General features: G+C 38.7%; 5 protein-coding genes across 7 annotated transcripts; 1 reads left to right on the top strand and 4 right to left on the bottom strand.

Annotated features, from left to right (window-relative positions):
- Positions 1–2,769: 2,769 nt before the first annotated feature.
- On the bottom strand, positions 2,770–3,629 carry LOC111603396 (glutenin, low molecular weight subunit-like). Its single transcript, XM_023320963.2, has 2 exons — positions 2,938–3,629; positions 2,770–2,877 (listed from the first exon to the last, which is right to left on the bottom strand). Exon 1 carries the CDS (start codon positions 3,551–3,553, stop codon positions 3,044–3,046), a length of 510 nt encoding a protein of 169 aa, XP_023176731.2. The 5' UTR covers positions 3,554–3,629; the 3' UTR covers positions 2,770–2,877; positions 2,938–3,043.
- A 1,978-nt stretch (positions 3,630–5,607) lies between these two features.
- LOC111603394 (zinc finger protein rotund) lies at positions 5,608–46,677 on the top strand. 2 transcript variants are annotated; one of them, XM_023320959.2, is made up of 8 exons: positions 5,608–6,145; positions 13,499–14,041; positions 20,072–20,173; positions 21,587–21,629; positions 23,631–23,684; positions 24,776–25,062; positions 45,212–46,271; positions 46,334–46,677. In XM_023320959.2, the coding sequence occupies exons 1-8, from the start codon at positions 5,669–5,671 to the stop codon at positions 46,648–46,650; spliced, it is 2,883 nt and encodes a 960-aa protein (XP_023176727.2). In that variant the 5' UTR covers positions 5,608–5,668; the 3' UTR covers positions 46,651–46,677. The 2 variants fall into 2 exon arrangements, with proteins under 2 accessions (XP_023176727.2, XP_023176728.2); XM_023320960.2 differs by lacking the exons at positions 5,608–6,145; positions 13,499–14,041; positions 20,072–20,173; ... (1 more) ...; positions 23,631–23,684; positions 24,776–25,062 and adding an exon at positions 42,034–42,922.
- On the bottom strand, positions 29,824–31,673 carry LOC111603395 (GTPase-activating protein RacGAP84C). 2 transcript variants are annotated; one of them, XM_023320962.2, is made up of 3 exons: positions 31,017–31,673; positions 30,152–30,951; positions 29,824–30,089 (listed from the first exon to the last, which is right to left on the bottom strand). In XM_023320962.2, exons 1-3 carry the CDS (start codon positions 31,301–31,303, stop codon positions 30,085–30,087), a joined length of 1,092 nt encoding a protein of 363 aa, XP_023176730.2. In that variant the 5' UTR covers positions 31,304–31,673; the 3' UTR covers positions 29,824–30,084. The 2 variants fall into 2 exon arrangements, with proteins under 2 accessions (XP_023176730.2, XP_023176729.2); XM_023320961.2 differs by having other exon boundaries at positions 30,156–30,951.
- Positions 46,678–48,418: 1,741 nt separating the features above from the next.
- On the bottom strand, positions 48,419–50,480 carry LOC115483721 (modular serine protease-like). Its single transcript, XM_030225876.1, has 4 exons — positions 50,348–50,480; positions 49,966–50,269; positions 48,895–49,905; positions 48,419–48,729 (listed from the first exon to the last, which is right to left on the bottom strand). The coding sequence occupies exons 1-4, from the start codon at positions 50,427–50,429 to the stop codon at positions 48,450–48,452; spliced, it is 1,677 nt and encodes a 558-aa protein (XP_030081736.1). The 5' UTR covers positions 50,430–50,480; the 3' UTR covers positions 48,419–48,449.
- Positions 50,481–51,474: 994 nt separating this feature from the next.
- On the bottom strand, positions 51,475–53,473 carry LOC111603424 (modular serine protease-like). Its single transcript, XM_030225875.1, has 4 exons — positions 53,418–53,473; positions 53,055–53,352; positions 51,953–52,993; positions 51,475–51,801 (listed from the first exon to the last, which is right to left on the bottom strand). Exons 1-4 carry the CDS (start codon positions 53,461–53,463, stop codon positions 51,513–51,515), a joined length of 1,674 nt encoding a protein of 557 aa, XP_030081735.1. The 5' UTR covers positions 53,464–53,473; the 3' UTR covers positions 51,475–51,512.
- Between the last annotated feature and the right edge of the window lie 336 nt (positions 53,474–53,809).

Genomic DNA, 53,809 nt, shown 5'->3' with positions numbered 1-53,809 from the left:
AGTCTTTTCGAATCCTGCGGTTTTGCAATATGTGAAATGCATTTCCAAAGATTTCCCACTGCGGTTTCCACTGCTAATTGCACGTTTTCTCCAGCAGCTCCGCACAGTTATAACCTTTTGTGTTTGCGCCGGTTTTTGTTTTGTGCTTTCTTATTTCATTTACAAAGTTTTGCCAAATCGGATTATCTTCAGACAATTCTAGAAAGAACTTTTATTTTATACCTAAAATGTGAGAGTTTACAAACTTCATGAATATTTAAAACAAGTTTACAATTTCAAGTCAAATCACGCATTTTATAAAAAGTTGTATATGGAAACTAACGAACGAGTCGTCTTCTTATGTCTATTTGTTGTATGCTTTATACAGAAATTTAAGTTCACAAAAATCTTGTAGCGAACTAGAAACAAAACTTAAAAAAAAAAAATTTAATGTGAAAATTCACAAATTAAAATTAAGAATAAAAAGTAAAAAAAAAAATAAAATAAAATAAATAAATAATTCATGAAGAAGTATTTGTAATGGGAGTTATTTAATAATAAAATAAATACACAATCGAGGGTAGTCTAAACACATTCGAAGATAATAATACAATAATAAATCTCTCCAGAATGAACATATTTAAACAAATATTTGGTCTCTATACAAATAAATTGAATTTTTTATATAGCTTTTTTTTAACTTACCTATTGAGTTAGTAAATATTTGTTGGTCTAAAATTACTTTACTTATCTTGTTAATATTATTTATATAATTTAACAGTACAAAAGTATTAAGAAATTGTAATAAAATAAAAGAAGTAGTCTATATATATTATATACACATATATAACAATTTGGATAGAAAAGAATAAAACTGTTTTTTTTTATTTTTAAATTAGTCATAGGCTTAATAAAAATATAATAAAAATATAATATAAAAATATTTAAATATTTTAAATCAGATAAAAATGTACATAAAATAAAAAAAAATTTAATAAACTTGAGATTTATCATCATTCTGTCAGAGCTGAATGTAAATGTTGGATGTTTCGTCTCAATAAATCTGATTGTCTATTGTAATGCTATGGATTTTACATTTGTCTGCTGGAGAACCATTAAAAAGCCATTTCAGAATATCAAAACAGAATCAAGTAATATCTTGCTCTATGTGGAACTGGTCAAAATTGCATTGATGACAGTGCAAACAGTTGGAATGACAGACGCGATAAGGTCGCCATTAATAGAGGCCAAACAAATGGAAATTCAGCACGAACAGAAATAATTCACAAAAAAACTAAACGTATCGCAGTTGTTGTTGCTGCCGTTGATTGAATTAAATAATCAAATTAGCCGATAAGCGCCGGGCAGCGCCGGCAGCACCGTGCAACACATGAAAATGCACTTTATATTATTATGATTATTGTTTGCCGTCGCGAATCGCAGCGCTAAATAAAGCAATTTCCTAGTAATGCAAAAATGGCAAGCATTACAGCATTGCGAGCGTTTCGCATTCCATTTGCAGCGGCCCCCATGTACCATAATATTCCCCAAAGGTGGCAGCGTTGCAGTTGCTGTTGCAGTTGCATTGATTAACTAACCTGCCATTGCATAATGCCATGCAGCTCGACTCTTTATTTTCATTTTATTTCGTTTAATTTTTTAATTTTATGCAGGCGCTTTTCCCCTATGGAATTGTTGCAGTTGTCAGTCGGGCCCAAAAATCCTCTTCAACAACAACTACCGCAGCAACAACAGCGACGACGAGCGAAGCAGCCATAGTTAAAGAGCGAAGAGAGCAGCTGCTTGTAAAAACTGCCAATGTTGCTAGACGCTGCACGAAAAGGAAACAAAAAATGCCAATCCAAAGGCGAGCAGCCGGAGAGACAATACAAAAACAAAAGCAACGAAAACGAAACGAAAAAAGAATCGCATCGTCAAGTGCTCCAATAAAAATTCCGCCGCCTTTGGCGCACGCTGCACTGCTCGCTCCACAGCGTTGACTGCGCTGCTGCTGCCGCCTGTTGTCTCGCTCAGACACTTTTTTTGATTAAGAGAGCGCCCTCTGCGCTTTTTGCTCCGCTCGCTCTTGAGCTTTCGTTTGAGTGTTTTTATGTGCACTTGAAATGAATACGTGCGATTATTGGCCGCGTGTGAGAAAAAATGAACGAAGCTAAAAAAAGCGCATTTATACGGTTATGTATTTGATTTTCGTTTTTGCTAACGGCTCTTGCAAGAAAAAAACATTTTAATTTGAATATTACATGTATTAAAAACTCATTATTGTTGCTCGATCCGCAAAAGTTGGTCAATGGGCTAATGTGCGTCCAACGCGGCGGATGCTTTTCTGCCTTTTTTTGGTCCGTGTATTTTTGCTGTACTACGCCCACTGTTGGCAGCGAATAACCCTGAAATGGAGAGTCTTCACTGTGGCATGCAACACTTCAGCGATCTGAGTTTTTGATGGCGTTACAGCTTGGATTGAAAGTTCTACTATTGCTTACAATTATTTACTTCTCTTAAAATAAATATATATATAAAGTACAGAGAGCAAGGAACTTAGCTAAAATATGTGGATAAATAATTATTTTTTTATGATATATGTAAAATATTTTTTATTTGGTGCACATGATCATATGAGAATTAAAATCCTTTCGAAATGTGTGTCGTATTCTAATTGGAATTGACAATAAATTTAAGTTGATTTACAATTGTTAAATTGAGATATATCATAAATAAGAAGTAATGCGTAGTAGATATAAAAATATATTATTTATTTGTCAACTCAATATTTTCTCTATCTCGAACTACTAAGAATATTTGATCATTAATATATGTACTTAATGTAGACAACCACGGCTCCTGCTGCTTATTGGATACATTTGTATGTCCTTATATCATCTGAAATAAGATTAGTTAGCTAGCTTGAAAATAAAGTAAGAAGTGGATTTGTATGCTAACCTTCTGTAGGGCATCCCTTTACCGAAGCTGCATAACAAAATTTGTTTCTGTTTTACTGATCTGCTCACCCAGAGGCGGTTGGTTAACCAGCTTCCTTAAGGCACTGTTAAAGACTGAAGCCGGTTAGATCGTACGTTATGACGCAGCCCACGATGAAGATGGCGATGGCGCTAACGATCTGTAGTCCATAGACTACGTAACTCTTGGGAGGATTTTTGCCTTCACGCTCTCGATTGCTTGGCTGATTGCGCCTTATTTGATTTTGATTGCTCGACGACTTGTCGGCTGCTGGAGGAGAATCGCCTGAGCGACGGTTCAGTTGATTCCTCGACGCCGGATTGTCAACTTTGTCGACTTGTGGGGCAGACACCTGTGGTGATGGCTGATCCTCACTGGCTGTTGGAGGTGGCTGATCCTCTCTGGCTGTTTGAGGTGGCTGATCCTCTCTGTCTGTTTGAGGTGGCTGATCCTCTCTGGCTGTTTGAGGTGGCTGATCCTCTCTGTCTGTTTGAGGTGGCTGATCCTCTCTGGCTGTTTGAGGTGGCTGATCCTCTCTGGCTGTTTGAGGCGGCTGATCCTCTCTGGCTGTTTGAGGTGCGTCATTTTCATCCGACATATTTAGCTTATTCTGAACTACAAAATTTCAGTTGTGTACAGTCGAAAGTAAATTCCTACATGATTTAAGAATCTTTAAGTTAACAACAAATAGAGTAAGTAAAAGACACGCCTACTTAAACCGTTAATTATAGCTGCGACTCAAGTTAGAACTTTCCATGTTAGCTGGATGACGCCCACGCCTTATGCTCCGCACACGCTCAAAGAGCAAAAATCAAATCAAAGCTGCTCAAGAGCGCAACAGAGCAAAAACCACAAACAATTTTTTCACACAGCAACAGCACAGAGAGCACTTCGGAGAGCGAGAGAGAGCAAGCTGGAGAGACAGAGAAGGAGAGAGTGAGAGAGGGAGAGAGCGCGCCTTGGCTTTATTTGCTTTGCTTGCGCGCGCCAAAAGAAGCAAAAAGCTGCGCATGCGTCGCAGTAGCCCCCACCCCATCCCGCTTCCACACACAAAAAGCTGCTACGTCAGAGCGAGAGCGCGCAGCAGCCACAGCAAGAGCGCACGTCTATACGAGAGTGTGTGTGAGTGTGTAAGTTGCTGTCGACGTCGTCGTCGCAGTGGCTGCGATTTGGCGGCGAAGGCATTTGAATGTTTTTTTCGTCGGCTCAGCCAGCATTCGAGTTCGGAATTCTTGCGAGCTGGCAGCATAGTTTTTTGCGGGCCGCAGACTATCGAGTAGCCACTGTAGCAGCCAGTGGCCAGCAGCCCAGCCCTGTGGACAGTAGCAGCAGACAGTGACCAGCATCTCAGTTAACAATTTTTAGCCAGGCTCGAGTGCCAAGCGAGTGCGTTTTTTGTGTGCGAGCGCGCGTTACGTCAAGAATTTTGTTGCAGTCGCCAACTGCAACGCATTTTCGTCATACCGCAGCAGTTGCAGCTGGCCCTTTGCTCTGCATTCACAATTAACAAGCGCGTTAAAAAAGTGCAACAACAACAACAGCAGCAACAGCAAACAAGTGCAACATATTGTTAAACACAACAGCAACAACAGCAAAAAAGCCAACGAAAAGGAGGCTCGATGTGCATGAATATTGTGAATGAATATTGTGACGCCATTTTGATTACACTCAGAATAATAAAAGTGCAACGCGATTCTGCTAATTGCCAAGCATTTGTTCACAAGTGAAAGTCTCAAGTAATTACCAAAAATATCAGATTAATCATAATGAGTGCTGCAGTCGAGTGCCTTGAAGAGCGGCAGAGTCAAGTACCCGATGCTAAGCTCTAAAGACTCAAGAACTGAATGTGACTAGCATTAACTGTAGAGACTATTTCGAGTGGTTGAATCAAAGAATTCCTGCCAAGTTTAACGAATCTTCTTAAATCATTATCAAAACAATTTTTAATTGGCTTTGATTTGAATTTATTCATAAAATCTCATGTGAATATAGAAATGTTCCGGAATATGCCAAGCCGATTTTATTACTCTGTGTTCAATCAGATATTGAATTGATTAATTAAATTTGATCAAGCCTTTTGTGGTTAACGTATTACATGAATACGGCAAAAGACCCTTTTTAAAGTTTGCCATATTCAGGCAGCTTTTCTCGACTCTTTTCATATATGTATAATTTCAAAAAAATATATTTTCAAATTCTATTTATTAATTTAAATTGAAAAACTTCCTTTTATGAAGAAACAAATGCGAACTCAAGCCGATTGCAGAAAAGATCTTGCTAGAGAGACTCAGCTGTGAAACATAATTTCCCGTATCTTTATCTATTATTAATAGATCGATGGCAATTTTCATTATATTTTCAGGTGAAAACTGAAATCTGTAAGTCGAATCAGTGCAAAGATGCTGTTGTATTTATAGCTCCAGTCCACATATATGAAACATATGACAAAAGGACATGTGCAATTTGGAAAGTTTAACAACAAAATGCAGTAGCTAAGCTAGGCATTAATAATCCAAAAACGTAAATAAATAAAAGTTAAATAAAACTGTTAAAAAAATCTAAAATAGAAAACCAAGAAAAAGTATCAAGTGAAATGCAAAGTGTAAAAAGTGAGAAAATTAGCAAATAATTTAAAAAAATTATCAATTTGAATAAAAAATAGTGCGTAAAGTGCGGTAGACAGTGTTGAACAACGCCGCAGTTGATCAGCTAAATGATTATGCATGGTACCTGGTACAAAGGACCACAGCTGGCGCATCATCCACACACCGACTACCATCAGTTCCGATCGTATCCTTCGTTCGTTGTGACACCCTATCACGAGGGTCATGCGGCCACGCCCTGCCCCCCAACGCCCTCAACGCCCTGCCACAGCAGCAGCAGCAGCAGCAGCAATCATGGACTCGGACTTGGTCTTGGACTTGGACTTGGAGTTGGAGTTGGACTTGGCCAGAGCGCAGCAGCCGAGCCGGCGCCAATAATTGTCGAAGGCACATTTGCTGCGGCCGCCGCTGCTGCCGCTGCAGCAGCTGCCGCGAATCCCGTTGCAACAGCTGCAACAGCAGCCAGAGCTGCGCCGAGTCCGGCGATCAAAATCGAGCAGGTTTTCGGAGAGCAGACAACTGGGCATTCAACGCTGGTCGAGGACTATGCCCTGAGCCTCGACTGTCCCGTAGAGCATCAGTTTCGGGTAAGTTGCCACTTGCCACATGCCAAGGGGCGTGCCCCAAATCAATTTTCATGAAATCATCCAATAACACTTAAAAGCCACAAAAAATGGGAGAACCACAAAAAGGGCAGCAGCAAAAAACGGCAGCGAGTAAAAAACATGACAACAAACACGCCCCCAAAGACACACACACCCGCACGCTTGCTGGGAGAGCGAGCTAGCGCTCGAGTGAGAGAGCGAGCGAGACAGCCACTGCTTGCTCTTTGCTTGGGCTGAAGAGCGCAGCGAATGCTTTGAGCGGGTTTTTGCTCTCTTGAGCGCAAAGCCTTGAAGCTTGCGTTGGCTTTTTATGGGCGCAGGACATTTTTTGTGCAGCGTTGGTTCGCGCACAGGATATGCCATAATTAGGTAGCGAAATTGTTGCACCCAAAAGCTTTCATCGAAAAGCTCTGCAATCGAATTAACTTGCGCTCGGTCCGCTCGCAAAGGATAAATGGGGATAGCCGTAGCAACAGGTGCTCCATGCAAATATCCTTTATGGCAAGACGGGAAAAACAACTTGTGGAGCTTTGTTGAGGCTTTGCTGTTGGGCAGGTCAAGACAAATGAGATGTAAACATGAGTTGTCCTGTGATGACGATTTGTTATATAAGGAAAATTGTATTCATTTTGCTTAGGTCTGAGCACAATTTGAATTTTTTGAAAACATTTTTTTTGATTTTTAAAATTTTTTTTATAGATTTAATAACTCTTATAGTGTATAAATTCTTACAGATAATTTGAAAATATGCTTGAGCAATCAAAGTAGAAATAAAATCAATTTATTAATATATAAATTAGGTTTATTATCCTTGATCTATTCAAACTACATCTATCCAATTCATATTACATTTTTTTCTCTATTTATATTTGTATACTCCCCTTTCTACTTCTAACTACTCTTTCTGCTACTATTCGAATGGATTCTACTCCTCAAACACACCTCTTCCTATGTTCCCTGCTAATCCTGTTGCTTGAGTTCCTTGCTATTAGGATGCATGGTATCTCAGCATATCGCTGATGCAACTCAGAGAGACAATTGTTATTTTCAACATTTATTGTTTCTCTCTCCATATCGCTCGTCCTTTTATTTCAATTTTCCTGCAACGACGTAGCGCATCTTAAAGGCCACGTTCAGATTTAGCTGCAGCAGCACAACCTTTGCTGTTATCAGCGAATGCTCAAGCAATGCCATATAACTTGTGTGTGTGGGTGTGTGTGCGTGTGTATGGCAAATACTCGCGCTGCCAACGAAATCCTAGCACATAAAAAAGCAGCGCATATAAAAACATATGCTTCGGCTCCTGGTACAGGATACTTGTTTGCTCTTATTCTTATTTTACTTTTCCTTTTTTTCTTTTTACGTTTTACGTCGTTGACGTCGACGTCGATGCAAGCAGCGCTGCCAGCGTCTTGCAGTTGTGGGCAAAAAGTTTTCTTGTTCCGTTTGTTAAGTTGTTTTTAAGGCGCTTAAAAAAGAAATGGCCAAAGGAGCAGTTGATGGAACGGGAGGGGGAGGGGATAGTTGTGCAAGGATAACAGAAAACAATGTAGCTTTATTGAGCAATTATTGAGGATAATAACAGAACGCATAGAACTATATGATGAGATTAGGAAAAACACACAGCAGAAAAACAAAACAAAAATAAAAATGGATATTTCTCTAGGAGCGCAGGAGCTAGGTCATATATATAGCTAGGATATATATAATAAACAAAATGAAGGCAAAGGAATTGATGCTCATGAAATGTTAACGGCCAAGCGCTGACGTCTGACGTCGGCGTCGGCGTCGACGTCGGCGACGCAGCCAGCTTGAATGTTGAATGTTTTTATCCTTTCTTCGATGTGTCGTCGCCGCGCTGCCAGAGTAAGTGTGTGTATGTGTGTGTGTGTGTGCCAGGACATCACACGGTTTTCGCTTTTCTTTTACAACTTTTTGTTATTATTTCGTTTTTTGCTCCGTTTGCAATGTATTTTCTTTCAGTCGCTGCTTTTTTTTTGCTTCATGTGAAGGCAAAAAAAAAATACAATTTCACTTGAATTTTTTTATGCTTTTGCTGGGTGTGTGTCGTGGCCCAGGACCTAGTTGCTGCTGCTGCGGCTGCTGCTGCTGCTATTTCTTGAGTTTCCTCTTCGCGCGCGCCATTTTTGCTGCTGCTACTTACAACAAACATAGCTGCTGATGTTGCTGCTACGGTTACGGCTACGGCTGCTGCCATAAGTCGTCCTGCTGCTGCTTCCGGCGCTGTCGACGCCGACTGCGACGCTCACGATTGTTGCATGTGTCCGTGGCCTTTGGCGCGCTGCAACTGTCGTTGTCTTCAGTTCGCTTGCGTTTGGCCAAATCTATTGGTCGACGGCGCGACGTGCGCGTACGCGTCGCGTGTTTCTTTCTGCCAACCAACGCTAGGTGGCGCCACGTGACGAACAAACAACCCAAAACACACACAAATCAAACAACACAAACATACGAATAACCCAATTATAAGCAACAACAACCTGACTTTCCACAACTCATCTATCGTGGGAAATAACATCTTAGCTGCACCTGCCTCAGCTGTAGTGACAGCACTAATACCTTCAGCTGCATCCTATCTGCAGCTTGTGTGAAGCACTTGTAACGACTTAGTTTCTCGCTAAAATGACTGATCAACACTCTTTTCGTTGAACACATATTACAGTGTTGGACAGTTCGTGTAGTCAAAAGCTTTAGTACATTAGGCTTAAATACTCAACCTTTACCACACTAGTTTGTTAAATTCGATTACTGAAAAGAGCAGTGTTGTGAACAGTGTTGTGTAAGCTTGCTAAGCTTATAACACTTGAATGATATTGACCAAGACCATTAGTGTTGTATAACTGTGCGATGATTTATAGAAAGGACTTTCTTGTGAAGATATTCGTTAATCTTAATTATATATATATATATATATTATGGATTGTAGTGGATCAATCTATTTCTATTCTATCTATTTATATTTGTTGCAATATCGATTTCTACCTAAATTGAAAGCTTTGTTATTTAATTGTCTTTTATAAATTTTGTTAGCTCTCGCTTTAATTTGTGCGCATATTTTGGCCACGATAAATATGGCTGATGCATTAATTAGCGACACGTAGACGATTTGCACACAATTGTGGGATAAATAATGTGGGATTAGGGGGTATAGGGCGTGGAATGAAGGGTAGGCAGTAGGTTTATCGACTACTTAATATATAATATATAGTACATACCTTCGCCAATCAGTCTGCGTGTAATGATTAAGTCTGCCAAGGACTACAAATGCGTTAATCCTTTCGCTTAAAGTTTTTCCTTTTTCTCATTTTTGTTGGCTTAAAACAAAGTCTAACTTTTGCCCTTTTCGCACTTGAATTTGTTCAGAGTTGCCTTGCATAGAGTATACTGAACGCTTGACACCAGCTCGTCTTCAGCTGGAATAGTACTTACAAACTTTTTAACACACACGCACACACACCCATAAAGTGAAATAGCAGCAGCAAGAAAAACATAATAAAAATCACAAACATGAGCAAACCGTATAAAAGAAAATCAATCTGCCGTGCTGTAGCCCAAACCTTGCTCCGAATGCCCAGCTTACTGGACTAGGGCTCCTCGCTCTGGCCCGTGCCACCCCCGGGCCACCCCGCCCCTTGCGCTCCGCTTCCGCCTGCCTGCAGGACATCGCGCAAATTCAGCTTTATATTTTTTTCTTATACGTTTTCTTACAAGAAAATGCTGCAGTGCGCTGCAAATGTATGTCTTTATAACGGCAACGTGCATAAAAAGAAGGAGCAAGGAGCAAAAATTATAAAATAAGAATGAAAAAATATAAAAATGAAGCACAGAGAGCAAAAAAAATAATAAAATAACAACAACATCTCTGGCAGACGAAGGCAGCAGAGCAAAGCAAGGCGAAGCAGCAGCAGCAGCAGCAAAAAAAAAAACATTCACAACATACAAAACAGTTTTTACACAAACACATAATACATGTGTGTGTGTGTATGTATTTCTTTGTATACATATTTGACTGCTTCGCGCGCGTTCGCAATTTCTTTTGCGGCTTCAGCTTCAGCTGCTGCACTTTGAGTTTCTGTTGTTCAGTTGTTGCAAGCTATCCCACGCTCGCTGACTGCATGACAGAGACGGACGGGACTGAGACAAGGACTCGACACAGCCACATATATGCACGCCACATATACACACGCAGACAGATAAAATTCACTACGCTTAGCAGCAGCTGCAACGCGGCGTATGTGTAATATGCATACAACTAACGCCTCAACTTGCAGCCCAGTGTGAAACAGAGCCCGCGCCATTGATTTATCTAAGATCTGACATCTGATATGTATCACATGTATACATATCTATATATAGTTATGTATATTATATGTTGGTTACATTTACACGCATGTGGCCCTTGCGGTGGCGTATACGTGATGCAGCAAGAAATAAATCAAAGCGTGCGTCAAACGCGTGTTTTTTTGGCTTAGCAAGCGCAACATAGCCGCAACAAAAGTTCCTAAAGAAAGTGCAAAAGTTTAAAAATAAAAGTGAATAATTTGCAATGTGGAGTTCCTAAGAGGCACAAAGTGCATACAAAATAAAATAAAATAAGAATATTTAAAAAATACAAAAAATACAAAATTCAATAATATTAATTATTAAATATTTCAAAAATATTACAAAATATAAAATAAATATTATAATAATATAAAATGTATATGTATATATAATAATATTAAATAAAATTATAATGAATTTAATACGCACAAAATAAAGAAAATGAATTTGAGTATGTTTTATGAAAAATAAAATAACTTATTTAATAATATTAAGTCAAAAAGTTGTAAGACAAAAAGCATAAATTTTCGTTGTATTATTTTAATTTTTGTTTTATAATTTATTAATATATACCTTTGTTATAAGTAACTTAATTTTGTTTATTTGTATTACATTTAATCATTTTTATTTAATTTTTATATAGAAATTATAAAACATATAAATTAATTTAAATAGATAAAAATTTAAGTTAAATGCAAACAATTTTGTATACTTATTAGCTCTTATATTTTGTTAAGATCGTGAATTATAACTTAGTTTTTATTTAACGTTCTATTTACATTATTTAATCAATTTAATTGTGAAGCTCTTGCCTTTCGACAATCTATCTTCAAATAAACGAGCAACTAACTAATCTAAAACGTATTCAATTCAAATAGCGACAATCTGATAGATATCACAATTAAATAAAATAAAAAATATACAAACAGCGTGCCACAGTGTGCAAAATCAACAATAAGAAATCAGCCATAGCGGCAAATAAATCAAACACAAACCTCGCATCAAGCTGCAAACTAAACAAAGATGCAAAAAAATATGCAAGAGAAATAAAATAGAAAAACTTGCTAAATAAAAATAGAAATATTTTTGCGCGCTGCCAACATTTCGTTTCAAGGTCATTCGAGGTTTTTATTTCCGTTTTTGTTTACATTTTTATTTGGAGTTCAAAACAAAGCTGCATCTAAAAATACAAAATAGAGTTTGAGGGGGCAACACGCGACAGCTACAAATAAACCATAGCAAATGCTTCCAAAACTTTTTCCCTGCCATCAAATAAAATTTTAGCAAAAGAAAAAATCAAACCACTCGGCGCCTTCAAAAAGTTTTTTGTGTTTATTTGTTTGGCTTTTTTTTCACTTTTTGTTGGTTTTGTGTCACTCGTTGTTTTTGTTGTGCGCCTGCGGCTCGTTTGCATGTTTAATCGAGAAGCGCCGCACGAGCTAGACAAATTGCTGGACCTAAGGCCGCTCTTTGCCCTCAACGAGAGTGAAAGTGTGGAATCGAGCGTTGCCTACATTTGAGCGCCAGCATGCTTAAGGATCAGCTGCGACGCCGTCGCACCCAGGACTTGGGCAGCTACATGGATGCACTTAACGCTGCCACGCCTACTTCAACGCCCTTTCTGATGCCCGCTGAGTTCTACACGAGTCTCTTCGCCAGCGCCGTGCTTCAGCAAAAGCAACAGCAGCAGCAGCAGCAATGCGAGTCCAGCCGCTGGTACCCTCAAACACCCTCGCCCACGCCACCCACCAAGGCAGCGGCTGCAGCCACTCCACCACCTGCCCACCTCTCGAGCAATTTGCTGTTTTCTGCCGTGTGCGTGGCCGCCGTGGAATCAGCGAAGCGCAGCCAGCTGAAGCCGCAGGAAGTGATGGGGCCCAAGGAACAGATCCCAGAAAAAGTTCGCAATGCACAGCTGGTCGAACATGTTAGTATGCGAACAGACTAAAAACATGAGCTGCTCTTTAATAAGAGAATACATCAAATGCAAATAATTAATATAAATTTTATAGGAAATATAGAAAAATATAAGTTTATCAGAAATATATAATAAATATTGAAGTTAATATTAGACATTGATTAAAATTTTCAAATTCTAATTTTCTTGATAATAAAATGCAGAAAACAAATGAATACACAAATAGAAAATATGTGTGCATTAGCAAACTTGTTTTTATTTCTTTTTTTTTTGATAACTTCTGCAGAAATGCATTTTATATGTTTCAGCATTTTATTAAGTGCATAATATTTTTTTATTTAATTTCACAAGTGTGAGTTGGTAATGCTTGCGATAGTTGCTTTTAGTTAAGCTTGGCTTGATGTTTTTAAGGGATAGATTGAAACCAGAGCAATGCTTGAAAATTGTTGAAACCTGTATCAAAATAAAAGCTATGTTCCTCAAAATTATCGAGCACTTCAAACAATTTATGACGTACATAAGATGAACTCCATTTTTAGTTGAATGAGAAAGTAAATAAATAAATAAAATAATAAGGGTAGCACAAGCTTTTGTCGAAGCAAACATCGAAAATTATTGTTTGGTGCGCTTTACGACCTGGAAAAGTCATTGGTCTACATGTTTATGATAATGTTTCAGCCATGATTTAAGCTTGTGTAACTCTAAAATTATTATTAAAATTATGTATAAATCTAATTTAAGTCTACACAATCCTTTCGAGCTGTCATAATTAGCTTTAAAATCCAATTAAAGTATTTCAGTCAACGACCCGTCTCCAAATTGTTTTTACCCTTTGCCTCAAACACAAAAGAAACCCAAGAAAAATATAAAATTTGGTTTGTTTGCTTACGCTAATTATGGGTTGTCCAGCGTAAAAAAAAACCCCAAAAAGTGGCTGCTTCTCTCTGGCAAAAACAACATGAAAAATCATCAAAAAATCATTTAATATTTCATGCTCAATGCTTGGGCAGCAGCAAGCTAAATATGAAAAACCCTTTTTAACCAAAACAAAACAACACAATTTTTCTCTTGCGCAGAAACCCCAAAATAGTAATAACAACAACAACAACGGCTACGCCTGGACTACGGGCAACGAAGTCGTCAACAGCCACAACAACAATCAGCACAATTCACACCCGGCGAACGCTTCAGGACCTGGGCAAGGACTTTCGCCAGCGACGCCGCCAACGCCGCCCGTGGATGCCAGTCAAGTCGGTTCCGCAATTAATTTGAATCCACCCGCAGCACAGACGCAGACCCGTGCCAACTACGCCAATTCCGTTAAGTCGCCACCGGAAACAGGCAGCGCACAGTCATCAACGGCTGCCGCCACCTGCAAGACCCACGACAGCAACAACAACAGCAGTAACAACAGCAACGCAACTGCTGCTGCTGTGGCCGCCGCCGCAGCTGCTGCCGCCGCTGTCAACATGCCGATCGGCGGCGTCCAGGGCCAGAATCCCACTCAGGGCCTGGTCCATTGGATGAGTGCCGTGATGGCCGAGCATATGACCGGACAAACGCATCACGATCCCAGCACTGCGGTCGGCATGCACTACATGTGGAATGGCAATGTCGATGTGAGTATCCAACACCCTAGCATAGCTCTCCTTTAGGGGGTGGCAGCAACGAAAGAAATGTTGTATGAATGTACCAACTACTTAATACTCGCTCACTGTCCAAAAAATATTAAATTTCTAAAGAGTATATAAACGATCTCAAGCATGGTTAGATGTATACTAGAAAAATACCAGATATATAATAGAAAGATACTAGTTACTATTTACTAGATTTCTACTTGATATATACTGTATAAATGCAAGATATACACTATATAAATACTAGATATATACTAGATAAATACTAGATATATACTAGATAAATACTAAATATTTACTAGATATATACTAGATAAATACTAAATACTTACTAGATATATACTAGATTTCTACTAGATATATACTGTATATATACTAGATAAATACTAAATATTTACTAGATATATACTATAAATATAATAAGTATAAATACTAGATATATACTATATAAATACTAGATATATACTAGATTTCTACGAGATATATACTGTATGAATATTAGATATGTACTAGATAAATACTAAATATTTACTAGATATATACTAGATTTATACTAGATATATACTGTATAAATACTAGATATATACTATATAAATACTTCATATACACTGAATTTATACTAGATAAATACTGGATATATACTAGACATATCCCACAAAAATACTACATAAATACTTCATATATACTAGATATAAATTCGGAGTATTCTGAATGAATATGGTATTTTTACTAGATATATACTACATAAGTACTAGATAAATACTAGTATATACTAGATAAATGCTTGACAGGACAAGTGTATCTAAAGCGCGAGCACATAACACCCTTCACTTCTTGCGCAAGTAATTTTTCGAAAACACCTTCTGTATGTCTTCAAGTCGATCTGCAGACTTGGAGCTCAAGAACCAACACACAAAATATTCTCCAATGCTGTGGAAGGCATAATTAGTAAATTTTAAATTACTACGCTTTGTCCACGTATGATCAGAATGTTTGAACAGTATGAAAAGTCTCTAATACACCCTTTTCACCTCTTGAGCGAGTATAAGAAGGAAAAAAATAAAAAACCGAAACTTTTTTTGGGGTTTTTTTAACTTTCTCCAATTTTTGGTTGCGCGAACTCTGTGCAAAGTTTTCTGCAGTTGGCAGCTGCTAGAGTCACTGCGAAGGCGTTGGACTACATCGGTGTTAAAAGTGGGCGTGGTAGGGGTATGAGAAGTGTAACTGGCCAAAAAGAAAGAAGCGCTTCATAATTAATAAGCGACTAAAAGTTGTCGCTATAAGTGAATTAAATGAGCGCTTCTTAAAAAGAGAGCACGACGGAAGGATGTGAAGGGGAAGGCGGACTCCACGTAGAGAAACTAGCAATGTGGTTAGAAGAAAAAGATAAGCAAAAAGATAACTGAAATTATCGGTAATTGAAATCTGTGGCACATATAACTAATATTGGTTATTAGAAATATATCTTTTATAAAGATTTGAGAGTTTTAAATGTATCCAACTAGATGACTTATTATGCAGTTGTTTCAGATATCTATAGAATATTTAAATACTTATTATAATAATATTTACATATTTATTATTATATATATATAATTCATATTAATAAATTAAAGAGCATGCTATCTCATAGACGCGTTCTTTTCCAGCTGCTAGTTTTCAGGAAAATTAGTATCAAGGCATTCAGTAAAAGGCTTGCATTCGAGATCACATATAATAGATAGTTCCTATAGTAAGTAATATATAAATATTTGTGATAGTTATTCACAACATCTACAGCGTTTGAGATCTATCGAACTAAGCTTTTCTGGGATTCATACCAATGCACTATTTTCAACGATTGCTGCTTGGGCAAGGCCCTGCTACAAGTGCAAGGACCTTGACCAAGCAGCGAACCAACTTCATGACAACTCATTACTGCGCTATCCTCGTTCGCGTCTGCTCAGAGTACTCCAACTCCTGTTCCAAGCTGTTTGGGCAGCTGCTGTCCAACACTGCTGCACTTTCACTCGACTCGAACTTCAGTCGGCAACTGACCAAAACCCAAACCGTCTCTGTCTGTTGCCACATGAACGGAAGCGAGACGCGCGCCTTGCCCCAGCTTCAGACCCCCTCCCCATGGCAATTCCAGTCTAAGTCCAGCTTCCTTTTCCTCTGCCCAGCACAAACAGACGCGACGCTGAAATAAAAAAATGAGTGCGTCCTTTGAGCAGCATCCTCCAGTTTTTTCTCCCCTTTTTTTCCCCGCAGCGCAAAATTTTATTTTTCATTTTTTGTACCTTTTCTGCTGCTTCTTTCATGAATATCCTTGCTCTTGACTGCGTTTTGCTCTTGCGTGCCACGCAGTAAAAAATGCTTGGATTTTTTGTATTTTCCCTTTTTTTGTTGTTGCATTTTCGCGTGTTTTTATTTTATTCGTTTTTTTCTCTTTTAAAGATGTAAACAAGTTTTTCTTTGCGCGGCGCGTTGAACTTTGTTTTTGTTTTTTTTTTTTTGTCTAGATTTGATTTTTTTGCTTAGTTTGATTTTCTTTTCGTTTCATTTTTACTCTGAATCGGTATTCTTTGCAATGGCTCGCTTTTCACTTTTCTTTTTCGTGCGCTGAAATGATTGTTTTGAATGGAGATTGATTGTCTCCAAGGACAACGGCGGGTGAGGAAAAGTGTCTGGAAAAGGTTTTTCGCGCTGCCCGCTTTCGTTAACGAGTCCTTTGCCCTTGCAAAAGCAATTTAGGCGCCTGTCGACTGATTTTTAAAGGATATCCGCAGTTAATTAATTTTTAAAGTTCCACAATCAACGCGCTCAACTCGAAGTCAACAATCAGCGAGTTCCTGTTGTTGTCACTTGCATTAGTAAAATTAGTTGTGGGTTGAGCGAGGAAAGTAGAGACCGCGCTATGCAAAGTTTACTAATTAATTCTGAACGCAATTGCACTTAATTTTCTTCACTCCAAGTTAGCTTGGGAAATAGTGCAACTTGAAATTGCTTTCGAGTTGGCCTGAGCGCTATTCCTGACTAATTAACGCTTGACTTCAAATTGAAAGCAAACTGGGAATTCGTCTCAATCAAAGTTAAGACGTTATCTGCACGAAATAGTGAAATAACTCAGCTTCAATTGGCACTCCTATGAACAGTATTAAATATATTAATATGAACATATTTACGAAATGATTCAGAATCAGTTTATTATTTGATATACATATATAGAAAGTTAGTTGCAGAAGGAACTTATGATTTAGTTAGTATGTTAGTTTAAGAGACAAATTTATTCAAACAATTCAAAATTGAAGTAGAGATTCTAGATCCAACTTCTTCATCGTGTTTTCTTGTATTTGAAAAATTTTTAGTGTATATATAGAAAAGTCTGTTTAATTTGATGAATTTATAAGGCAAACTCACAATAATTAGGATTTGAAGCAGAAAGTCTAGGCTAAGCACATTTAGTTAGAAGCTGCTTGAATTATGAATAAAGAACTTGAATACTTAGACGTTTTCTGCTCTCTTATAAGCCATTATTATCATTACCAAATAGTATTAAAAACATATTTCATAATGTTCATATAAGAAAATAAACATCTTTCATATGTTCAGATTTCATTAGAAAATATGTTCTGTTTTCTTGTAAAATATAAATAAATTAGATTGACTGCTAAAATGCAGTGCGAAATATGCTGCATCATTGGTTAAATTTGTTTCGAGCTTACTTTAAGATTCCAATTAAAAAGTCACTGAGGCTGGCTGCTCTGACGTGCGGCCCGGCGGAAAGGAAACCCTAAACCACAGCACGCCTCACAACAAAGCATTGCAATTAATGCTTATATACTTCAATTAGAAAAAAGTCAACGTGACGCTAAAGTGAAAAGCGAAAAGCAGCATAAAAAGAAAAACAAGCTGGAAAAATACGAGGGGAAAAAGTGAAAATTGAAAGGCCAAAGCGCAGCAGGGCTGGGGCATGCGGCAATAACTGACTAATGGGGCCAGTTGCCAGGGCCGATACAATGCGAATTCAGAGCGATATAGCGCCGGCCGCGAAGCAGCGGGCGGGTCGTTCGAAAAACCGCGAAACCCGCGACCAACTTCAATTTTTAAAGTAATTGCAATAAAGTTGAACAAATTTGAGCAGCGGCAGGAACAAGCTGAGCTACGAAATTCTAACCTCGGGCGGGGTTTGTCCGACTGGTCAAACATTTGAACAAACGTGTATATATCTTTGCCAGTCTCCAAATGCGAAAAAAAATCAATAGAAGCAGACAGCGCGGCAGCATGCATAAAAAGATGAAGCCCAAATAAGTTAAATAAAAAAATTAACAAAAAATGTTCCCAAAATGTAAAGTGGAAGTCTGGAATGGCCAAAAGGTTGCTACAATGTGCACAGCGCGCTTTGGCCGAGAGTTTGGGCGCTTCGTTGGGGGCGGCAATTGCAAAAAAATTCACGTTTTCCGCCTAATTTTTTGTTGCCTTTTTGCTCGCTAGACGGCGTGCTGGACATAGAAACTGCACCACCCGGTGGTCAAAGCGCAGTCGACGTCAACGTTAGCGCCGACGTCCGCGTTAGCGTCGACGTCACTGCGAAGGGGTTAAAAAAAATTGTTGTTTTGATTTTTTTCCACTAGCAAATTTTTTCCATTTTCTTTTGCTTTTTTTCCTGCTCTTCCGAATGTTTTGGTCAGCGCGCGTGTAGGAGTGAGAGGGCGAGCGTGCGGATGTTAGAGAGAGATAGCAATGCAGCGCGCTGCTGCTACTGCTGCTGCTGCGCTGTACCAATATTCCATTTGATTTCCTACTTCTTCTTCCTTTTTTTTTTGCCACTTTTCTTTGGGAAATTTTTTCGAAATTTCGTTTTGTTCCATTTCTGCTGCGTGGCGACGGCGGTGTCGGCCGGACGGAAGCTGGAGTGGGCCCTGCGACGCCTTCATCAGCAACTTGTTGTTGTTGCTGTTGTTGTTGGCTGGCTTGCTAGCGTGTTGGTTAGAGAGAGCTTCCGTTCATGTCCCTGTCGCTGGCGTTTGCTCTGGGTCTGGGCCATCTTCATCAGCAGCTGCCAACGCAGCATCGCACGTTTGCTGTGCGTGTATGTGTGTGTAGCTGTTGCGAGTGTAGCTGTGTTTGCATTTTTTGTAGACGTTTCTTCTACTTTTTCGTTTGTCCACCTACTAACTAGTCGATGTTGCACACACACGCACACACGCTACGCAGCTCGCTTTCCAACACTGCTGCCACAAAAAAAAAAACAAATAAAGCAACAAAAACGTGGTTAACACACACTACTACAAATACACCCACACCCATACACACACACATTAACACCCATACACGCTGGAGCATTTCACACGCTGAGGCAACTCCCCTTGCGATATGCAACACTTTTTATCCCACTTTTTTGTTTTGTTTTAGCTTGACTGCAGCAAAAGCCGGCGCACTTTTGCCGTCGCTTTGACACCTTCGATAGTGTGTAACGCGGTTTTCTATTTCAATTGACACTCACCTCGCTATACAGGCACATATATGCATCTATATTTTTTGCTATTGTTGCATTTGTGACAAGTCAAAACATATCTGAGCGCTGCAGCACTTACCTTTCAATATATGTTTGTTAATAGCTTATCTCAAATTACCTTAAACTGATTGTGATAGCAAACAATTGGATTTTAATTAATTTTTTGAGTAGACTCTATTGAAATATGACCAAGAACTGTCTGAACAAACATTTTTTTGTAAAATTAAAAAAATTTGTCACATGAGAAATCAAATTTGTATGTTTAGACTTTTATGCAAATATATTTAAAAAATTGAACTTTATTTATTAAATACTTTAAGCAAAGGAAATACTTAGATCTTAATACAATAACAATAAATATTAATAAAAATGTATATTATAAATAATAACAAATAATTTTAAATGTACACTACTTCGTGCTCTGCTCAATGCGAGCAGATTCTATGCTTGTATCTTGTCTCTAACATACTAATTGATCTTCCTCTTGCTCTCATTCTCATCCTAATTTCGTGCAGCATGCCAAGGATATTAGCGATTACAATCTTTGGCCACCGACGCCGCGCAGCCACCAGCATGCCAGCGAGCATCATCCGATGTCGCTGAAACAGGAGTACGAGGTGAGTGTGGTACAAGTGGTGTAAGCAAGTGCCGTTAAATGTCCATAGATTGTGTGGGCATTACACTCTATGCCACATACAAATAACAACGACAAAGCCAACAACAACAGCAAAAGCAGCAGCCATAGCAATAAAAACTCTAACAAAAAACATTCCTAAAACTCGCGCCATTCTCTTCCCTGATGCCGCCCCACCACGCCTCGTTTGGATGTGTTGCTCTGTGCAAATATTGTATACAAATAACTCTATTTGTTTATTGTTGTTGTTTTGCCAGTGTTTTGCTTTATTTTTTCTAAACATATCGAAAATGTTTAGGCCAAAGCAGACGCGGTTTTATTCCGAGCGAGTTTCTCTTTTTATGGGGTTTCCTGATGTATATTTCATTTTATTTGCCACGTCTGGCAGGGCAGTTGAAGCAGATGGATAGATAGCGGGGGAGCGGAAGAGCAGACGAGGGAGCGAGATAGTGAGAGTATGGGACAGTCTCGAGGCTTTTAACCCATATTCACAATTTACATGCAATCGAAAGCAGAAGCCGCAACTAACGCTTTTTCACAATGTTTGTAGGTTTTTTCTATTGCTATTTCTATTTTTATTTGCATTCTTTCCGTATAGTTTTTTCACACTCTCGCTTAGTTTTTATTCATATTTTCACGCTAAAAATTTATTTTTATTTAGTTTTTTACTTTTTATTTCGGAATTTCAATACCCATTCGATTTGGATATTGTGAATTGTCAGATATTTATTGGACTCTTTTTACTTCTATTGGTCATAAATCTGTTTGACTATTACATGGTAAACATTTGCACAGTCCAAACAATATTTTGGCTTAGCTAATCACACTTTTTGGTATTATTTTATTCGATTTTATATCTTTAAATTTGTTTATTTTTGAGAACATTTCTTTATTTTCTGACAGTTGTACTTGATTGACTTTAGATGCGATTAGTTCGTAAATATGTAATGGTAATTGATAGATGATTTTTTAAATCATAAGTACGCTTAATAGTATACAAAATAAATTTAATAAGAATCCTCATACAAAGCTTAATTAAGGACATGCAATCGGTGGCATAATAAATATAGGATATTAATTATTATTTCTTTTGAGGCATTACATATTTATACAAACAAGAGAGAGTCTTCAATGGTTCAAAGAGTTATTTATATGATGGCTTTTCAGAATGAATTAAAATATTTCAAGAGAAAAGTCTCTGTCTTGTATAAAAATAATTATAGAACAGTTCATAGTTTGATATATAAATTTTATTTACATATCACTGTAACGGCTTATTCCATATAACTATAAGAGAGCTGCCTTAAATATTCAGTTAATATTTGTATTGTTATGCATATCATATTAAATATAATTTTTTATCTGCTTAAAATATATAATTATCTTTGCTTTTCAGGCCAAAATGAACGATCACCACCATCACAATAATCTGCAAAAAGGTGAGTATGGACAGCGGACTAAGCCGACTCGAACTGTTGCTTCCCTTTGTCCCACTTCGGCGCTATTCAATGACCTGCCCCAAAAAGTGGAATACCTGACCCGGGCGAGCAAGTTTTCCAGCTGCTCAGCTCCTTAGCCTCATGCGCTTAATTAATTGCTCACAAAAACAACAAACGATAATCACGAATCTCGAGCAGATATGCAGAGGAAGGAGGAAAGAGCGCGCGCGACTTCAGATTGCAATCGGCAACGAAAAATGCATACGTTGCATATAAAAGTTAAATTGCAACACGCGTACGGCATGCTGTTGGCCAAGACAAAGGCTCCATTCAGCTAAGGACAGACACAGACCAGATACTCCCACGAAAGATTGACCTTTAACTGAGGGAATAGCAGCAACAGCAGCAGGAGCCAGAGCTGCAGCAACAATTGCTTACAACATGTTTACATAAATTCCTAAAATGCAAACAACATCTCTGTGCAACAGCAACAACGGCGGCAACATTGACAGCAACACGCTCCAAAAAGGGTTTGCGGTAAACGGGTCCGATATCGGGTTAGTAGCTCCGTTGGCGGCAATGATCTCGACCCGATAATGTCAACGCTAGGCAATTGGCCAATAACATTGTTGTTGCTGTGTTTGTTGTTGTTTTAGTTGATGTTGCTACTGCTGCTGCTGCTGCTACCGCGATAAGCATCGCAGTAACATTGCGGCCAACAATGTAGATGTAGATGTATCTAAGCGATGCATTGGCTTTTACCTGTGCGCCTGTTGGCTTTTACCTGTACAAATTAACAATACGAACGACTTCAACTATGCTGGCCATGACTCACAGACTGTGCCAAGACTTGGCTGGCTGCAGCAAACATGTTGTAGCTCATATTGCTGCACTCAAAGAAATATGTCTTTAAATTGTGAATTTCAGCCCCTTAGGAAATGTCTTAATAATAATAAATGTATAGAGAAATTGTGGGAAATATTCTGATAGTCGATAATGCCTTTTTTACTCTTAATAAAACAGAAAATTCTTAAAAACGTTTTTAAAATCATATGGAAAAATATCAAAATGTATAAAAAATATTTAAAAAACAAATATTGGAAGAATATTAGTAAATAAACTCTAACATATTTTAAATCTGGCTAAAATGTATAAAAAATAAATATTATATATATATACATTTTTAGATCATTGTAGAAGAGGAGTTTTTAAGGCATTAGCTTATGATTATGAGTATATATCATTTATTTTTGAACTGTCTTGGTCTGTTTATGTTTAGTCTCGAACATTTTCTCTGAGTGTATTCTGCTGGCTTGGCTTCTTGTGGCCCGCTCATTCAGTTTGGACAGCTTTGCCTGGCTGGCGCCACTCGCCCGCCCGTAATTAACACTAAAAATGTTGAACAACTTGAGGAGCCTTTGCGACCGATTCGGGGCCAACGATTGTCTGCAAATGTTTTATTAGAAAAGCTTTTGACATGCCAGCAGGGCGCCCCAGTTGCGCCGCTAATCCTCGCTAGCGACTGGTCGCAGTCCTCGGCATTTCGAGCTCATCAACAAATTCACACAATTTTTGCACGCAAATGCGCTGGGCACTCAATTATGGATAGATAGATAGATGGATGGCTGGAAGCAAGGCATTAAAAACTATTTGAAAAAAATTGTGAAACTATTTTCACATAAACTGTAACTCAGCTCGAGCGCGATTTCCCAGTGGCAATCAGAGCGGCCAAGTTTAATTAGAGAAGCTAGCGAGGAGCAGTCAGGTGGCAAAGGGGCGAGTAGCCTGGTGGCTTGTGGCAGTTGGCAGGTGGCAGGTAGCAGCTTGGCGGCTAGCAGACGTGAGTGAACGTCGGCAACTTCAACACAGAAGCGCGGCATGACTTGTACTCGACTCAACTCCACTCAACTCGACTCTATTCGACTGACAGCCGTGGCCACATTAGATGGCGCCACGGCTGACACAATTCAACAGCCACTGAAGCAAACAACTCAATTGCAGGTCACTTTCTGGATGACAATCGTCTGGAGCACCATGCGGCGGTTGCCGGACAAGGTAAGTCTTAAGATCCCCAGTCAAAGTTTTTCCCTTTTAAGGTCCAGCCACACTTGTCAACAAGTTTTCTAATACAGTTTCTTTTCGATGTTGCCATTTTTTAAGCAAACACTAGCAATATAAATTCGAGTCGTGAGAGAGCTTAGCAATCTGACATAAGTCTTGTTATATGTAGGGAACGTTTTTATATAGTGAGTAAAAGAGAAATACAGAGAGAAGTATGAAAATATAAGCAGAGAGCATAAATTCCAGTAAGAGTTAAGAGTCATTTAACTCTTACTGGAATTTATGAGAATCGCATAGTGGGGCAGTATTATATTCGCCAACTAATTTGAATTCATCTAATATAGAGAGAATATTTAATAATACGTTTTTGTTGATGTTGGTATAAGGAAAAGTATATAGAAAAACATATATACAACCGTATAAAATATGACTACATTACACAAAAATGTTATTAAATAGTTCTATGTATATAGAATGTATGTATAACTTTGAAAATGAATATAAAATTGATGCACTTAATGCAATTAATTAAAAGGGCTTGATAGAGTCTTGCTTGTCTGTGATAGTTCTCTTCCAGTTAAGAAGTTCAGAGATTTAAGCATCCTTGATGAGTGCCTTAAATAGAAAGTTAAAGAGTTTATAGGTATTACTGTCAGTATCAAAAATGGTTTTAAAGTACGTATTGCATGCAGTAGTCGAGATATGAGTTGTAATTGCAAATGTGGCATCAGCTGGAATAATTAATGACGGTTTAGAGGGTCTTGAGTTGAAACGAGCATCCGACTTTTTAAATTTATCATAGCTACGCCAGTTGGCTGTATGCATCTCACCAGAGAAGGCAAGTTTCGTTGAGCTGTCCCTAATAGCAGATAGTTTAGTCTGCACTTGACACCTTTTGCTAGTTTCTTGCTTAATGTTACAAGCAAGATTGACTTTCATCAGTAGTAATATAAATGCATTAGAAAACATTAATTTATTTTTTTTTTTATATTATTATAAGTGTTTCCTGTTAGGTAATTTAAGTTCAGCTTGAGCTTTATCTAATATATTCAGATCGTATATTAAAGGGCATTTCTTTTTCACAGGCAGCCTGGGACTTGGCAGCGCTGTCAATGGCTCCGGCTCTGGCCCAGGTGGCGGCAACTCGAGCCTGGCTGGCGGTTCGCATCATGGCAATCATGTGTCGGCGGCCGCTGCGGCCGCGGCGCATCATCACAACAATGCGGTGGCTGCTGCCTCGGCGGCAGCGCTGCTCGTCGTCCCGCAGCCCATCAATGCCAGCAAAATGGGCGGGCCGGGCGTCGGCTCGGGCGGTGGACATGCCCCAGCCGGAGGCAGTGGACGCAAGTATCAATGCAAAATGTGCCCGCAGGTAGGTGTAGCCCCTTTCATTGTACGCCGACTGATATTTGCATTGCACTTAACGCTTAAGTTAAAGCTTAACCGTATTTTGGCCGACGGCCTGCCCCAGAGAAGTGTTGACAAGAGCTCGGGCCGGCGAGGCGACGGCTTTTGTTTACAATTTTCCAGTTGATTTGCTCGGGCCAGAAAAGTTTCGAATTTCAGAGAAGCAGGCCTGGTTTCGCCTGTCGTCTGTCGCCTCGTCCTGTGCCCTGTCTTCTACCGCTAACCATCCTGCCCCCTGTTCCCTGTTACCAAATCAAGTGCATTTTTTTCCCACATTTCATTCAACTTGAGCATCAGCTTTTGGCGGCCAACACACTTGACCAAAACTGGACAGAAAACGGCATTAATGACACTCAACAGATGCTGCTCATAAAATGTCAATTATGCATCGACCTGCAAGTGTGTGGCCCTCAGCGAGTGTGTGTTCTCGTCAGCGTGTTAATTGCAGTTAATTGAGCTTATTGTTTTTAACGGTTTTACTTTTTCTGCTCTCCTTTGCTCTTGACTTTCTGTTGACCTGCGGCAGGTGGCACTACCAGATTTTCGGATCATATGTGTAGTTACTGATACGCGTGGGATTATGCAACGGGTGCGGAGAAAGTCAAACTGAAAGCCGAAACATAAGGAGCGCCAAGATACAAAACGTATTGCGAGTTCTTTCAAGTGTGGAAGCAAGCTTTGATATGATGCAAATTTCACAGAAAACAAGACTTCATTGACAAATGCACATATATTATTAGGCACTGTGCAATATAGAATTAAATATGATTTATTTACTTTTCAGACTTCACTCACTCACCTACAAGAATAGCAAACTGTAATTCAGTTAGTGCTGTCTTGGCTCTTGTACCTGTGCGTGTGTGTATGAGAGACTGTGCTAACGAAGATCGAACAAATGAAAGTAAATTGAACATCAAAAAATTCCCAAAACAAAAAATTGTAGGAAGTTGTTGTTGCTCATATTGTTGCTGTGGTTGTGTGTATTTTTGGGCAATAGCCACAGCAGGAGCAACAACAAAATTTTGTTGTCCATTGGACGAATGATATGTCGGCCAGATATGCCACACCCAGAACGCCCACAAATTGTGGTGCGGAGCTAACAGCTTTCGCAGCGTGCGCTGATGAGCGAGACACTATATGTGTATGTGTGTGTGTGTGCGTGTGTGTGTGTGGGCGACTGATGATGTTGATGACGCTGCTGAAAAGCCAGCAACAATAGCAACAACAACAGCAGCAGGAGCGGCAGCAGCAGCAACAGCAACGGGGGTGCAGAGGTGTTCATTTGTGCGAGGCGAAGTGAAATAGCAGCATGCCTAAAAGTATGCTGCAAATTTTTTGCAGCTGCCGCTGCGTGCGAGTGAATTCACAGTTGCTGTGCGAGTGTATGGGTGTGTATGAGACTGTCGGTGTGTGTGTGTCAACTTTATGTTGCTTTTTTTAGCTTACACACATATGCATTTATGAGTATGAGTATGAGTTTGTATGTGTCTCTCTCTCTGTGTGTGTGTGTGTAAGCTGCACTACTGGAAATTAGTGCGTTTCTACGCTCAAAAGCGTCTGCTGGTCTGCTGCTACGTTTTTAATTACCCACACTTGGCATTTTTTTCTGCGCTGTTTTGGCAGTCTCCTTGTTGTGCTTGCTGTTGTTGTTGCCAATACAGCTAAAGCTTCAATTGGAATTACTTCACTTGGCACTCGCATCTGCGTTGTAGCAGCAGCAGCAGCAACTACTTTTTTTTGGGTCTTCTTTAATGCCTTTGACTGGCCACATCTACGTATCCATATAGCATACAGCATGTGCATGTCCATGTGCAACTGTGTGAGTGCCTTCCTGTGTGTATGTGTCTGTGTGTGAGGTAAAGTTGCAGCCAGCCTATCATGTTAGTGTGCGCTGGCCTGCTTTCTCACTATTTTTTATTTATTTTTTTTTTTGACTGTGCGAAAGGAGGGGCAAATGTTATTTTTGCACTTTTTTGTTGGTCGCAAAATTATGTGTGAGCGTATGGGCAGGTGGTAGCTATTAAAGCTTTATCTTGTGACGCTATTAAATTATTCTCAAATAAGTTAAAAATGTTAGTGTCTTGGAATGGTAAACTTTTGTTGATCTTAAATTTAATATTTTACTTAATTTTTTTTGGACCTTAATCACTTTATCAAGCAAATTAATTTCCAAATATTATTTTTTTAATTTCGTTGGAAATGAAATAGCATGTTATCAACACATATATTTGCCTCAAAATAGTTTTTATATACATGCAGCCCCTACATAAATTACATAAAAAAGAATTAAGTGGGATGCTCTCAAAAGTATGCAGCGTTTGTGTGTGTGGGTGGCGGCGGGTGTATGTGTGTTGGGCATTAAATTGTCGCTGCCTTTTAGGCGCCAAGTCCCCAGCCAACACGCGTAATGCCCCCTTATAATTTTGCACAGCAATTTTTTAGTTACATTTATCGTGTTTTTTTTTGTACTCCCTTTTTTTTGGTTTTCGTATTCACTCAACTCACTCAGCTGGCCGCTTTGTGTGTGCTGTGTGCACTAACACAATTACACACGCACAGCAAAGCCGCTGAAGCACTGGTCATGCCCAAAAGGGGCCGTATGGGCTGCCCAAATAGCTCACACTATCAATTAGTAAAATTACAAGCGAAAAACGAGCGCAAAATGTTTTGCCACGTTAGGCATGAAAAAAACGCAAAAAAATAAAAAAAATCTAAAAAAAATTTAGCGCACTCTCTTGCTGCACACACGCACACACACGCATGTGCACTTGTTGTCGGTAATTCCCCTCATTTAATTAACAATAAAAATAGGCTAAAAAGTCTAAAAAAAAAAGTAAAAACTGCAAGCGATTATGCATACATGCCACACACACACACACAGAAACCACACACACACACGCACGTACATTGCACGCGTGCCATTTGTTAAACAATTTTAACGCGCGCCCCCAAGTAGGCAACGCTTTTTTGTCAAGCTGCGCTGCCCACACGCATACACACACACACATGCATGCACACGACCACGTACACGGATGCACAGCATTAAAATTTTATCCGATATAATGCATGAATTATGTAAACTATTTTTATATTTATTTTTATTGTTGTCGTTGATTTTTGTTACTTTTTGTTTGTTTTTGTTTGTTTTTTTATTTTTTTTATTTTATTTTTGCAATTTTTCTGAATCGCGCATTGGTGGCCCCAGCGTGATGCCATTACCCCTGAATGTGCGTGTGTGTACGTATGCCTGCGTATGTAAGTTTTTGCACGTGTGTCTGTGTGTGTGTGAGTATTGGTCAGCGGCCTTTAGCATTAGCATTTGGTTAATGTTAACGCGTGGCGCCCTCTATCGACCGAAACAAGTATGCCTCACATGCGTTTTTAGTGCGGTTAGCAACTGTACATACATACACACTCACAGACACACACGAATTTTAATCTGTGGCAGCTGTCTCGCTCGCACAGCTACTGCCATCTCTCTTTCCCGCTGCTGCAGTTTGTAACTTGTTTTATTTTTAATTTTATTATGTGTACATTATTTTGCCAATGCATTGATGTGTGCGTGTCTGGGTGAGTGTGCGTGTGTGTGTGTGTTGCGTGTGTCTATTTATGCACTCGTCCGATGCATTCAAGTGTTTTGTTTTGTTTTGCTTGTATTTTGCATATTGTATGAAATCATGCGCTTTTTTCCCAGTTGCTACGAAAATGGTTTTTAAAACGTCAACTAGTTAGCTGTGTGTTTTTTTAGAACTTTACTTATTAATTTTTTATTATTGTATTAACGCTTCGGGCAACTTATTTATTTATATACACATTTATTCAGTTGATGTTTCGCTTGCTGCTTCAAATAACATAAATAATCAACATGCCGCAAATATGTTTCAGCGAATTATTAATTTTATAAAATTTTTTACGTTGTCTCTCGCAGCTGTATCAATTTAGCTTTAAATGTTTAAAGACCGATGAAAAGTACAGCTACCTACAATTACAATTTTATACTTTTCATACATACGAATGATCTATTGGAGGTAGAAATTACTCGCAAATGGAAATTGAGTTTGGATTAATTGTAGAAATATATTTCAATTAAACGCATTATTTTATAGAAACAGCTATGTTAAGAATGGCATATTCCCTCAAAAAAAAAAAAAAAATATTTATATATATATAAATATATATATATATATATATATATATATATATATGTATATGTATATATATATTATATTTTCATTACATAAGACCCTACAGCATACTGCGATCAATGCTTCACTGATCGCCTTTTATTTAAAAATTCTTATCTTATTGGAACATTCTTTAAAATAAACATCTCTTTTCCAAAATATAACTTATCTAGAATGGCCATGGCTTAGTATACAAGTGTTTTTCTTGTCTGATGGTTATATGCTCCTCAATGCTATCTTGCCGTCCACTTCAAGGCGTCAGCAGGTAGTCTTGAAGACCAAGTTCTGGCTTGATTAGACAAGGATCTATGTATGAAAGCAACTATTGATCTCTGCTTAAGCTTAATCTATGTTAGTTTTTCCTGTTAAGGCAACATTTAGCCTAAAGAACAAAAATTGAATCAGCTTAAATTGTTAATCAAATCTTTTTCAAATATAACATAAAAGATTTTCTTTTTCTTTTGCTCAAGCTCAATAGCCAATCGATTCTTAAAGCAAGGCAATTTGAATAAAGCTTTGAAGAAAACGTGTTTCCCTTAGAGCTGTGTACAAGTCTCAACTATTCCATAAATCTCTGACTAACTGATGTTTCCACTGAGTTTTCTTATTGAAAACACATCAATTTCTTATAAAAGCAGCTGTGATAAAGTGTATAATAAGCATTGCTGCTCGAGTTACAATTTCAATTAACCAAAACAAGCTAACAGTCTGCGGATATATTAGCTTACTAGTGGACAATTATGATATTACAGAGCTTGTCAGATATCAACTAACTTGAATGGCTCTTGGTTCAGTCCGCTAGATTAACCTGTAAGAGAGCAGCATGAAGTAAGGTATCGAAAAAAAGAAGAGCGTCTTCTGGATACAAACCTACCATAGATCGAAAGTAGGTTTTGACAGTCTGCCAATGGATGTTGGGCGAATGATAATGCTCGCGCTTCCACTCGTCATCGTCCAGCGAGCAGGCTGACAACAGCGGCTCCACCTCGAGGAACTGCGCCCAGAAGGCGGGCGACTGAAGCAGTAGAACACGCAGCACCTGCTGCCAGAGCACAATGTTGCTCAGATTCAAGTCGACATCGTCAAAGAGCGTGGGCGCAAACACAACGGCAATGTTATTGATGGACATCTTCACGGCCGGACTCTCGGCGATGCGCTGCCAGTGCAGCATGAGAAAGGCCAAAGTATCGCGATGTGCTTGTGGCAAATCTACCATGGCCAAATAGAGATGCTCCTCGGCTGCTAGCGGATCTGTTTGCTGCGTGACCAGCACAAAGTCGGGTCTGTGGTACATGGGTATCAGGGGTCGTTCCAGCGATCGTAGGAACTCCTTTACGCAGCAGCAGAGCGTATGGGTATCCTTGTCGCCGAGATGCGGCGTCGCCTTGCCACGCAGCAACTTGTGGCGCAGACGCTTGACCTTCTCCCTGGTGGAGGAGACGCGATAGAGGCCCTCCTGCTCCAGGCCGCGTGACTCAATCTCGGTGACACAGTGCACGATAAGTGCTGGCACCATAGGTGCCGCATGTGGCACATAGTCGCTCAGATGACCGCGCTTTGTGTTGGCCAACGGCTGCGGTATGCAGTTGACTGTCAGATGACTGCAGCAGTCCGTGTGGCAGCGCAATGGACAGTCGCGGCACCTCAGGCTAGCCACCGCAAAACGAATGCTACAAGCAAAACAGAACCTGCCACATGTGTCTCATATGAACATCAATGTGCACCGCCAACTTACCGCTTGTTGCATTGAACGCAGTTGCCTACGTTTGAGTAGTAGACCTTCAGCTTGAAGTTGTGCTGCCGCAGCAGCAAGAGCGGCGACGGCGGATAAACCGTGGGGTAGGTGGGCGTGTAGAACTCATCCCGCTGCAGAGATATATCGTCGCTGCCATTGGGATTCATGTGGATGCGCAGACGATCGTCCAGTAGCGAGTCCACCGACTGCTCATCATACATGCGGAACTGCCTGCTCAGATCATTGAACGAATTGTATTCGCGTCGCAAACGGTCCTTGGCCTGCATCAGAGCGTGTTGTGGCAACGACTAACTGCACAATCTAAGTGCCGCCCGCGCTAAGCGATTGTCGTCTGTTTTGCTCACTTATCGCCAACTTCTGATACTCAACCACGCATATACATGCACCCATATGTATATGTGTGGCTAGAGCATATACCTGTGCGTGCTGACCAAATCAGCTGCCACTCTTCATTGAGTCAGCTGCCTGGCCAATATATTTCCAGCAAAAGTTTACTTCGCAGAATGTTTGCTTTCCGCTCGACTTTGACTTCGACTTCGCTATATAGAAAACCAACAATTCCGAATAGAATGGAAACTCCGACCGCTTGCCCGAAAACAGAATATATATATTTTATGAATGTAGAACACAGCTGAGGCTGCTTTGTCATTTGATAGTCTGATTGCAAATGTATTTTAAAGCGAATGCGATATATATCGTACAGCTATTGTACAAACTATCATATGTTACTCTAGTAAAACAAAAAAAAATTGCTAGATGAGACAGCTAAGGCATTTACTTAATGTTAGTTAAGGTTTTTCTAAGCTCTTCTGAAGTGCCAAAAATTGATAGACTAAAATTTATTTTTCTCATATGTATATATTTATAATATAATAGTATAGTAATAGTAGGGTAATATTGTAGTTGAAACACGATATTATTGAGTCAAAATGAAAAACTGAGACTGCAATCAAGAACTGTATAAAGATCTATAGAGAATGCAGTTCAAATAATTACCCAACTTGGAGATGTCTAATGACAATAAATCAATACATATTCCAGTGTAATTAATACTTTTCTCATCAATCATTTAAAGTTAGCTTCAAGCGAGCTTAAAAGTCAAATGTGAAAACATTTCTAGAGCAAAAGCAAATTTCTCTTTAAATATTTGCACGGCACTCGCGAGAATTCAATGTCACGCCGCCGAGATTGGTGTAAAAAATCTGATGGGAAAACAATTTGTGAAAGTATCAATGAATTCTAAGCGCGATGAAAATGGCTCAATGGCCGCGCTAAATGGATGAAAAATTCATGGAAAAACGCTTTGCGGCCGACAAACAAAATACGTCGCAAAGGAACAAAAAAGTTGACAACTAAACACAGAAAAAAATTGCCATCAAAAGCGAAAATGTTAGAGTTAGGCGGAGTGAAAAAAATAAAAATCTAGAATATTTTTTGTTTTCGATTTTTGAGTTTGGCGTCTGACAAATGTGCTGCACACTGCGGACTTGCCGGCGCAGCGTTTTGCCGTCAATTTTTTAACGAGCAGCGAGCATAGGCAACAGCGGTGCGGGGCGAGGCAGGGGCAGGGTCTGGAGTGTTGGGTGCGAATGAGGCGCAGCAACGGGCGAAATTAACGAACGAGGCGGGCAAAAGGCGAATGAATTTGATTTTTATATTTTTGTTGCCGTTTTTTAGGCGTCAGCTGCAGCAGAGCAGTCAACGCACTGTATGCGAGTGTGAGTGTGTGTGTGTGATTGGATAGGCTGTCTGCTCCTGTGTGTGTGTGATGGGCGTCGCATTGAATTCGTAGTTATTAATGCGTATTGAAATGCACATGTGCATACACACATAACTCTGCCTATGTGTGAGTGTGTGTGTGTATGTGTATGTGTGTGTGTGTGTGTGTTTTGTTTGTATTCAAAGTCCACAAACGCCAGTCACGCATTGGAATAAGCCCATGCAAGTAACCATAGCAAATATGCGGGCTTTGGCCCCAAACGCCGACACACCGACCCCCGCCCCTCAAGCCACATACGTATGTGTGTGTGTGTGCTTTCGACCGCTGTGTTCGACTACAACAACACAACAAAACAACTAAAAAATCTCTGTGACATGCAAAAAAAGCAAAAAATAAAGCAAAATGCAAAACAACGTAGAAAAACACACACATGCACATGCACATCCAAACACACTTAACAAAAAAAGAGGAAATATTACATCGAAATCCACTGACAGTGTTGCCACATGGTGTTAATTAATTTTTCACACACGCAAATATTGCCACAGCTTTTTCTAAGAGTGAAAACGTTTTTTATTCTGCATAGATAAGTGAAAATGTTGCAAAAGATGTTTGAAGATATAGGATGATTGGGGACTTAAGTAAACACAAATAGAGTTTTCTGAATTTAAAAACCCAAGTAAAAAAGTAACTTCGAATAGATGGATATCTTCAGAAATACTTCTTATATAATAGTAAATTTAGATATATATTTTGTTTAAGCTTTCTGTATCTATCCGACTAGGCTGTCTAGTGTAAGATCATTAAGATATCCATGCTCTGCTCGCTTGCCTCTGTATAAATGCAAGCTAATGTTTTTGCCGACAGTACTCACTCGATAACCTGGATTGTCTAACCCACTTCTATACCATTAAGAACAGTCATTTATAATATATAAATTTTTCAATGGCAACTCTACGATTCTTTTTTGCCGTGAAGTTCAATTGAAGTGAAACTAAAAAGCAAAATCTAAAAGCAAACGCAAACACAAAACACAAAACACAATTGCAAAGGCAACAGCAGCACGCAGAAGGGGCAAAGGCAAAGTAAAAGCAAACGCAAAACGGAACAGCAAAAAATGCCATTTTTGAGCGGGTCAGAAGTGTGGCGTGCGAACGAGATGGCGCGAGCCAATGGAAAAAATTGTTTCCTGTGACAAGGCGGCCACGAAAAAAAAATTGCCGAAGGGGAGGCTGCGTGGAAAAAATGCACAGCAAATGGAAATGGAAGAAGTACAGAGACCAAAAAAAGAAAACAAAATAGAAAAAAAATAAGCGCAGCGAGCGGGGCGAGCAGAGCAGCTGAAGCGTATGGAGTAGAAGTCGAGGCAAGGTTGCAGCAGAAGCATCCGCAGCCGCAGCCGCAGCAACAGCAGCAGCAGAAAAAAAACAACTTAGGAATAGCAGCGACGAGCAGCAGACAAACGACGGCTGCAGTGCAACGGAAGGAGTTCGCTTTGTGTGTGCATGTGTATGTGTGTGTGGGTATATGAGTGAGTGTGAGTAAGAGGTATGAGGGGTGAGATTGCTGGCAGTTAAGCCACGCGGTGGCTTAGGTCAGGACAGAGGCTGACTGAGGTGTGCGTTGCGTAGCTGTGCGGGTGTGTGTGTATGTGAGTGAAACATTTTTTTCAGGTTTGCTACGCTTTCAAGTTGATAGACTGATAGGGTACTCCAGCGCTTGACAACACGGCGCCATTTTCCAGTGTGACCAGCGCTGCATGCGAGTTGCTGCCGCATGAAAAACTATTGCCTACTTTTAAGCGCAATCGAATATTCTGTTTAACAAAGAGCTAAAATTGCAATTGTAATAGCAATTATTTGCTGCTTAATTAGTTAATTTATCACACATGTCTTTTACCCTTGCCAGGCCGCCAAAAACTAAAACCAAAATGCAAAGTCAAATTGCAAAAAGCTCTTCAATGCAAACAGCAGAAAAAAAGATAAAAACAAACGGCATCAAAGTCGAACAAAACAAAATGTTGGAAAAAAATGATGTGGTCTGGGTTCGAGTAGACGGGCGGTGGGCGGTAGGGGGTTAGCCAGCAAATTTGGGGGCGGTAAAGGCTAACACGAAGCTGGCAGCGAAAAAATTCCGTGCGTTTGTATGTCTATGTGACTGTGTGTGTGTGCGTGGGCCAAACTTCCCCTTTTTTAAATTTTTTGCACACACACAGAGAATACTTCCTCTTCTTTTTTTATTTTGCGCGTTTTTTAGAGCCCATCGGTTGGCTCCAAACTTGCCCCACACCGAATTGAGTTTGGGTCAATGTTGACGGCAAGTGCTTATTGTTGTTGTTGTCGTTGCTGTTTGTGTTGTTGCTATCGTTGTTTTGGCGCTGCTCTGTCAGGTGGCTGCGACGCGGGCAGCGCTGCCACCACGAACAGCGCAGCATTTGAATAGCGCCAGCAGCGAAGCCGCCTATGCAACCAAAACTTTTTTTTGCCTTTCGCTGTGTGTCTGTGTGTGTGAGAGTAAGTGAGTGTGTGTGCGTGGCATTTTTTGCTCGTTTAGTTGGTTGTTGTTGTTGCTTCTGCTGCTTTTTTTTTTTCAATGTGTGTGTGTGAGCTGGCGCTTGCCCCTTTGCTGTGTGTTGTTGTTGCTGTGTCGGCCGGCGGCGGCCTTTAGTAAGCCGCCACCCACACACGCACGCACACAACTACATTATGCTGCTGCTGCTGCGTTTTGAAGAGCCGCTGCGTTTGTGTTAGTGCGCGTTTTGTCTGTCTGGCAGCCAGCTCGTGCCTGTCGATGCTGCGTTGCTTTGCATCTCTCTCTGTGTATGTGTGCGTGGCTGTGTGTGTGTGTGTGCGACCCCCCGAAAAATATATTGTTTCAGATTTTTTCATCATCGCTTTAGTTGAGTTTTTACATTGGTGACGGATCGTGCTCTCGGCTCGGTACGCGTTGCTGCTCGAAAACGAAACGAATCTCGACTCTCGACGCTCGACGTTCGACGCTCGCTGCTCTACAGGGCCAAAGCGCGCGTCTTTCAGTTCAGCTGTGTGTTTTTCTGTGTGCGCAACATGTTCCTTGAGACGCCGCCAATAAAAGTAGCTACAACGGCAGCAGCAGCAGCAACAATAACTGTCACAAACACAGCTACAGCAAACAACTCGCAGCGTCTTCGGCTTACGTCGTCCGTGTCGTCTAAGTTGTTGTTGTTGTCGCCGCGACAAGCCTTATAAAAAGTAGCAATACCAATAACAACAGCTAGAAGAAACAGAAAAAAAAGGGAAACAAACTCAAACTCAAACTCGAACTTGCACTTGACTCGGTTTCGGTTTCCATTTCCGGTGCGCGCTTTTAGACTTTTTCTGGCTGCTGCCTCTCGATTCAATTGCGCGCTTTGTGTTTATTTATTGCTGCAGCACAGAAGCAACGTACGCGCGTGTGTGTGTCTGTGTCTATGTGTTGGCATATCTTGAAGATACGCGAACTTCTAATGCAGCGTGGCTGCCCGTCACGTGCTTTGCCGCTAAGAAGAAAGCGAAGCAAACACAGCAGCAGCTGGCTTTTGTTTTCCTTGCCACACACACACACTGGCTTCTCTGCTGTGTGTACGTGTGTGTATGTGCATATAAATAATAAATGTTCTTTACGTACTTCGTGGCTCTGTGTGTGTGGGTGCATATCAGCTGTTACTTGTGTTCAATATCAAGGTCACAATTATCCTTCAGCTTCCGCCTTTGCCAAGGCAAAACACAACAAAATTTCCGACGGTATAGAATTAATTGCAAGGAACTAATTAAAGGATAGAAATTCATCATTCACATGGGATCTGATGGGATTTATTGCTCAAATACTACAGCTTATTTATGAAATACTTAAATATTATTTTCGAGATTTTATGAATTTTATAAGCTTTGTCTGACTTTAAGCATTTTAAACTTTTCTGAAATTTTGAAACCTGTTCGGTATATATAAATTGCAGTTAGTATTCATATAATTCTCAGCTGGTTACAACTCAGCAAGAAGAATGCGAACCAATAGTCGACATAGAAGTCTGCTTTTAATAATAAATTTAATAATAAATTGAATAATAAATAAATAAATTGAATAATAAATTTAATAATCATTTAAGAACCTCGAGTTTTCAACATTTACAAAAATGGAATATATAAATATTTATAGTTTTTAAAAGGTTTTCTAAATATAGTTTTTATTATTTAGTTATTTTTATATTATTGAATATTATAAAAATATTTAGCTATAATTGAAGAGTTTGACATTCTCTGAAGAGCTAGCAAGAGTGAAACACAGGGGACTAGTTTGAAGAAAGTTATAAATGGCTGTAGTAAATCAATTCAACACTTAGAAACAGACTTAATAATTATTTTGATACAATTTTTCACTATTAAGGTGGTTTCATTACAATAAAAAATAATTAGTTGTATTATTAATAAATAAGCTTTGCACCTGTCCAATTAAAAGAACTAAATATTTAAAGAACTAGCCAAACCATGACCATGTGAAGCTCCTGACACGTCAAATTCTTCAAATAGACTAACTTACATTTTAGTTCCTGTCTCATTAAGACTAATTTTAGTTAAAAGTGATCTTAAGCTATGACTCCTTGCCATCAAGCTCCTTATTTTATATCAGTTTTTTGGAATGATGAGACAAGACTATGCCAATGATATAATAATTCCAGCATCAGTTATTTAAATACATCATATATATATATTCTTTTAGAGCGTAGTTTTCTTGAAATACGACTTAAGCTGTGTGATTTTTAGAAAACATTACGGTTTAAGCATATATAATTATACAGACCCTTAGATCATGCTGTGCACACGTTGCTCACATCAGCCGAAGCTCGATTACCACAGGCTCATCTTTTTTGAGCTGACTTCACATTAACTCGATCTGGTGTTGCTCGCCCGGGCCTTTGCAACTGTGAGCTTGATCAGAGAAATCATTCGAGCTGAAAGAAATTGGGCAACACAAACACCTGAAGCTTCATTTAAATATGAGACACAGCCTCAGGCAGAGTCTGAGCACTGAGCCTGAGCTGAGGCACGCATGATCCAGGTTAGATTTGGGAACTTAATATGCTGAGAAGCTGCAAAGCAAGCGCCACACAAATCGCTGCGCAGTCCGTTAATGAGACACAGCTGCGAGTTCACAGCTGTGCCACGCCCCTGCACACACACGCACTCACACAAGCTGCTTGCGTGGAGCCTTTTGGCCGCCAACTGAATTTGACCATCGATCAGTTAATCAATGGCAATTGCAGCGTTCACAACGTGCACGGCCAGAACAACTCTAATAGTTATAATAAAAACAATATCATATTATTTGTAATTAACAAGCAGTGCAAAAATTAATTGCATATTTAAAGTGATGCGAAATTAAATAATGATTAGTGAAAACAACCGTGACCCCAAACTAAAAAAAAATAATAAAATATAAAATGAATCCAAATGTGAAATTAAATATCAAAAGCATAAAAAATTATAATTATATACATAAGATATAATAAAAAAAAACCTACTACTTTGCGGATCGTATGACACCGCCCAATGCATTTTTCATTAACTGACAAAAAGAAGAAAAAAAAAAAATAAAAATTAATATTAAAAAAATGTAGCTCGATACGGAAACATTTTTGTGATTTTGTACAATTTAATAAAACAAACTAAAAAGTGGTGTGAAAAATGCATTAATCAGCCAACAACAATAGTAAAAAGTTATGAATAATAAAAGAGCGGGCAAACTATAGGCCCCTTCTCTCCTCTTTCAGTTGTTTTTTTTGTTTTTAATTTTTACACAATTTTCAATTAATATTAAACAGAAAAAACCAAAGTCTGAGTTATGAGGGCGGGCCAAACCGCTAAATGTTAATTAGTTAAAAGCTCGAACTATGCATTAACCCGAACTTCAACCCACAGAACAAATACACACTCACACACACACACGCACACATCGACATGCACACAATCACATGCACCCACACACATATGTATATAATAACGTTCCCCAGTTGTTAACAGATTATTTGTTGTATTTTTGCTTTTTTTTGGTTCTTTGTTAATTCAATTTTAGGACGGGGATTACATTATGTGCAGTGCAAGTGCGGATACATCTATATATTATATATAACTCTCATTCGAATTAATAGCCCACTCTATATAACACTCAGCATACCATTCATTTGAAACGCATTTCTATTTGTACACAAATAATTATTTAGCTAACAAATAAAAATTATAAAAATGATATGCACAGGAATACATATGTACACAACTTTTGCCCCTTATTAAATCCATTTCTACAGCTTATGTACAAGAGTAAAGAGCGTGATTTCAGGTCGTTGGCACTTTTTATGCTCCATTTATATTAATTCTCAAAAAAAGAGGAAAGTACACAGTATTATTTATGAAAATTGCAATTGATTAATTATGAGTGAGGATATAACAGTTTGAATGATTTCCATTATTTTTGTTATTAATTATCTAAAATATCAGGTAGCTCACCTGTAAGATTGATGACATCCACTTGAGCAGAGTTTTATTATCTTAATTTTCATCAATAATTAATGAATTTTAATTAAAATAGTAAAAGTATTGGTAAAAGAATTAATTGCAATTTTTGGCTTGTCTGAAAAAAGTTTTGATTGTTTTATTAATTAAATTTTTAAATTGAATTCTATTCATTTATTTTATTATTAATATTATTACAATGAATAGTGAATAGTAAATGACAAGAAAATAAGAGCTTAGCCTATGCCCTTAATAGACCTTTTCTACTTCGATATTATTAACTGATAGTTTTGAGCAGAACATATAAAGAAAAAGAAAAGCCTCCGATACTCGGAGCTTATGGATGAGTTTTAAGATTTTATTTTGACTGATTTGTATCTGGTTTATAACTGACCTGCGTAAAACGATACTGTTTAAAAATATTTTGTTTTAGAAATGTAAACTCGAGTTTCTACTTATAGATGGGTAAAGAGAGCGAAATACAGCTTTAAATTTTTGATTGTGTCATTTATATATATGTCTCAAGTCTTGTGAGATATCCAAATACCTAAAATTCTTTTCCCATTTTTTCTGTGCCTAATTTGATTTGGACTGTGGGAATGTAGATACCTTTTCAATTTATTAATTTGAAATAATAAAGTAGTTTATATATAATATGTAATAAATTCATATGTGACAATTGAAATTTATATTTACAAAAGTAAATTCTGGATATTAGCAACTGTCTCCAATGGTGCTATATTTTCATGAGACACATGTGCCTAAAAATAATATTTAAATTAATAACTCTATTTTTTATTAATCTTAAAATAATTGAGAGATGAGCAAAATATGCACAATGGCAGAAATTATATTTCAAAATTAGATCAATAATAAATAGGTAAAGAAAACTAGAACTTCTCTAAAATAAAATAATATTTAAATTAATAACTCGATTTTCTAATAATCTTAAAATAATTGAAAGATTAACAAAATATTTACATTGACAGAAATTCAAAATTATTCATTTCAAAATTAAATCAATAACAATTAGTTAAAAAACTAGAACTTCTCCAAAATACTGTCCAAACTAGTCGAAAACAAACAAAACTGATAAATAGAAATGTTAACCCACAAAAATCACGTTCAAGGTCAATGTCGTGAATGACAAACGAACTGGCAATTTCATCTAAACGTAAAATAAACAAAATAAAGCCGCGAGCACTCAGAAAACATTCGCCAGTATACGCTCCTACATATATATATATATATATATATATATATATATATATATATATATATATATCAAAAATCAAAAGCCATGAGTAAAAAATATGTGCTGCAATATGCAACAAATGAATGAATTATTCGCAGCGTTTAGAAATAGAAAAATATCATCCGAAAAGCAAAATATACAATAAAATAAAGCTATACAAACAAAAACAACGAGGACTTTCACCTGAACTATACGCTGGATGTCTGCTGCTTGTCTGCGCTTCAATGACTTGTCCCACAACAAATAGCGAAAAACAAATAGAAAATAGAAAAAATATGCATTGCTCTATAAAATCACAGACACTGTCGGCAAGAGAGCGTATTTTTTATATGGGAAAAAATCTAATCGAAGCGCCATAAAAACGAGCAAGAAAAATAGAAAATGGAAAATAGTCAAATTGAAAAAAGCTGGCCACAGAGTGGAAAACAACAGCGCAGAGCTGAGGGCGTGCGCTGCATAAAATCTGAAAAGTCAAATGCGTGGCGAAAAAATATTTCCGTGCCGGAAGAAACAGTAAAAAAAATAACGCAAACGAAGCAATTCAAAATGCAAAATAAAAAAAGGGAAAATGCCGTTAGATTTAGGACAAACAAAACAAAAAAAAAAACAAGAATTGCAAAATGACGCAAAAGGAAGTTAAATTCAATGCTACTGCTGCGACTGCGACTGGCTCAGCGAGTCGAGACTAAAACGTTTTTGCGGTCGCGTCTCGCAGATTTTGAAATTTTTAAGTGTCACCAAACAAAAAAAAAATTGCTCACAAAAAACGAGGCCAGCAAAAAGATGTGCAACAGGCAACATTCGACACCTTTGATTCCTACAAGTAAACAAATGCATGACGAGAAAATTCAAATTGATAGATTTAGAGCTCTTCTCGAATATAAGCTGAAATTTATAATAACGAGACACTAGACATGTTATAAAATACTTTATTTGATTCTTTAATGATGACTCAGATGACTCAGATTCCTTATGCTAATATTTCCAACCAATCATAGGCGACTCTGCTTTTTTTAATATTTACTTTTTAGTTCTGTTGAGTTGGAGATTGAAAAACGCATTAGTTTTCCATAAACTTTTCTTTAAGATTTCTATTTAATGTTTTAGCTAAGAAAAATCATTCTCATTTCAATTATTTGTGCTTTAAATTAATATTTTAGCTACGAAATAAAATACAAAAATTAAAAATTAACATATATAAAATAAATAAAATAAAAAAATTTTTAAAAAATGAACAGAGTGAAATCTCAAAAGACTTTCGTGTTCAAGTTCAGTTCAAATTATAAACCTTACATTAAATATATAAATTGTTTAGCTTCAAATGTTGACAAAGTTTGAATAAAAATAAGTATGACAATTACAAAATTAAAAATTAAAACAAATTAAAAAAATTAAATAAAAATAAAACGTCAAATGATTAATCATAAAAATTACAATTAAATTAATAAAAAAGTAATTTAAAAAAAAAAACTTAAAAACACAATAAAGAAACAAAAGTGTTAATATAACGAAAAAATAAAATGAATATTTACTTAAATTATCCTGCACATTTTTCGCAGATATAGTGCTTACAACTCAGTTTGAAAACTACTTGAAAAATCATAATAATAATTAGAATAAGAGCATTGAGGACGCTTCAAAAATTAATCGTAATATACACGTAATGGAGGGCCGTTTAATTGAATATCGTCCAATTGGCGGCGGCCTCGACTACCATCATAATTCGCCGCTGATTGGGGAGATTCCACCCGCTGGCGGGGACTATTCACACGCTGTGCATCGCTCCATAGATCATCTGCGCAACAGTTTGAATGAGCGCGTGGCACTCGGACCACTCAGCGTGTTCTCCAATACGCCCGATCTGCGCAGCTCGGTGCTCAGCTATAACCAACAGCCGCAGCCACAGCAACAGCCGCAACAGCCACAACAGCAGCAGCATCAGTATCATCTGAGCGGCGGTGGGGAGGCACTGCATCAGCCAAAGCCAAGTCTAGAAAGCGGCACCGCTCTAGCCACCAATCTAGATGTCAACAGCAACAGCTCCAAGCTTGTCAATGATGCCGTCGTAAGCAGCAGCAGCGGCAGCAATGTGGGCAGCAGCGGCGGCACCGCAGCCACACCCACTGGCTCCACGCGTGGGCGTAAGTCCCGTATCTATCCCAATCCCAACCAGCACATCGTGGTCACCAGCAACAGCGTGGACAACGGAGGCATACGCATGCAGAACGCAACGATCAACGAACGCAATCCGAATGCCAATCCCAATGGCAACTCGAATCAAAATCCAACTACAATCGCCGCCAGTGCTGGCAACGGCAATGCCAATAGCATCTCATCCTCCACCAGTTCGCCGCATCATATTTCACATGATGTTAAGGACACAAAGGTGAAAGGGCGAGAAATCTTATTTGGCCAATTTGTAGCAAAAATTGAATTCCTTTTGATTGAAGCACTCAAATCTTTAGCAAACAGATTGACTTTAAATAGCGTCAGATCCTCAATTGATATATATTATATATTATATATATTATATATTTGTGTTATATATGTATATATTGATAGATGTTAGAATAATCTCTATTATTTTGTAAAAGCATCTTGAAGTTCACTTGGCCTGTTTTTAGATAGTTCAACTCTTTGGATTACTATTGCTTTTTGTTGACGTTGGTTTATATTTTCTTTGCATACTTAGACCAGAGCAAGACTTGCAAATTGTTAAAGTAATGGCTCTATTGAGGCATACCTAATGATGAAGTCAATTATTGGTTGAATGGGTACATAAATAAGCAGAATTGTCGCATTGGGAGCGAGGATAATCCACAAGTTTTTTCTGAACATTATTACAAACACAAAAAATTACTGTTTGCAGCACTTTAAGGGCTGGTTTAGTCATTGGTCCATACGTTTTTAAAAACGATGTTGGGGATATTGAAATTTGGTGCTCCACATTCCGCCTTGTATATGCTAGTTGCAGTTGGCAAATGGCAGCATAGTTAAACCATTATGTCATAAGATCTTTTTATATGCATTCAAAAGATATTTCTTTGCTTTTTATACCCTGATCCCATTAAAAATGGGAAATCAGGGTATAATGGTTTTGTGCAAATGTATGTAACAGGCAGAAGGAGGCGTGGCAGACCCCATAAAGTATATATATTCTTGATCAGGATGACAAGCCGAGTCGATTGAACCCTGTCCGTCTGTCTGTCCGTCCGTCTGTCCGTCTGTCCGTCCGTCCGTCTGTCCGTCTGTCCGTCTGTCCGTATGTGTGAACGCGTGGATCTCAGCATCTATAAGAGCTAGAGACTTGAAATTTTTTTGTAGGTCCGTGTATAGCACGCGCAGGTCAAGTTTGTTTCAAATATTCGATAACTATTCGCATTCAATTGTTATCGAATAAAAACATTATTGAAATGCAGTAAATAAATTATATCTCGAACGTCTTAAGAGCTAGAGCCTCCAAATTTTGTATTTAGTCTTATGTATATTTTATGTATTTTGATTTTTGTTGGATTTTGGATATCGGCTCCAAATTCCCCCAAATTCGTAGAATTTAAGTTTAGTTGGAACTAGGGCCATTATGTGAAGGCGTTTGCATCTCAACCAAGCCAATAGGATATGTAGATCATATGCTGAAAGTTTCATTAAAATCCATTAAGTAAAACAGAAGTTATTAAACAAAACGTTTGGCCAATTTGCAAAAGCACATGTCAGCAGCGCCACGTGCACGCATTTTTCCTATGCGTGTGCACACATACATTCAAATGCGTGTATTCTTTTCTATTCCAAGAATTGAAATTGCGATTGAATTGTGCTGAATTATTAGCTGCTACTTATGTTCAAATTTGCAACAGCTTGCTTAACAGGGGCAGTGGCTGCGTTAGTAGAGGCGCAGCTCGTAAGCAGATTGGTCCCGGTTCGAGACCAGTGGGGACGAAAAATTTTTTATTGTTTTATTTTTTTTTTAATTATGAAGTGGCGGTGTTGGTAGAGTTTGTGCACGTTGCGCAAATAATCCGGGTTCGAAACCTGGTCTCACAATGTCGATTTTTATTTGTTTTCTTTTCTTTTAATACTCGATACGGAAAATATTAAAAAACTCAAAGGACTGGGATCAGGGTATCTCCTAGTCGGGCACCCCGACTAGAGCTTTCTTACTTGTTTATGATTTAAATTTAGTTAATTCTAAACAAATATACTGCGTATGCTTCAATTTACACTTAAATGTTTTTCTACCTTTGGACACTTTTCCCAAACTTTAAGTTAGTGTATTCTTATTCAACATTTTGCGAAGTCAGGAAACATATCTTTCATGGGTGCTCTCTATAGCTTATGTTTTTGAAAGTTGTTTACAAAATAATCCGCCCACCAAATCGTGTCAAATTGGAAAATGCTACATTTTTTTATACAAACGTTATTTAAGTAACAGACTTGGGCTTTGGGATAAAATTGGAAATGCTGATATCCTTGGCGTTATGTGTAGATTGATCTATATATACTGAGCCGTGGCATATAGATAAATAATAAAGTCACGAATCGAACCTGAAAACATATTTGGGCAAAGATTGGTTGGCTGACGCCATTAATTTTGTGCAATGTAAAACTGTAAGAGTTTGTAGCTTATGCTAATCAGCTCTGTTCGATGCTCTCACACAACATCATCTTTCTATTTCAGATATTTAGCTCCAAGGCGGACCTGCAGCTGCACACGCAGATCCACATGCGGGAGGCGAAGCCCTACAAGTGCACGCAGTGCTCAAAGGCATTTGCCAACTCTTCGTATCTGTCGCAGCATACCCGCATTCATCTGGGCATTAAGCCATATCGCTGCGAGATATGCCAGCGCAAGTTTACGCAACTGTCGCACCTGCAGCAGCACATACGCACCCACACGGGCGACAAGCCGTACAAATGCCGACATCCCGGCTGCCAGAAGGCCTTCTCCCAGCTGTCCAATCTGCAGTCGCACTCGCGCTGCCATCAGACGGACAAACCGTTCAAGTGCAACTCGTGCTACAAGTGTTTTTCAGACGAACCCTCACTGCTGGAGCACATACCCAAGCACAAAGAGTCCAAGCATCTGAAGACGCACATCTGTCAGTACTGTGGCAAGTCGTACACCCAGGAGACATACCTGACGAAGCACATGCAGAAGCATGCGGAGCGCACGGACAAGCGGCCGCCAATTGCGCCCGGCAGCGCAGCAGCTGTGGCCGCTGCCGCCGCCGCTGCTGCTGCCACACCAACTGCAGCAAGCAGCAACTCACAGCAGCAGCAGCAACAGCATCAGCGCAATAATCTTTTACCGCCTGTTTCAATAGCGCCCAGCGAGAACAGTTACTGGCCAAAAGTAAGTCCTGACTCTGCAGCTGCGGCCAATGCCATGGAGGTAATGCATCAGCAACAGCAGCAACAACAACAGCAGCAGCAACAACAACAACAGCAGCAGCAACAGCAACAGCAGCAACAACAGCAGCAACAGCAACAGCAGCCGCATCTCCATCACACGCAACTCGGCGTGCCACCGCAGCAACATGGCCCGCCTCAGCAGCAACAGCAACCGCAGCACCACCACCCACAGCAGCAACAGCAGCAGCAGCCACCGCCCCAACATAGCATGGAGGCGCACTACGCCCAACCCACAGCGCCCAACAGCAACCAAAGCAACGGCCATCCTCCAGAGCAGTTGCAGCCGCATCATCGCATCATGCCCGACCCGGTGCGCGAGGATATAGGTAATCGTATATAGTGTATACATCACATAAGTAGGTCAGCCAATATTCGTTCCAATCCACAGCATCCACGCCCAGCACTGTGGGGCCATATGATGCAGCATCTATAACGAAGACCACCAGCAACTCGGCCTTTACGCCGATCAACTCGATGCCGCCGCATTTGAACTCACTGAGCCACCACCCGATGGCGCAGCGTCCCTATCTCTACGATGCCATTAGCTTCCCCAACAAGAACGTCAACCAGAATAATGCCAATGCCTTTCCCAATCAGTTGATCTCGCTGCATCAGATCCGCAACTATGCGCATCAGCCGGCGGGCCTGATGGCCGGCGAGCATCTGCTAGGCGTTAGCGTCGGCCCCGGCAAGGACAAAGGATAGCTAACGTCGTACTTTTAAGTTGGCCACGCCCCATCTTCTTAAGTTACATAACTGATACATAGGTATACATAGTAACATACATATATACATAATATTGTGTTGACCGCCGATTTGTATGCAATACGAGCTGAGGCTCGTTCTCTTAGTTTCTAGTAGGAGTATCGCGTATCCTGTACAGTATTAAATCGTAGTTAGTCTCTCCTAGTGCGTACTACTGAACTTAGGTTACACCAACAAACACACACAGACAGACAGTTATCTTAAGTTATCGATAAACAACACTGTAAATTGCCAATTATACGTATTAATTAATTAATTTAGCAACACCGTCCAAATTCCTACTTTAACATAATTCGCACTTGGACTTCCCAACTGGACTATGTATTTGCTGATTATTTTTGAGACATTAAATTTCAATTTTAATATAAAATACATTTTGACCTGTTTAGATAATCATTGATTTTGCTCGAATTATTCCGTGGCTAAAATTGGTACATATGGTAACACCAAATCGACTATTAAGTTTTTCCCAATGTAAATGTCAGTTCTAACTACCAGACAACCATATGTTTAGCATTTGGCATGAAGAAGTTTATGGCAGAGCCTAAACTGCTTGATAAGCGAATAGCACAGTCTGACCAACGTGTCTTTAACTTAATATCACTTTCAAGTTAATTCCAATGATTATCGTTTCCAGCGCCTACCTTTCATTTCAAGCTCGCAAGTCCACAACCCGTGAAACACGTGTGTATATATTCATAATCGTCGCGTTGTTAAGATTAATTTTAATTCCGTGCGCAAAACAGATCTCGCAGTTATATCTAAAAGCAAATGGCAGCGTTGAAATCAAAGCTAAATGTAATGTAAAATCCTTTAGAGTTATGTACATATGCAACTACTAAGGCTAGAACAGCCAAGACCTAACTAATCCATTATTCAACGCATTGAGTACGAAAGTTTCTTAAAGAAATTTTTCAATTTGAATTAACAAAAATTAAATATTAAAAAACACAAATTTGAGCATTAAAATTTTCAAGTGTTTACAAACTATAAATGAAACCATGCGAAAGCAAACAAAAACTATTTTGAACTAAGCGTAAGAACTAACTAACTAAAACTACATTTCTAATGTTGAAAACTGCAAGAGGAATAAATGCTGTTGAAGTAAATTTAAAATATTTTTGGTAAGACTGAAGTGATCAAAATTAAAAAGAAATCAAGAGCAAAAACATTTGAATACAAATAAAATACGTATAATTAAAGTTTTTACTGAAAACTAAAGTATTAGCTAAGTTAACTCAACTAAATGTGTCCTAAAACTCATACTAAATGTCAGTAATTTATTAATTGCTAATTAATATTGTATTGCATGAGGAAACTTCAGCTAAAAAGGCAAATGAAATTAATTAAAAAGAATAAAAAATAGTTAGAGTCTAATTCCACAAATCTCAATGTAAAAAGCAGCAACTAAAAGTAAAATTATAATGATAATAAAATAAAAGTAAAGAAATTGAAGATAATTAAAATACTATCAATTCATGTAAGCAGAGCAAATGAGAGCAGCCACCAGGAGAAACATTCATCAAAGGTTTATTTCGAGAACATGGAAAAAAAACAAACATCAAATTTAGTACTTAAACCCGAATATAAGTAAATAAAACTAATATATATGTATATACATATATATATATATAACACTTATGTAATTGTCAAGTAGTGACGAGTGTGTGTTTTAGTTTATGTACATTCACATTTATTTTTAGCTCTTAAATCAAAATATAATAAAGTGAATTCAATGTTCAAGGATCCTGCTCGCTCTTTGATATATAATCTTTGATAGACGAAATAAAGCTTCGTACACTATATTTAAGTGACTCGCTGGCCACAAAGTATGTTAGATAGTACTTGGAGTTCTCATATTCCGTGTACCCCTTCCCCAGCTCAGCGCTGTCGAATATTCCTTTGATTTCCATCGGTTGCGTTTCATCATAAGATGGAGCCAAGCAAACGGGTCGAACTAAGCCACCAAACCTAAAAGGCTTCACCAGGGAGAGTATGGCTGCCATATGATTCTTGTCACTATAATAGAAGATGAAAGTTAGGATTAGTCCAGCACAGATTATTATTATATTATAATATATATATTATATTATCTTATCGCAGACATCAATCAGATTCTTATTAAAAAGTAAAATACATAATGCACATTATTTTGATTTGTAGTCTTCTTCTTCAAGCACTTACAATGAGCCAAGATGTATTTCCATGAGATTATGTAGAACATAACCATGATCCTCGTCTTCTGTGAAGTTGATTTTGTGATTGCCCTCAGCAATTTTGAAGAAAAGATGTGAGTTTACTTCATCAGCCTCCGAAAAACAGGCGTTGGCAGTAAGTACAATGTAAGGTGAGAGAATGGTGCCAATGCATCTGAAAGTGTGCATCGCATCTTTGCCTGTGGAGCGCCGAAACAGGCTCACAGTCCAAGGCGTGATATCGGGATGCTGTGCTGACTTTACTCCACAGATCGGCACACAAATGGGATTCTCCTCGACGACAGTCCACCCGCCTTGCTCATTGCAGATATGGCGACCAACTTGATCATGACCCGAGTCGGACTTGTAGCCTGGCGAGCAGGACACGAGCAATTCAGTGTTCACCAAGCGTGATCGGTCACTGCAATCGACAGCGTCGAATTTTTCGCTGCACTTTGTCGAGTAGACGATGCTACGTGAATACGGGCTTGGCGCGCAATATCGAATACACAAAATATCATTATTTGTCCATTTACTATTATAGCAGCTATTGATGCTGTGGCCAAAGATTGTGTATCCATCATCGCAAGTCATCTCTACGACGCTTTGGTCTGGCACCTGGCCATCGGGCTTGTAGGCAAACTGTGTAAAGAAATCAGACACATGTATGTTCTGCATGGAATCGAAAGAACAAGTCTTGGTGGTCCAATATGGTACGTTTGGGTTGTCATCCATCTGTACTAAACTATTTGCATGCAGCTTCATGCATATTGCGGGCAACTCATCACTGCCATCGGCACAGTCGATTATTTGATCACACAAGCTATCTTTGTTGATGCAGCCTCCTTTTTCGCATTTAAACGAATCTGGAACACACTGTGTACTTTCGCACAGGCTGAAATTCTCATCTTCACCCTTTTTGCAATCGACAACGCCATTGCACACCTGACCCCACGTCAAGCACTTATTGCTTTTCGGGCATTGCATTACATATTCATCGCTTAAAGAGTCTAGTTAAAACACATGAGTATATAAGAACACTATTAAGCGCGATACTCACGTGCAGTTACCTTGCAGCTCCGTCAGCAATTCTATCATCGTTGACTCACTCGAACATATATATTTATTTTCATCACTAGCATCCCAACAATCGGTAACGTTGTTGCACATCAGATTTAGATTTATGCAGCCGCCGTAGCTGCAGCGGAAGCCACTGCAGGTTTCATCGTAACAGGCACTAAAGACCTCATCGCTAGAATCTGGGCAGTCCTTTTTACCATCGCATAGTAATTGCTTATCAATGCAGCTTCCATCAAGGCACCTAAACTCATTTGAAGTACATGTATCCAGTGGCCCAGCTGATACTGTCACCATAAATCAATTTATAAAGATATAAAGAACTGGAGAGAAACAATTTGTGAACAGACTTGTTTTTTACTCACTTTGTACAATCGAGGCGATTGTCGCAAATATTATAATTAAAAACAATTTAAATGCAAAAAAGTAAATAAAAAAATCTGACATTGTTGATTAAAGAATGCGCTTCAGCCGCTCATCTAAAGACACACTGCTCACTGCGAGTGTTATTATTTAAGTGATAGCAGCTTAAAGCGAAAACCAAGCATAAAGACCCTTATCAGCAAGCTCAATTATTAGTTCACTAACTTAACAGTCAATGGCTGTAATCGTGCATACTTAACATTTCCTTACTATATATATATATATATATATATATATATATATATATATATATATATATATATATATATATATATATATATATATATATATATATATATTTAATAAATATATAGACTTCTTTCTGTATACAATTCAGGGCTCTGTTATCTATTTCAACTTAGTCATTATTGTAAGCTTCTGAGATTGTATTTCTGGCATATTACTTATTAACAACACGGCAATTAATCAACAAATCATCAAATTCATGACCTAAAGGCAGCATGATAAATCTAATGCTGCGTATGGTGGCTGTCGACAAGTTAATTACATTTTCAGCACAATATCTACATTCTAATGCAAAGTCAAACTTTGCCACTGAAATTAAAAACTTTTAAAAATCGGAAATTTTTAGTCAAAATTGCATCAATTATATATGATACTAAGACGAAATCAGCTGAAGATCTGAAAACGTGAGATATAGAAAAGAAAACTTGTAGATTATTTGAAACATATTTGATCTTCGCATGGTATATTGCTACCTACGTAAACAATTGCAACTTTCTGAACATTAGAAGTTTCAAATCAGACGGTTAGGGCTAGATCAAGTCGCCTGATCAGGAATATATCTACTATGCCGGGTAGATGACTCCAGTTTTTTAAAGTTATTAACATTTAACAAAACTATTATACACGGCATTTCGAGACGGCAGTAGTCCACTATGATATACCCCGAGGCCTATTTACATATGTACATAACCACACACATAAACACACACACACATACACAAGCGTTCACTGCAATTGCATTCAATTGCATTGTGGGCTGTACATTTGAAACAAGATCTTTCTAAAATTAAAAATTAAAAATGCATTTCAAATACTAGGCTATATATATATTTACATTCACATTTATTTTTAGCTCTTAATTCAATGTTCAATTAATACCTGCTCGCTCTTTGATATATAATCTTTGATAGACGAAATAAAGCTTCGTACACTATATTTAAGTGACTCGCTGGCCACAAAGTATGTTAGATAGTACTTGGAGTTCTCATATTCCGTGTGCCCCTTCCCCAGCTCAGCGCTATCGAATATTCCTTTGATTTCCATCGGTTGCGTTTCATCATAAGATGGAGCCAAGCAAACGGGTCGAACTAAGCCTCCAAACCTAAAAGGCTTCACCAAGGAGAGTATGGCTGCCATATGATTCTTGTCACTATAATAGAAGATGAAAGTTAGGATTAGTCCATCATAGATTATTATTATATTATATTATATTATCGCAGACATCAATCAGATTCTTATTAAAAAGTAAAATACATAATGCACATTATTTTGATTTGTAGTCTTCTTCTTCAAGCACTTACAATGAGCCAAGATGTATTTCCATGAGATTATGTAGAACATAACCATGATCCTCGTCTTCTGTGAAGTTGATTTTGTGATTGCCCTCAGCAATTTTGAAGAAAAGATGTGAGTTTACTTCATCAGCCTCCGAAAAACAGGCGTTGGCAGTAATTACAATGTAAGGTGAGAGAATGGTGCCAATGCATCTGAAAGTGTACATCCCATATTTGCCTGTGGAGCGCCGAAACAGGCTCACAGTCCAAGGCGTGATATCGGGATGCTGTGCTGACTTTACTCCACAAATCGGCACACAAATGGGATTCTCCTCGACGACAGTCCACTCGCCTTGCTCATTGCAGATATGGCGACCAACTTGATCATGACCCGAGTCGGACTCGTAGCCTGCCGAGCAGGGCACCAGCAATTCAGTGGACAGCTGGTGAGGTATTTCATTACAATCAACAATGTTAGATTTTCTGCTGCACATTGCCGAATATTCGACTCTGCGTGCATCTGGGCTTGGCTCGCAATAACGAACACACGAAATCCACTCGTTGTGCCACATATTATTAACGCATTTGTTGATATTGGAGCCGAAGAGTATGTATGTGTCATTGCAAGTCACCTCCACGATGCTTTCGTGTGGCACCTCGTCATCTGACTTGTATGCAAGCTGAGAGAAGAAATTCAGTACTTGCATGCCCGGCATGAGAACCAAAGGACAGCTGAAGCTCTGCCACACTGTTATTTCCGGCATCTGTTCAGACTGCTGCACTTGATTATCCGTATCCTTGATTTCTATTGAATAAACTACTTGCGTCATAAGGCATATATTGGGTATCTCATCGCTACCATCCACACAGTCGATATTTTTATTGCACAAGCGATTTTTATGGATGCAACCTCCACTCTCGCATTGAAACGAGTCGTAAGGGCACCTACTGCTCCCGCACAGCTTCAAATTCTCATCTTCACCACTGTTACAATCGCTAACGCCGTCACACACCTCACTCCACTCCAAACACTTATGGCTATTCGGGCATTGCATTCCATATTCACCGCTTTAAAGAGTCTGGTTAAAGCGCATCAGTAAATTAAAAGACTAGTAAGCATAATACTCACGGGCAGTCACCTTTCAGCTGCATGAACAATTCTAACTTCCTTGAATCATTCGCACATAAAAACTCATTTTCATCGCTTTCATCCCAACAATTGGTAACGTTGTTGCAAATCAGATTTCTATTTATGCAGCCGCCGTAATTGCAACGGAAGCCTGTGCAGGTTTCATTGTAACAGGCACTAAAGACCTCATCGCTAGAATCTGGGCAATTCTTTTTACCATCGCATAGTAATTGCCTACCAATGCAAGTGCCATCGAGACACTTGAACTCGTCCGAAGTACAAAAACCAGCAGATCCAGCTGATACCATCAATATGAGTTATTTATAGAGAGAAACAATTTGAGAACAGGCTTGCTTTACTTACCCTGAACAAGCGGGGTTATTGCCGCTAAAATTATAACTAAAATCATTTTATATACAAAGAAGTATATAAAAAGAGTTGATGATTAAAAATACGTTTCAACCGCTCATCAAAAGACGCACTGTTCAATCCGAGCGTTAATACTCAAGTGAGAGCTGGAAGGCCCTTATCAGCGGGATCAATTATTAGTTCATTGGTTTAACAGTAGCTGACGATAATCGCGTATCATTTACGGTTCATCTTATATGTGGTGAAGTTTTTGCATGTCAAAATGTTTACCTAAGTACTCAATTAAATTTAACATCAATCATTTTTTCATTTTATATACGTTTTTATTACTGAAATTAACCATTCAATGTTCCTTAACATTCCTATTACATATGCATATGTGGAAT

The sequence above is a fragment of the Drosophila hydei genome, unplaced genomic scaffold, assembly GCF_003285905.1.
Source record: "Drosophila hydei strain 15085-1641.00,03,60 unplaced genomic scaffold, DhydRS2 tig00008147-arrow-arrow-pilon, whole genome shotgun sequence".
NCBI lineage: Eukaryota > Metazoa > Arthropoda > Insecta > Diptera > Drosophilidae > Drosophila > Drosophila hydei.
This window is presented reverse-complemented; position numbering and strand designations above follow the sequence as displayed.

Coding starts and splice junctions, on each gene's coding strand:
- LOC111603394 (XM_023320959.2), top strand. CDS start 5,669: ATGATTATGCATGGTACCTGGTACAAAGGACCACAGCTGGCGCATCAT. Junction 23,685..24,775: donor TGCGGCGGTTGCCGGACAAG/GTAAGTCTTAAG, acceptor TCTTTTTCACAG/GCAGCCTGGGACTTGGCAGC. Junction 25,063..45,211: donor AATGCAAAATGTGCCCGCAG/GTAGGTGTAGCC, acceptor TTTCTATTTCAG/ATATTTAGCTCCAAGGCGGA.
- LOC111603396 (XM_023320963.2), bottom strand. CDS start 3,553: ATGTCGGATGAAAATGACGCACCTCAAACAGCCAGAGAGGATCAGCCG.
- LOC115483721 (XM_030225876.1), bottom strand. CDS start 50,429: ATGTCAGATTTTTTTATTTACTTTTTTGCATTTAAATTGTTTTTAATT. Junction 49,906..49,965: donor GAGCTGCAAGGTAACTGCAC/GTGAGTATCGCG, acceptor AGACTCTTTAAG/CGATGAATATGTAATGCAAT. Junction 48,730..48,894: donor GAAATACATCTTGGCTCATT/GTAAGTGCTTGA, acceptor CTTCTATTATAG/TGACAAGAATCATATGGCAG.
- LOC111603395 (XM_023320961.2), bottom strand. CDS start 31,303: ATGCAGGCCAAGGACCGTTTGCGACGCGAATACAATTCGTTCAATGAT. Junction 30,952..31,016: donor TGCGTTCAATGCAACAAGCG/GTAAGTTGGCGG, acceptor TTTTGCTTGTAG/CATTCGTTTTGCGGTGGCTA.
- LOC111603424 (XM_030225875.1), bottom strand. CDS start 53,463: ATGATTTTAGTTATAATTTTAGCGGCAATAACCCCGCTTGTTCAGG. Junction 53,353..53,417: donor AATAACCCCGCTTGTTCAGG/GTAAGTAAAGCA, acceptor TGATGGTATCAG/CTGGATCTGCTGGTTTTTGT. Junction 52,994..53,054: donor CAGCTGAAAGGTGACTGCCC/GTGAGTATTATG, acceptor GACTCTTTAAAG/CGGTGAATATGGAATGCAAT.